This window comes from Vicia villosa, linkage group LG4 (genome assembly GCF_029867415.1).
Source record: "Vicia villosa cultivar HV-30 ecotype Madison, WI linkage group LG4, Vvil1.0, whole genome shotgun sequence".
Taxonomy (NCBI): Eukaryota; Viridiplantae; Streptophyta; class Magnoliopsida; order Fabales; family Fabaceae; genus Vicia; species Vicia villosa.
Genome location: NC_081183.1, coordinates 134660236 through 134732324, shown reverse-complemented (window position 1 = coordinate 134732324; position 72089 = coordinate 134660236). Strand labels below are relative to the sequence as shown.

Below are 72089 nucleotides of genomic sequence, written 5' to 3'. Positions count from 1 at the left end.
GGTATTGTTACAAATCATCTCATTATATGTCTTGGCTTTTTGGTTCTTATTAACAGTACTTATTTTCTTGATAGATGTATTATTCTTTCATGCAAATGTTAAATTTTGTAAAATTTATGTGATCTTCATATACAACACATATTATGAGAAATAACATTATTTTTCATTCTCATGTTTCACATACACACCATGTGATAGCCAAACAAATGAAATGATTCCAAATAATCGGCAATTTGATCTGACGTGTTTTATTTCCCATTAGTTGTTAATTCACTATAAGTGTCTGTCTTCATGGTGGGTACCAAGTTTCATGTTGAAATGGGTGAAGATGGAAGAATTGTGATGATGATGTTAGAAATATCGGAAAGATCAAAAGGATCTAGGCTGAATCGTGAATGGAGTCACTTTTCTTAAAAGTATTTCAAGCACTCTCTTAATTGTCTTAGAGTTTGGAAAGCAAGAATACCCAGGATAATGTCAGTCTTACTCGAGTCTGCACAAGACCGGTGAAGAACTCGAATGCAAGGAAGAGTGTCTGGAATAATGAAGAGGATTTATGATTTTGTGTGTTTCATTTTGGATTCAAAAATGTGTATTTATAGGTCATGCATGTGTTGTTTCATAAGTTTGCAACTCTTGATGAAACAACACCTTTTCACCATATATTGCAATGGTTCATCTATAATGACACAAGGCACCCCTTCATGAAATGTTGTAAATTTGAATTCAAAAAACAAATTTATTGAACAACCAAAAATTTATTCCCATTTTTTGTCACATTAGAACACACTATGGTAATTATTGTTTTATAATTTCCAACAATCCCCCACTTGTTCTAATAATGACAAAAACTCATTCCAGAAATAAAGATATAAAGAGTGTTAATACAGTTAGGTATCTTTCGATTTAAAACTTAACCTTAGTGAGAATAACGCAAAGTTTAATCGGAATATTAGGTAGCAATGCTTTTAAACCATTAATCCATGTGATTAGACCGGCGTTACCTTACACACACTCTTTAAAGGTTCTTCCTCTGCATATCTCGCTTAGCACTTATTTATGGCTATATGCTATCCTGTTTTCATGAATTTTTCATGAGAGAAACTCCAACTCTCACTTTGAGACATCACCATCTCGAAACACATAGGTGAAGTTCATATTGTGTCTTTTTCCATGAGACACGTACCCTCGGTATTGAACTTCATTAAGAGTTTGAAATAAAACTCAACCCTCGTTTTAAGGTCAACATTATCACGAAATGTTTGACAATTATCCAAATCAACGACTTGTTATTACCCATTGAAAATCTTGAGGTTAATATTCTGTTAACGTAAGATTGGGTTGTCGCCGCTGTCGGAACTCTTACTCAAGGAGTTTCAACCCCATACCTCTCGAGGTTGTTTTTACTAAGTCTCTGGCCAGTGGCTTAGTAAACGGATCTGCCAAATTATAGCTTTTTCGTATATAGGTGAGTGAAATGATTCCATCCTTAATCAATTTTCTCACGAACGAATGTCTAAGTCCAATATGCCTAGACTTTCCATTGTACACTTCGTTGAACGCTCTTGCTAAAGTGGCTTGGCTATCGCAGTGTATCATCACCTTTGAGACATTGTCCTTAGCCAATGGAACTTCCAACAGAAGATCCCTCAACCATTCTGCTTCTTGACCAGCGGAAGCGAGAACCACGAACTTTGATTCCATGGTCGAAAGCGTAATGCATGTTTGTTTCTTGCTCTTCCAAAAAATTGCTCCTCCAACTAGTGTAAATATCCACCCAGTTGTAGATTTATGATCTCCAACATTAGATATCCAACTCGCATCTGTATATCCTTCTAGTATGGTAGGGAACCTACCATAGTGAAGGCCAATATCTTTGGTTTTCAATAGATAGCCAAAAATCCTCGTGATTGCCTTCCAATGTTCAGTACTTGGATTACTAGTAAATCTACTCATTTTACTAACTGCAAATGATATATCGGGTCTGGTAGATTGCATTAAGTACATGAGACACCCTATTGCACTTGCATATTCCAATTGAGCCACTGCTCTTCCATTGTTCTTTTGAAGTTTGACGACATGATCAAAAGGAGTGGTTACCTCCTTAAATTGTAGGTGTTTGAACTTATCAAGCATTTTCTCAATATAATGTGTTTGACTAAGTTCATAACCCCCACTATTTCTCTTAACTTTGATCCATAGAATTGTATCAACAAGTCCAAGATCTTTCATCTTGAAAGTGGAAGTTAGAAACCTCTTTGTTTCTAAAATTCCATTCAAATCATTACTAATTATCAGCATGTCATCGACATAGAGACAAAGGAATGTTACAGTGTTTTTGCACACCTTTGTGTATAAACACTTATCACAAGAATTAGGAATAAATCCATTAGAGAGTATCACAGAATCAAACTTTTGATGTCATTGTTTTGGTGCTTGTTTTAAGCCATATAAGGATTTGATAAGCTTACACACCTTTTGTTCGTTTCCAGGAAGCACGTAGCCTTCTGGTTGTTCCATGTACATTTCCTCATCGAGATCTCCATTTAGGAAGGCTGTTTTGACATCCATATAATGAACTATAAGGTCATTCAAAGAAGCTAAGGCAAACAACAATCTAATTGTGGTTGTCCTTACTATTGGTGCATAGGTGTCAAAGTAATCAATGCCTTCCTTTTGTCTAAATCCTTTTGCCACTAGTCTGGCCTTATAAGTGTTTAAAGTACCATCACTATGGTACTTTCTTTTAAACACCCACTTGCATCCAATGGGCCTTAATCCATTTGGTAAGTCAACAAGTTCCCAAGTGTGGTTTGACACGATTGAATCCATTTCATCTTGGATAGCATCCTTCCAAAAGGAAGAGTCCCTTGAAGTTATTGCTTCCTTGTATGTTTTAGGATCATCCCCTACTTGGAGAATGACCGAATACTTTGAACGAAATTCTTACAATTTCCTTCAACCAGATAAAAGGAGATAAATTGAGGATCAATTTCATCTGGTCCTAGATTCCTTGTTTTCTGGACTCTCTTGCTTATCCTAGGCTCGGGTTGTGATTCAATGATTCGAGGAGTGCCTTCAGGTTGTATTTCTACAATCCGAGAAGATTCTTCTTCACAAGATTCTTTATTCGCGTCCGACTCCGATTCTTTATCCTTGGTGATAAGATTTTCAAAGAATTCCACATCTCGGGATTCTATAATTACATTAGACTCAAAATTTAACAGTCTATATGCCTTACTATTTTGTGCATATCCAACAAAGGCACATCTTATCCCTCGAGGACCCAATTTGGTTCTCTTAGGATCCATGTTTTTATAGTAAGCCGCGCACCCCCACACTTTAAAGTAACTGATATTTGGCGCTCTGCCTTTCCATGCTTCATATGGAAAAATATCGGTTTTCTTTAAAGGAATTCTATTGATTATATGGCAAGCAGATAGTAGGGCCTCACCCCATAAATTGAGAGGTAGTTCAGAATGCATCAACATAACATTCATCATCTCTTGATATGTTCAATTCTTTCTTTCCGCCATGCCATTTTGTTGCGGTGTGCGAGGTGCCGAACATTCATGTATTATTCCATGTTCTTCACAAAACACATCAAACTCAGTAGAAAAGTATTCACCGCCCCTATCACTCCTAAGGACTTTCATACTTCTACTTAATTGATTTTCCACTTCTGCTTTATAAATCTTAAAGGCATTAAAAGCATCATCTTTATGCTTTAAGAGATATATATGAGTGTATCTAGAGGAATCATTGATGAATATAATAAAGTATCTATTTCCTCCGCGTGTTAACATGCCATTAAATTCACACAAATCTGAATGTACAAGATCAAGTAGATTTGTATTTCTTTCAACACTTTTGACAGGTTTCTTAATCATTTTTTATTTGACACATAATTCACATTTTTGGAAATCATTTATATCGCATGAAATCAATCCAGATTTAATTAGTCTCTTCATAGAACTAATACTAGAATGTGCTAATCTATTGTGCCATAAAGAAACAGACTCAAGCATGTAAGCAGAATTAGAAATTTTATTAATAATATTGTCGGTAGTACATAATTTGATCATTCCCTCAGTGGAATATCCTTTTCCAACAAACACTCCATTACGGGTCAAAATAAGTTTGCCTGATTCATAAACAAATTTAATATCCGGTTTTCCCAATAAATCCCCACTAACAAGATTCCTATTCATGTCGGGGACATGAAGCACATTGAAAAGAGTAACTTTCTTTTTGAAAGTGAAGTTCAGTTCGACCGATCCGGTTCCAACAACCTTAGAGCGAACTTCATTTCCCATTTGTACTTCTTGTCCATCATTTGCCTCAGAATAAGTTTTGAATGCAGCCTTGCCATAGGAGACATGTACCGTAGCACATGTATCATACCACCAACCTTGAAATTTCCCTTTGATTGCCATAATTTTGCTCACCGTAGCAATTATGTCATTATTGGCCCGAACTGCATTGATCTCATTTTTTGACTTGTGCCTGCAATCTCGAGCATAGTGTCCAGGTTTACCGCACACGTAACATCCATTTTTTGGACCTTTAGGACCACCAGAATTCTTGAACTTGTTATGTTCCTTCTTTGGTCCAAGATGACTCTTTATGTCATCATGTTTCTTCTTTCCTTTGGTGGTCACAACATTTTCTTTGGAAAGACCTGCATATTCTAATTTCTCCCTTTCATTCGATCCTCCTCGATTCGAAGATGTTTTTGGATTTTCTCCAAAGAGAAGTCCTCAAAACTGTGCAACAATTTCTTTCTGTAGCCTTTCCAAGAAGGTGGTAATTTTGCAATGATTGCACCAACTTGAAAGGTCTCAGGGATGTCTATTTTTACTGCTTTTATTTTATTCACAAGGACTTGCAATTCATGCACTTTGGGAAGAATGGGCTTAGATTCTATGAATTTAAAATCAAAATATTTAGAAATTAAGAACTTCTTCGTACCTTCCTCTTCAGCCTTGAATTTGAATTCGAGTGCTTTCCAGATTTATGTTGCCGACGGATTATCTGTATAGAGATCATAGAGACGATCAGATAGCGTGTTCAAAATATGTCCACGACATAGCAGTTCGTCCTCCTTACGTTTCATGCGCTCCTTCTTGACTTCTTCAGAATCATTTTCGGTTGATTCAGGAATTGGTGTTAAGTCGGAATCCAAGACATAATGAACCTTCAAGGCAGTCAGTAGGAATGTCATATTGTCTTGCCATCCATCTGGTGTAGTTAGTTCCATCAAAATGATCCAATTTGACAAGATCCTGGTTCATAACTTTGATGCTTGAAACTGCAGCGTCGGAAGCCATTGAAGAATAAATACTTTTAAGATTGTTAGAAATATCGGAAAGATCAAAAGGATCCAGGCTGAATCATGAATGGAGTCACTTTCCTTAAAAGTATTTCAAGCAATCTCTTAATTGTCTTAGAGTTTGGAAAGCAAGAATACCCAGGATAATGTCAGCCTTACTCGAGTCTGCACAAGACCGGTGAAGAACTCGAATGCAAGGAAGAGTGTCTGGAATAATGAAGAGGATTTATGATTTTGTGTGTTTCATTTTGGATTCATAAATGTGTATTTATAGGCCATGCATGTGTTGTTTCATAAGTTTGCAACTCTTGATGAAACAACACATTTTCACCATATATTGCAATGGTTCATTTATAATGACACAAGGCACCCCTTTATGAAATGTTGTAAATTTGAATTCAAAAAACAAATTTATGCAACAACCAAAAATCTATTTCCATTTTTTGTCACATTAGAACACACTATGGTAATTAATATTTTATAATTTCCAAATGAGTACCATATTTATTTTTTTATAAATTATATAAGGGTTTATAAAGCTTGAACAGTTATGAAAATTTATAGGAAATTTGTTTATGCACTCTTATAGGGTGTAAAATATTCATAATATTTTCAAAGGCATCATAATATGCATTTCTGAATCATATGCATTTCTGAAGGCACTAAGATGTTTTTTTGAATTGTGATATGCATAGCTGAAGTATCCCAATATTTTTAATTTTTTTTAATTTTATTTTGAAATAATATTTATTTATAATATAATTATAATATAATTATATTAAGTTATTATTAATAAAAAATAACTTAAATACAAATTGTTATAAATAAGGAATAAAAGATTAAATAAAATTTTAATTTATATAGGGGTATTTTAATTTATAAGCATTATAATTTTTAATTTTTATATTAATTTTTTATTTAATTAATTTTATATGAGAATAATGTGTTGATTTAAATAATTTAATTGATTATATATCTTGATAAAAATAGTATATATTTAATTATATATCTTGATTAAAATGATATATATTTAATTATATATTTTAATTAATATAATTAATTATATTATTAATACAATTGATTCATCTTAATTTTAATTTTTTAATAAATATTGAGTTTTTTCGAATATGCATATCTGAAAAATTTCAAGACCAAAAATTAGATTATTTTCGGATGTGCGTCTCCGAAGTCATTCCTTTCAACAACAAAAAATGTGTATTCGAATGTGCATATCCAAAATCACTCTTTTATTTATAGAAAAAAAGTGTCTTTGAAGATGTACATCCAAAATATATGAGTGTTTTGGAGATTTCATCATGAATCTATAAGAAGATATATATGGGTGCAGAAAGAAATTGTCAAAATTTATATGAGAAATATATGAGTGGGTTAAAATGTAAATGGGCCTTTGAAAGTTGAACATATGTTGAAATTTAATGGGCTTTGAAAGCCCTAAAAAGCTTTTTCAAAATATTAATTAATTTTAAAATTTTAATTAACTAAAAAACGATTAAAATTTAAAATGCATTTTCAAAATATTAATTAATTATGTTAAAAAGTATTAAAAAATCTCAAATGAGTTTTCAAAATATTAATTAATTAAAAAACAATTAAAATTATTAATTAATTATGTTAAAAAGTATTAAAAAATAAATTATCCTAGACATCATTCTATGTAATTAAATATTACTTTTATATCACAGTCATGTACCTAAATAGGGGATCAAAAATGCATTTAAATTTTTTTAAAAAATTTATTTGATATATTAGGGGTGTTAAAAAATAAATCGACCCATTGAAAACCGCTAATTAAACCAAATCAAATTAAAAATTGCAAAAACCACATTTATTTCGATATAATTGTACTGTTTTTTAATCAAACTGTGCGGTTCAACTCAGTTTACCGTTTGAATTTTACAAATCTAATCTAATCAAATCAAATTGAATGTTACAAAATTCTCATAACCATTATATACTTTAATTCTTTAAATAAATTAGCATGTATTACGTATTTATATTTATATGAGATTTATAAATAATAGTATTATTTATAAATACTATTATTTTTATTTAAAATGAAATTATGAAATATTTTGTTTTGTTTTCATTTTAAATTTATTAACGTTCTTAGTAAAAATTAAAAGAAAAAGTTTAGCTTATATTAGTCTTGTATCTCTTTATGTATAAAATATAATTAATAAAAATAAATTATAGTGCACTTAACTTATGATTACACAATATAATATTTAAAGTTTATTTAAGAATATAATTTTATATATATTATTTTTTAAATGTAAGATAAAATTGTAAGATACAATTTACATTTATACATAAGATTATAAATTTATTTTATATTTAATAAAATCTTATAAAAAATTGAACCAGCTGAATCACTTAAACCACATTGATTTTGTTTGATTTGGTTTTGTTTTATTTTTTAAGGCCAATCGAACCAAATCAAAACGCATATTTTTTCTCTTGCGATTCAAATAATTTTTAATTTCAAAACTACTCAAACCGCACCGCGAATACCCCTATTTAATATAGACTTTTATAAAACCAATCACAATATTTTTAAGAATATTGAAATTTGCTTTCAATTAAAATTTTCTACATTTTATTAAAAAAATTATACTCCTACATCTCTAAATTTTACTAAATTAATCGTCTACTCGTGCGATGCAGAATAAATTTTATTAAATTATTATTAAAAATATATATTTAGAAAAAAAATGAATTGAGTATTTCACATTAATTGTGTTTTTTATAAGAATATTAATAATATAAAAGTTAAAATTTAATAAAATTATATATATATATATATATATATATATATATATATATATATATATATATATATATATATATATATATATATATATATATATATATATATAATAAATAATTAAAAAATGGAAGTATATATAAACAAAAATTCATATACTAATCTAATTTTAGAAATCAACCTATCTTATAAACGTAAATAATAGAACTCAAAGTTAACAATAAATATACCTCAAACGAACAACTCAGGATATGACTCGCTCATCTTACTTTCGGGTTTCCAAGTCACATTTTCACCTTGTCGGTCCTCCCCAAACGACCTTCACCAAAGCGATCTCTTTATCGCGAAGTTGTTTCAACTCCCGATCCTCAATCCTCAAAGGTAAAGTCTCCATAGTAAAGTTATCCCTCACTTGCACATCATCATCTACTTGGATTACATGCGAAGGATCCACAATGTACCTCCTCAACTGAGACACATGGAACACATCGTGGAGATTAGCAAGTGACGGTGTCATAGCAATCTAATAAGCCACTTCACCTACTATCTTCAAAATCTCATAAGGACCAATAAAATGCGGCGTCAATTTACGCGACTTCAACGCTCGACCAACACCTGTTACCGGAGTAACTCTAAGAAAAACATGATCTCCAACCTCAAACCGAAGTGCTTTCTGTAACACCATTCTAAAACCCAGGATTTTTCATGAATAATTTAAATAAGTTAAATAAACGTAAAACAATTCCAAGGATGTCTCATATTCATAAAACATCATATAATCAATAAACCTGCTCCGTAACACGGGTTGCAACATACTTGTAACATAATAGCATCTTAGTATCACAACTAAGTCAATCGATCCCAACCCCGATGTTACGTATCAGAGCAAGACTCATTTTATTCTACCCAAAGCAAATAAATACACTCTAAAGCTATTCTGTAAGCTTCCCGCACTAATCTTGATTACCTGCGCGCTACCCACGTAGAGGTAATATTCAAGCAGAAAGGGTGGGTAAATCATAATCATTATAAAAGACATAAGAGAAAGATATAGCAGTTACGTCATACGAATAAAAACAACATAACATCATATATATTCATATATATATATATATATATATATATATATATATATATATATATATATATATATATATATATATATATATATATATATATATATATATATATATATAAGTATAAGAGTGCGCCTAAGGGGGGTGAATTAGGACTTTGAAGATTTATCCGGTTTTAGAAACAAGTTGTTCTTATTTTTCTGGTTTGGTGCAAGAGTTTAAAATGTATTACTATCTTTTCTGGTTATGATTTGTGAAAGCGGTAAATGCAGAAAAGTAAAGACACTACAACACGGAAGCCCAACAACAGCGCTTTTTTTGGGCTTTAAGAGCGCTTTAAAGCGCTGCCAAAGCCAGCGCTGGCGTAGGTTACGAAAGCGCTTTTAAAAGCGCTCTAGTAGCCCCCCTATAAGAGCGCTTTTTCCAGAAAAGCGCTCTGGTAGCCCCCCTATAAGAGCACTTTTTCCAGAAAAGCGCTCTGGTGGACCCCCTATAAGAGCGCTTTTTCCAGAAAAAGCGCTCTGGTAGACCCCCTATAAGAGCGCTTTTTATGGAAAAAGCGCTCTTGTAGCCCCCCCTATAAGAGCGCTTTTCCAAAAGCACTTTCATAGGTTGCGTTTTTTTTTTTGTTTTTTTTTAATCTTAGGCAGCGCTTTTAGTAATAAAGCGCTTTAGTAGGTGGACCTTTAAGAGCATTTTTTAAAAGCGCTGTCGTTGCTAAATGAGGTATTTTAAAGTGCAACCTGTAATTTCAGTCTCCCAGTTCGACCTGTAATATTTTCGACCTGTAATATATTTTCAACCTGTAATATTTTCGACCTGTAATATATTTTCGACGATATATTTTCAACCATAGGTAGGACTATATATATACTAATATAATACCATTATAATTAATATCCAAAATTATATATATACATCATTATAATTCCTGTCAAACAAACTAAATCTGTAACATCAACAATATTATACTTCAAATATTGGCAACAGTATGAACAAAGTTAGTAACCATATATCCTAGAGTACTATAATTTGATACTTCAAATCGACACAAATCCTACATGAATAGCTGATGAATATAAAATTGACACAAATCCTCTTTGATTTCTTCCAACTTAAGTCTCGTGTAAGAAGCAGCACGGAATTCGTCAAAGTACTACAAAACAAAAACATAATATGAATGATTTAGTTAAATGTAATAAATTATAAGAAGTTATCTAATTAAGTTATAACTCCATACCGTGATTGGAATCTCTAATTGATTCATTTGAAGGATTTCTTTCATAAATCTCAAAATATAGTATCCCCAATCTGAACTGTTTCGCTGTATCGGACACTACATAGAAAAACAAATAAGATTTTATAGTTGTACGTCTTGTTTTATCAAGTAGCATAAATATTATAAGCAAAATTGTGAAAAATAATGTACCTGCACTTTGATCCAAGTAATGTTGTTTGATTTTGTCCGGGATACCTGTGCGTCTCGTTGACTTCGGAACACTTGTATTGATCTAACAAAAATATAAAAGCATATATTTAGATCAATCTCATAAATAATTAAATATATAAATATACACGAATATTTAGAACGATCCCACTTACAAATCAGTCATTTCCTTCATAGCCGGATAATTGCTCCACTCACCATCTACCGAATTCAGAAAATATACCACCTCTCTTATAGGGTTGATAGCAAGCAACAACCAGTGTGCTCTATAAATTAAAACAATAGGTTATATGAAAATTTTGCTACGCAAAAGAAACAAAGATTAGATGAATCAAGAATGAGAAACTAACCCTACTGGTCGGGTATTATACGCCCAAAGAATCAGACTTTCTGTATTGCCGGAGGACAGGAATCTATCGACTAAGCGCTGTCTAACTGATTCCGGTTCCGAAGCAATTGTCATTCCGCTGCAATGGGCGGAAGACACGAAACGGAATCTGTTTGACAATGCAGTCCCGCGCAACACTCTATCATACAACAACCTTAAATAACCACATAATAAACATTAGATTATTTTCATTGAAATGTGTAAATAAATTGTTCGACTAATTAAATAATATATCGGATGAGTGAATATTACCGGATGTATGAGTGCATATTAGCGACGCCTAGTTGTTCATGCGTAAAAATCTCTTCCAAGTCATCTATTGCAATATGTGACATGAATTCAATACCAAAGATACCTTCATCCATATTGATTTCACGGAGAGCACCATCCTTCAAATCGGACATATCAACAAGTGTTCCGAGCGTCGTCCGGTATCGAGGCACAAAAGCACCACCTTTTTTTGCCGCTTGCTTCGGAGGACCCTTAGGTGGTACGCTACGAACTTGTTGTGTCACTTGTTGTGACCCCCGAGCAGATGCCTAAAAATCATATAACAATCGGTAAAATATAAAATCATGGAGTTTTAGATTCAAATTATATATTAACACCTTAAATGTACCTCTTTTAGTGATGCAACAGACTCCTCCTCCTGTAAAATCCCTTTACCCTTAATTGCGGGTTTTGTAGGAGCAGTCTAAAATTAAAATGTAAAAAATAATTAACGTAACGGTGCAGAATTGACATTCGAAAATTGAAATTCTGGACTCAGACACGCGATGTCGAACAGGATGTCACGACATTACTATCTGAATATTTTTAAACAAATGAACAAGAAGTAAACAAACATATAACAACACAAGAAAGTTGTTAACCCAGTTCGGTGCAAACACACCTACATCTGGGGGCTACCAAGCCAGGGAGGAAGTCCACTATAAGTAATATCAATTTAAGGTAATACAGTTCAAGATTACTCCTTTCACTTAATATCTACCCAATGCAACTTCAACCTAATATTACTTAGATCATAGATTCCACTCACTCCCCCTCAATCACAGCAGTGATGAATAACGCTCAATGAATATGGATAGAAGACACACTTCAAAGACACAACTTGATCTTGCTTAAAAGCTTCAATCAAGTACAATGGTACTCTTGCTTAAAAGCTTCAAGTACTTCTTACAACTCAAACAAAAACACCTAGACCAAGACAATCACCATGATGATTGTTTGGCTTACAAGAAAGCTAGAACGCAAAAACTTAAACACGAAGAACTCTTAAAGCTTCTCAATACAAAAACCCTAATCCGGTCTACAGCTTCTTCATAATATATATAGCCTTCAGAAAACGCAGCAGCTGGGCCTTGGATCCGAATTAGTTTTAAACCTAATAAAACTAATTTCCACAAATCAAGGAACCTAAAATAAGAGCAATTAAAGACGTCCTTGAACAGATCAAAATCCAATATTTCCAAGTAAAGCGCATAGGATCTTAACAGATCACATAACCATAATTAGTAACAGAATAAGACGTAACAGCTACGAATGTCATGACATCGGCCTTGACATCAGGTAAAGGCCTGCATAAGTAAAACTTCACAACAGTAGAATGCATGTCATGACACCAGTTTTGACATGATAAAATCACAATGAGTTTTACCAAAAATTACAGCCAATCAACAACATCTACAAACTCCCCCTTTGGCAAATTTTTGGCTAAAACACGAATAGATGTAACCATATAATATCAGAGCATACACAGCAGCCAACAACACCAAGAATACAGAAAAATAAATTCTGTAGGCAAACAATACAGAAAAATAAATTCTGTAGGCAAACAACAGCCAGCTTGATTAATCACCAGAAATCCAGAAAACATCTATTTAATCATCTGTTACAGAATACCACTTATCATTGTCATGGAGAACCAGAAAACATCCAAAATATCATAAAACAACAAAAAAAAAAAACAAAATATCCAACAACCAATATCCAACAAAAATAACCAACAACCAAAATATCCATCACTCCCCCTTTTTAGCCACAAAAGGAGCCAAACACAAACAGAAGATCAGCATGAAAGAAACACCAGAAGAAGAGCTAATTGTCAGAACCATCAGTCTCTTCATCACTAGAGCCACTAATCTCTTCATCACTAGAGCCACTAGTCTCTTCATTAGCATCACTACTCCCAGTATCTTCAGTACCCTCACCATCCTCGGCCTCTTCCTCATCACCACTATCAGCACCCTTGTCTTCATCCATATTGTCACCATCGCTTCCACCAGCATGATCATCATCTGTAGACTGCTCAAGACTTTGAATGAGCTTTTCAAGCTTCATCTTCCTGTTGTCCAACTCCTTACAAGTCTCTTTCAGCTCAGCAATGAGAAAGGTTTTGTTCACAGACTTGCTGGGTTGTGATGTCCCAGCAGATGTTATGTCATCTGACCTTTGGTGCAGCTTATAGTGAAATGACAAAGCACTCTCCCTCTTACATACAGAATCTTTAGCTTTCAGAATTCCAGGGTGTTGCTTGAGGATTATCCCACATATCAGGGATGGAAAAGCAATGGGTAGCTTGGTAGCAGAAGTACCAACATGCCTCATAGTTTGCTCAAATATGTAGGTCCCATAGTCAAATTTTGTCTTGGTTCCCACAGCATATATGAGTCTACCTAGGCCAACAACAATGGTAGAAGTGTGATTGGTAGGCACCCAGTTTGCAGCACCAATTTTGTGCAGCAAGGCATACCTGACATTCAAAAGACTAGCAGACAATTTACTCTTTATGGGCCATTTCTTAACCTTACCACCAGTGATAACTTTGCATACTTCATTGTCAGTTACTTCAAGCTCAGGTTGAGCCTCAGCATCTCTACCTAGATAGAGATTGATAACAGTAGGGGAAAAATCTATACACTTTCTTCTAACATACACCTTATGAAAATCCTCAGTTCTTCCATCAGCACAATCTTGAGACAAATTCACTATAAATTCCTTCACGAGCATTTCATAGCATTTAGAAAAATGAGTAACAGTTTTAAGCAAACCTGCAGATTTGATGAGCTTCATGACCTCTTGACATTCCAGAGCATCATTTGCAAGTTCTCTTTCCAGAGCCAGCCTTCTTTGATAAACAAACTTCCACTGGATAGCATTTGAAGCATAGTGCAGATAAATGTTGTCCAAGGGAACATCACGGACCTTTGTGGAGGATTTTGTGACAGCAATCTTCTTCTTTGAAGGGATGTCAGGGACATCACTTAGGACATTGTCTTCGGAGTCAGAAACACTTCTTTCTTTTCTCTTCTTCACAGCAACCTTGCTCCCAGTTCTTGAAGACTCAGCAGAGACCTTCTTGATCTTTTCTTTGGTGGCATTCTTTAGAGGAGCAACCTTTGTCTTGGGAGGATGTTGATCATCAACCTGTTTTCCCCTTCGAGCCTTGACTCTGTTGGAAATGCTGGAGATGAGGTCATCATCAGCAATGTCAATAGGATCATCAAGATTATCCAGATCCACCACATCATTTGTATTGTCAGTAGGGCGAGTAGCCTTCTCTTTAGGAGAAGTAGCAGTGACCTCTTCAGGTTTCTCTGTTTCAAGAATCTCCGCATCTTTATCTTCAGATGCTTCAATATCTTTAGCATCAGAGCCTTCAACATTGTTGGTTTCAGATGTCTCAACATCAACATGATCCTTGCTAGCATCAACCTGATTATCTTTGCTGTTCTCAGGAGCAGGAGCTTGGGCTAAAGGGACAGATATTCCTTCTACCTTGTGACCTTCATTCAAGATTCTTGTGACAAGGCCTGCGATTGCATTGTGGACATAAGCAGTCCCTTCTTTATCCCTAGCAGAGAACGTTTCTGGAATAGACCCACCAGTTGATTTTCTTGCATGCATCTTTCTTGGTATACTACCAACAGGATCAATGGCTGGGACCGAGTTCAATGGCACAACATCCAGTACAACATCCTGATCACCTACCATATTTGGTGCCCTAGAGTCGGATGCAGTTTCAGAGCGAGGAGTAGTGTTCTTTGAGGGAGAGGTCTGAGACATGTTGAGAGTGAATGGAATGATGGAGAGAGGTTTGTGAATGCAGCGAATCAGAGAGGTAGCGTGAATGCCGAAAATAGGTTTTGTGGGAATGGGAACCGTTTGGAGAAGGTGTAAAAGAGGGGGAAAATACACTTTAATATGTAATGATAACAAATATTTGGAGAGAAGGATACTGTTGGCCCCACACCCGGTTAATTGTTATAATTCTTCACAAAGACAAATGCCTAGCTTACTTCTCAAATTTTCAAATTGATTAGCATCCAAAGCTTTTGTGAAAATATCAGCCAGTTGGAGATTAGTAGCAACATGTTCCAAGGCAATTACTTTATCTTCAACAAGATCTCTTATAAAGTGATGCCTAATATCAATGTGCTTGGTCCTGCTATGCTGGATAGGATTCTTTGAGATGTTAATGGCACTTAGGTTGTCACAATATAATGTCATGACATCTTGTGTGACATTATATTCTGTTAGCATTTGTTTCATCCAAACGAGCTGAGAACAGTTACTTCCTGCTGCAATGTATTCTGCCTCTGCAGTAGATAGGGATACACAATTTTGTTTCTTACTGAACCATGAGATGAGGTTATTTCCCAAGAAGAAACATCCTCCTGAAGTACTTTTTCTGTCATCAGCACTTCCAGCCCAGTCTGCATCACAATATCCAGTGAGAATTGGTTCACACCCATGAGAGTAGAGCATGCCATACTCACAAGTACCATTCACATATTTCAGAATCCTCTTGACTTGATTTATGTGACTGATCTTGGGTTCTGCTTGATATCTGGCACACACCCCAACAGCAAAAGCAATATCAGGCCTACTAGCTGTGAGATACAGCAGGCTTCCTATCATGCTTCTATACAAGCTTTGATCAACATTTGTGCCCTTTTCATCTTTGGACAATTTTAAATGAGTAGGTGCAGGTGTTCTTTTGTGACTAGCATTCTCCATCCCAAATTTTTTGACAATGTTTTTGGCATACTTGCTCTGAGAGAGAAAAATTGAGTCTTCCATCTGTTTAACTTGCAGACCAAGAAAGTAAGTTAATTCTCCAACTAGACTCAATTCAAATTCTGATTGCATCTGGTCAACAAAATGTTTAATCATCGTGTCTGACATTCCACCAAACACAATATCATCCACATAGATTTGAGCAATCAGGATCTTTCCTCCTTCATCTTTAACAAAGAGAGTTTTATCTATCCCTCCTTTCCTGTAACCATTACTAGTAAGAAACTCAGTTAGTCTCTCATACCAAGCTCTAGGGGCTTGTTTCAGCCCATAAAGAGCTTTTCTTAGTTTGTACACATGATCAGGATGGTTTGGATCAGCAAAGCCTTTAGGTTGTTCCACATAGACTTCCTCACTCAAGTAACCATTTAAGAAAGCACTCTTCACATCCATCTGGTATAGTTTGAATTTCAGAATACAAGCAACTCCTAACAACAATCTAATTGACTCAAGTCTAGCAACAGGAGCAAAAGTTTCATCAAAGTCAATTCCTTCAACTTGAGTGTATCCTTGAGCAACTAGCCTTGCTTTGTTTCTGATTATAGTTCCCAGTTCATCTGACTTATTCTTGTAAACCCATTTAGTTCCAATGACATTTGTATCTTTAGGTCTTGGAACCAGCTCCCATACTTCATTCCTTTCAAACTGGCCTAATTCTTCTTGCATAGCATTAATCCAAAACTCATCTGTCAAAGCTTCCTTAACATTCTTGGGTTCAATTTTTGATACAAAACAAGAGTTTGAGACCTGTTCTCTTGACCTTGTGTTGAGGCGGTAAAGCGGCAAGCAACAAAAGTTTTGGAAATATTTATCCGGGAATTTATCGTCTCCACAGGGACTAGTGCATTGAACTGCCGTTCAACAGTTTCCATAGTTATGAGTTTGGATTGAATGGGTTGAAAGTAAACAAGGAAAATATAACATATGAACATAAAATAAATTCATTCTTCAAATAGAAGAAACTATCAAGTATTGCATATAATCTACTCTTCATAAACTTAAACTTATTGACCAAATATATTCAACTTGTAACCTATCAATATTACCACATGTCAACAACACAACCCACAACATTATCTAAGTGACGATCTCTCAGACACCTAAACAACACATGAGAAATCCGAGCTTCCCGTAAATGTCGATCTCTCAGACAAACACGACCACTCAGACGCATTAAGCACTGACACTAAGTGATTATCAACCTAATCCATCTCTGCAATTAAGTTAATAGAAAATCATCCTAGATAAGCATTAGAGCCCTACATCTCTATAGCAACTCAAACACATAGCCACAAAGCAATAATCTAAGACAATAATCCATAAAAATATGAAAGCAAGCTTTATATAACATAATAGTCAACAAATATACATGAGATCATAGTAGATCTACACAAAACCCACAAATGAAACCACAAAGAGAAGAAAAGAAGAAAAACCCAAAAATCTCCCGGTTTGTCGGCTCCGATTGATGAAGGATTCAACCCCGGATCATCCATTTGACAGCTCCAATGTGTTTTCTAGCATCTTTCCACTCAAAAAATGCTATTGGATGGATTGGAGCTCTAAAATATCCAACCATCACCTAAAAAATGATTTCCAACAGCTTTATTGCGTTTTCTGCCGACACTGCTTCGCCCGGCGACTAAAATGGTTCGCCCGGCGACTCCAGGCAGTAGCAAATCACATTTTTGGGCCAGTCGGGCTCGCCCGGCGAGCCTAATCCTTCGCCCGGCGAGTGACACCAGTAGCAGAAAAATTCTACACTGTTTCGGCCATAACTCGAGAACCGTAACTCCGATTTGCGCCCGGTTCGAAGCGTTGGAAAGCTTATTCCATGCTCTATCCAATAATGAATGAATATCAACTGAATTGATGATTTATTTTTATTTGATTTTGAGATTTATTCGACGATTCGTTGGTTCCGTCGCTCAAAATTGCGCGTTTTGAAGCCGTGTCTTTGGCACTTTATTGCTCGTGCTCCAAAAGCGGCTCGATATCTACAAAATGAATAGAAAACTATCAAATGGTATATAAATGAATAAAAACTCAATTAAATCCTATTTATACATATTTATACAAAAAGCGGGGAATTATTCAGAGAATATAATACAAAAGAATTGATAAGTGCCACAAAACAATAGTAAAAATAACGAATTTCTGGCACTCAACACTCTCCCCAACTTTATACTTGTTTGTCCTCAAACAAGAAACAAACAACTCAAGAAACGAAAGCGATCAACCAAAGAATCACGAATCGACAAGTTTTGAAAAACGAAAACAAATGTATGTCTCAAATGAAAAATGGTACACACAAAGTAAACACTTACCACTAAACTACGACGATAACATAAACATGAAACAAACGCAAAGTACAAATAATATACCAAACATTCTAAAACACTACTAGTTCAAAAATGAATCACACCTAGCAAAATGAAATCATCGGTAGATGACAAACACGCAAAATAAGGTAATTTCACTCATCCACATTCTTGCAAACAAAAGACTAAATTATACAATCATCCAAAAATCATGTTGAAAACACAAAGGCAAGAATCACAAGGACTTTTCAAGGTTGTAATGTGGCTTGGTTAACAAACAAGGGATAATTCCTAAGGCTAATCGAAACAAAAACTTGCCGAAACCTAAGGGAGTGATCAACTCACAAAAGTTCAAACACAAAATTTCAATCAAACTTCTTCATAATCCCAAATTTCTCAAACCAATCACCTACTTATTAACACAATATTATTCCATACTCTTTTTTTTCTTTTTCAAAACTTTTCTCTTTTTTCTTTCTTTTTCTTTTCACTTTTTTTTCACATATTTTTTTTTCTTTTCTTTCAACCTCATAGCAATCAACCAATAAGTACACAATCATTCTCTCCCCAATTTGAATTCAACCATATTATCAAAATGTGAATACTCCCTACTTTCTAAGGCAAGGTAAAAATTCAAACCAAAAATCATGGTTAAGGGTTCAAGAAAACAAGGAATCAACATCCATACAAAAATGAGAACCAAACACTCATAGACAAGCATTTAGCAAAAACAACGTGGACATTGACAAAAAGGCTCAAAGGAGGTACTAATGATCACACACTCACAAGGTGAATTGACTATTTGGCCAAGGTAGTTGTGCTCAAAATTAAACAAAAACGCCTTGATCCTTTTCATGCTTTCATATAATCAACACAAACAAAAGATTAAGCATAATAAAATCCAGTTAGAACAAGAATGTGGTCTCCAGCATATGTAAATAATGGAAAGCTACCTCACAAAAAGGGTAGGAACTAAAGTGATTCACAAACGAACAAGTATACAAAAGAATGAATGGCATAAAAGTTGTAAAAAGCCTAAGTATCAAGAATATGCTAAAGTCTAGAAAGCAATAAAAACATACCTTGAATGTGTACAAAACTTAAACAAAATCATTACCATACACTCGCAAGTCAAAACGATCAAACTTGGAAAATCACCTCAAATTCCTCAAGCTACTCAAAACAAGCTCAAAGACAAACACACAACTATTAATATACACAAACTAAAAGACCAGATGAAATTGTCTAAACAAATTTAAAAGTGAAGATATAAAATTTAAGAACTGGTCCGATCTAAATTTGTTTAGACAATTGCATCACACTACCTAAACTAAACACAAACTAAAAAGAATAAACATGCTTATTTTACGTCGTAAGCTCGACGCCTGTTATTAAAGAAAGTTCCTTCAAGTTACTTCCGTCCGGCTATTCCTAACCACACACAAGCAAACGTGAAAAGAACAAACAATGATATAACAAATTCACAACTATAAGTATAAATATAAACAAGTAAGACTATACAATATGTGCGTTATATACAAAACTCAACACTATAGAAACTATTGCAATGCAAATTCAATAAAACACCAATCCCCGGCAACGGCGCCATTTTGTTGAGGCGGTAAAGCGGCAAGCAACAAAAGTTTTGGAAATATTTATCCGGGAATTTATCGTCTCCACAGGGACTAGTGCATTGAACTGCCGTTCAACAGTTTCCATAGTTATGAGTTTGGATTGAATGGGTTGAAAGTAAACAAGGAAAATATAACATATGAACATAAAATAAATTCATTCTTCAAATAGAAGAAACTATCAAGTATTGCATATAATCTACTCTTCATAAACTTAAACTTATTGACCAAATATATTCAACTTGTAACCTATCAATATTACCACATGTCAACAACACAACCCACAACATTATCTAAGTGACGATCTCTCAGACACCTAAACAACACATGAGAAATCCGAGCTTCCCGTAAATGTCGATCTCTCAGACAAACACGACCACTCAGACGCATTAAGCACTGACACTAAGTGATTATCAACCTAATCCATCTCTGCAATTAAGTTAATAGAAAATCATCCTAGATAAGCATTAGAGCCCTACATCTCTATAGCAACTCAAACACATAGCCACAAAGCAATAATCTAAGACAATAATCCATAAAAATATGAAAGCAAGCTTTATATAACATAATAGTCAACAAATATACATGAGATCATAGTAGATCTACACAAAACCCACAAATGAAACCACAAAGAGAAGAAAAGAAGAAAAACCCAAAAATCTCCCGGTTTGTCGGCTCCGATTGATGAAGGATTCAACCCCGGATCATCCATTTGACAGCTCCAATGTGTTTTCTAGCATCTTTCCACTCAAAAAATGCTATTGGATGGATTGGAGCTCTAAAATATCCAACCATCACCTAAAAAATGATTTCCAACAGCTTTATTGCGTTTTCTGCCGACACTGCTTCGCCCGGCGACTAAAATGGTTCGCCCGGCGACTCCAGGCAGTAGCAAATCACATTTTTGGGCCAGTCGGGCTCGCCCGGCGAGCCTAATCCTTCGCCCGGCGAGTGATACCAGTAGCAGAAAAATTCTACACTGTTTCGGCCATAACTCGAGAACCGTAACTCCGATTTGCGCCCGGTTCGAAGCGTTGGAAAGCTTATTCCATGCTCTATCCAATAATGAATGAATATCAACTGAATTGATGATTTATTTTTATTTGATTTTGAGATTTATTCGACGATTCGTTGGTTCCGTCGCTCAAAATTGCGCGTTTTGAAGCCGTGTCTTTGGCACTTTATTGCTCGTGCTCCAAAAGCGGCTCGATATCTACAAAATGAATAGAAAACTATCAAATGGTATATAAATGAATAAAAACTCAATTAAATCCTATTTATACATATTTATACAAAAAGCGGGGAATTATTCAGAGAATATAATACAAAAGAATTGATAAGTGCCACAAAACAATAGTAAAAATAACGAATTTCTGGCACTCAACACCTTGTAACAACTCCACTGTTGGGATCTCCTATAATAAGTTCACTAGGATGATCTTTTTGAACTCTTATAGATGGTCCTTTGTTAGAGGGTTCAGCTTCAGCTTTTGCAATAGTGGGGCTGCAATCATCTTCTTTCTTAGATTCTTCAGCTGCGTGTTCCCAGAATGTTCCAACATCATATGTGACATTTGCTTGTTTGTGTTCATCATCAACCACCACATTTATGGATTCCATGATTATCCTCGTTCTTGAGTTGAAAACTCTATAGGCTCTGCTGTTTGTAGAGTATCCAAGAAAAATCCCTTCATCACTCTTGGAATCCATCTTCCTTCTGTGATCTCTATCAGCAAGAATGTAAAACTTACTACCAAACACATGGAAGTATTTGACAGTGGGTTTTCTTCCCTTCCAGATCTCATACAGAGTGGTAGAGGTTCCTTTCCTTAAGGTAACTCTATTATGAACATAACAGGCAGTATTCATGGCTTCAGCCCAGAAATAAATAGGGAGTTTCTTAGCATGAATCATAGCTCTGGCTGATTCTTGAATGGTTCTGTTTTTCCTTTCAACAACCCCATTTTGCTGTGGAGTAATAGGAGATGAAAACTCATGGTGTATACCTTCAGAGGAGCAAAAATCAGCAAATTTTTGATTCTCAAATTCCTTTCCATGATCACTTATGATTCTTACAACATCATTTTCCTTTTCCCTTTGAATTCTTTGACACAGGTCTTTGAAAACATCAAACACATCTGACTTTTCTCTAATGAAGTTTATCCAAGTGTATCTGGAGTAATCGTCCACAACCACATAAGCATATTTCTTTCCTCCAAGACTTTCCATTTGCATAGGTCCCATCAGGTCCATGTGAAGCAGTTCTAGAACCCTGGAAGTAGTCAGATGTTTAACCTTTGGATGTGACATCCTGGTTTGTTTTCCTACCTGACATTCACCACAAATTCTTCCTTCATCAATTTGTAACTTGGGAATTCCTCTCACAGCTTCCATAGAAATAATCTTTTTCATACCTCTTAGATGAAGGTGACCAAGTTTTTGATGCCACAACTTTGCTTCTTCTTCTTTAGAACATACAGTTGAGTAGTTAGATTCATGAGAGACCCACAAGTAACAGTTATCTTTGGATCTGACTCCCCTCATTACTACATTCTTTCCTTTATCAGTGACCACACACTCAGTTTTAGTGAAGTTAACTTGGTATCCTTGGTCACAAAGTTGACTAATACTTATGAGATTAGCAGTCAAGCCTTTGACCAACAAGACACCTTCCAGATTTGGAACTCCTGAGCAGTCTAGTTTTCCAACCCCTTTGATTTCTCCTTTAGCTCCATCAACAAAGGTTACATAGCTAGTAGAATGGTTTTTGATATCTACTAATAGATTCTTGATTCCAGTCATGTGTCTGGAGCATCCACTGTCAAAATACCAATCTTCTTTGGTTGATACTCTAAGAGATGTATGAGCTATTAAGGCCATATTTTTAGGTGTCCACTGTTGCTTCTTGATGGGCATGATCTGCTTGGGTCTGTAGTATGGAGCTTGGTCTGGGTAACCATATAATCTGAAACAGAAGGGCTTAATATGTCCAAATCTACCACAGTAATGACATCTCCATCTTTGAAATTTCTTCTTCATTCTACTTTTGTCATGATGTTGAGTCACATGTTGTGACATCGGGTTCAACATCTTGGATTCTGGTTTAGTATTACTGCTAGCTTGAGGATGTTTCATAGCACCAACAAATCCTATACCAGACATATCTCCTGAACTCTTTCCAATCTGTAGAATCTCTTCCAACATATCAGAACCACTGTTTAATATTTTGACAGATTTTGACATCTGATCAAGTTTGGATGTTAGCATGGTAACTTCACTGTTTAGACCAGATATAGTTTCACGAAGCCCTGTGTTATCTGCCTCCAACTGAACTATGTATTTCTTCTGCTTTTCACCTTGTTGACAGACTTCAGCACTTCTGATACATAGCTTTATGTAGGATGCTGCCAATTCCTCAAAGGTTAACTCATCTTCGCTAGAATCTTCATCAGAGACACAAACACCAGTAAGGGCTGTGACATGTTTGGCAGATTCTTCTTCACCATCACTCTCAGAATCTTCATCAGACCAGGAGACTGACAGTCCTTTCTTTTGTTTCTTGAGATAAGTGGGACATTCAGCTCTAATATGTCCATATCCTTCACATCCATGACACTGAATTCCTTTGCTTTGATTGTACTTTTCTTCAGGTTTAACCTTTCTGCTAGAATCATAGGATCTGTTAGTGTCAGAAGGAATGTTCTTGACATTTGGTCTTGACTTCTGATCCATTCTTCTTATAATCTTGTTAAATTGTCTTCCAAGCATGGCTATAGATTCAGTTAGATTTTCTTCTCTACCTTCCTCTTCTTCTTCTTGAGAGTTGGACACAAAAGCTAGGCTTTTATTTTTCTTTTCAGTATTGTCACTGATTCCCATCTCAAAGGTTTGAAGGGATCCAATTAATTCTTCTACCTTCATCTTCCTGATATCCTGTGCTTCTTCTATAGCTGTGACTTTCATATCAAATCTCTTAGGCAAGGATCTAAGGATCTTTCTCACAAGCTTTTCATCTGACATTTTTTCTCCTAAAGCTCCTGAGGTATTAGCAATTTCAAGTATATTCATGTGAAACTCTTGAATACTTTCATCATCTTTCATCCTTAGATTCTCAAACTTTGTAGTTAGCTACTGAAGTCTTGACATTTTAACTTTGGAAGTGCCTTCATGAGTAGTTCTGAGGGTATCCCAAACATCTTTGGCTAGTTCACAATGGTGTACTAGTCTGAATATATTCCTATCAATTCCATTGAATAGAGCATTTAAAGCTTTAGAGTTGTCAAGAGCCAGCTCCTCCTCATCTTTGCTCCAATTTTCCTCAGGTGTGAGGGATGACTTGCCATCCTTATCAATAGTGACAGGATGTTCCCTGTAACACCCGGAATTTAATTATTTATTTAATTAAATTGTATAAGGAAATTATTTGTTGGAATTAGTCGAAGTTAGAATTATTGACATTATTATAAGAGGCGTAATTGGAATTATACGTTGTGTTGGGCGGATAAATTAATGATCGAGAAATTAGTCGGTTTAATCGGAGAATAATATTAGAGATAATATTACTATAATGGACTATTATTAATTTAAGTTGATTTAAGCCGTAGAGAATGATATTGAATATGTTGAGTTGGTGGTTCGGACGATTTATTTTATAGTCGGTAGTTAGTCAATTTGGTGGAGAGAAATAATAATAGAATTAATATTATGGATTATGAGAGTGTTTTATTTAAGTGGGCTTAGACGTTGCGTTGGTGATAGTAATCATGGGGGTGTTAATTAGTAAGCCCAAATGAAGATTATAATTATAATAAAATAAAGGAAATAAGAAAAGAAGTTAGGTCTCAGTAGACGTGGAGAAAGAAGAAAAGTTGGAGAAAGAGGAGAGGTGAAGAAGAGAGCCATGGCGGAAGAGAAAAGCTAGAGGAAGTCCAATTTTTGCAGCAAGTTTCTGCAGTAAGACACCTTAGTAAAACGGACGTTTCTCCCAATCCAACCGTTGGATCGTCGTGGTTCTTGAACACAACGTTCCAGACTCGTAGAGGTAACTTCTGACCGGAGCGATTTTCGTTTTGATGATTTTAAGTTTGTCTGACAAAGCGATTTCCGAACAGGTTTTTGGTGCGTCTCTGCACGTTGTTAGAAAAGATTTTCGGAGAAAAGTTGGAAGCGGCGGCATAAGCTATGGCAACCGGGAGAGTAAAGCAATATCATATCCAAGGTAAGGGTGGAGTTCTAGCTCTATAAACGAGATTATGATGAATGATATGTGGGGGTTATGGTTGTATGATTGCCTCTATTTTGTGTGTTGTGATTGTATTGTTGAATGTTGAAATTGATTGACGTCGGTGAATAAGGTTATAAAAGTTCAATCAATGATTGTGGGAAATTAACCTAGGGTTTATAATTATTATTATTGAGGAATTAGTTGTAGAAAATTGCTAGATGTTGGTGGAGTATAACTATAATATTGTTATGTTCCTGTGATGGTCGAAATTGAATTGTACTGGAATCGAAGGAAGAAAATTGAGTTTTAATTTTGTTGGAAGATGCTGTCAGCGCAGGTAAGTGCCAAAGTTTGGACGCGGCGCGAACTGAAGGTTTATGTGGTGTTCGCGGCGCAAAGAGAGGTTCGCGGCGCGTGCTATACGAGTGTTAGAAATATGTTTTGATTTCTGGCTGTTGATGTTTTATGTTGGTTGTTGGGATCAAGCCTTAGTAGGATTAACTCGAGAAGAATTATAATTATTATTAGTGAAGAAATTGGTTTAAATTAATTAGAATATTATACCGTTGGAATTGATTAATTTAATTAGTAGAAATTATAGTGATAATTCTTGGTGATGAGATATGTAGTTAATGGATTTTGTATAAAGATGGAATTGGTGTGAAGAAGAAATAGCAGTAGTAATAACGATGATATATGTAGCAGGCTGAATTAGTAGCATAATTGGATTTAATAATAGAATTAGCGAATAGTAGAATTGAAGAATTAGTACCTAGATGTTTAGGGGCTGTTTTGTAATGATTAAGTTGATGCAATTGATGCATGTTTAAGTTGTTGTTTTCGTTGCTGTTGTTCTGGTTGTTGTTGTTGATACGTTGATTAAGTTGCAGGTCTTATGACCAATGTTGTTTAAGTTATTGATGATGCGTTGATTAAGTTGCAAGTCTTATGACCAAGGTTGATTAAGTTGTTTGCGGTTATTGCATTGTTGTGTTGTGACGTTGTGGTTGTTGTTGCATGCATACATTTGCATTGTTTAAGTTGGCCTTGATGGCACCACGTTGAAAAGTTGAAGGCTTATGCCTTGGCCTTAATGGCACCAAGTTGAAGGCTTACGCCTTGTTGAAATGCCTCGATAACCTGGCATATGTTTAAGTTGGGAGTTTTACTCCAAATGGTACCACATGCATTTGCACAGTTGAGTCGCATTTGAAGTTGTTGTTGTTATTACGTTGTTGTTGTTGTTGTTGTTATAAGTTGTTGTTGTTATACTTGTTGCTGATAATTGTTATTATACTTGTTGTTGGTAAATAATTATTATAACCGTTGTTGCTATTTGTTATTATAATTGTTGTCTGAATAAGTATGAAGTGGTGATATTGTAGGATCCAATCTTAATATATTATTTATCATACGCTTGCTTATATTGTTGGATATCTCACCCCTTCTGTAATGATGTTACCTATTATGGGTAATTGAGCAGGTACTCAAGAATAGCTGTGGAAGTGAAGTAACTTTATGAAGTATTTAGTTACTGTTAGTTCGAGTTGGTCTTGCTCTGATACGTAGCACTCGGGGGGATGTTTATGTGTTGTTTCTAAGTTGCTGTTATTACTAATTGTTGAATAATTATAAATTGAACGATGTTTTAGTTGAATAAAGTTGCTAACTGATCTATAAGTTGGAAGTTGTAATTTTGTGGTTTTAATATTAAAAAGGTTGTTATGTTCCTATGAATAAATATGTTGTGAGTTGTTCAGCCGAATGCTATGTATCATATTAAAAGAAATACAGGTTGCTTTGTTGTTTTATGTTGAAATGTGACATCCTGTTTTATGTTTGAAAATTTTAGCACTCTGATTTTTAATATAAATGTCGGGTAGAAAATGGGGTGTTACATTCCCATCCTTTGTTTGCAGCTCTCCATGCTTTACTATCCAAGGATTTCAGAAAAGCCACCATACGAGGTTTCCAATAATCATAATTAGATCCATCCAGAATGGGTGGTCTGTTCACAAATCCACCACCTTCCTTGTCCATAGTACCAGAAAATGCTGTCCCTAGATCTCACCCAGTAAGAAAAACAGGCAGGGTGCCTGCTCTGATACCAATTGAAATTCTGGACTCAGACACGCGATGTCGAACAGGATGTCACGACATTACTATCTGAATATTTTTAAACAAATGAACAAGAAGTAAACAAACATATAACAACACAAGAAAGTTGTTAACCCAGTTCGGTGCAAACACACCTACATCTGGGGGCTACCAAGCCAGGGAGGAAGTCCACTATAAGTAATATCAATTTAAGGTAATACAGTTCAAGATTACTCCTTTCACTTAATATCTACCCAATGCAACTTCAACCTAATATTACTTAGATCAGAGATTCCACTCACTCCCCCTCAATCACAGCAGTGATGAATAACGCTCAATGAATATGGATAGAAGACACACTTCAAAGACACAGCTTGATCTTGCTTAAAAGCTTCAATCAAGTACAATGGTACTCTTGCTTAAAAGCTTCAAGTACTTCTTACAACTCAAACAAAAACACCTAGACCAAGACAATCATCATGATGATTGTTTGGCTTACAAGAAAGCTAGAACGCAAAAACTTAAACACGAAGAACTCTTAAAGCTTCTCAATACAAAAACCCTAATCCGGTCTGCAGCTTCTTCATAATATATATAGCCTTCAGAAAACGCAACAGCTGGGCCTTGGATCCGAATTAGTTTTAAACCTAATAAAACTAATTTCCACAAATCAAGGAACCTAAAATAAGAGCAATTAAAGACGTCCTTGAACAGATCAAAATCCAATATTTCCAAGTAAAGCGCATAGGATCTTAACAGATCACATAACCATAATTAGTAACAGAATAAGACGTAACAGCTACGAATGTCATGACATCGGCCTTGACATCAGGTAAAGGCCTGCATAAGTAAAACTTCACAACAGTAGAATGCATGTCATGACACCAGTTTTGACATGATAAAATCACAATGAGTTTTACCAAAAATTACAGCCAATCAACAACATCTACAAACTCCCCCTTTGGCAAATTTTTGGCTAAAACACGAATAGATGTAACCATATAATATCAGAGCATACACAACAGCCAACAACACCAGGAATACAGAAAAATAAATTCTGTAGGCAAACAATACAGAAAAATAAATTTTGTAGGCAAACAACAGCCAGCTTGATTAATCACCAGAAATCCAGAAAACATCTATTTAATCATCTGTTACAGAATACCACTTATCATTGTCAAGGAGAACCAGAAAACATCCAAAATATCAGAAAACAACAAATTTTGTGCAGCACCAATTTTGTGCAGCAAGGCATACCTGACATTCAAAAGACTAGCAGACAATTTACTCTTTATGGGCCATTTCTTAACCTTACCACCAGTGATAACTTTGCATACTTCATTGTCAGTTACTTCAAGCTCAGGTTGAGCCTCAGCATCTCTACCTAGATAGAGATTGATAACAGTAGGGGAAAAATCTATACACTTTCTTCTAACATACACCTTATGAAAATCCTCAGTTCTTCCATCAGCACAATCTTGAGACAAATTCACTATAAATTCCTTCACGAGCATTTCATAGCATTTAGAAAAATGAGTAACAGTTTTAAGCAAACCTGCAGATTTGATGAGCTTCATGACCTCTTGACATTCCAGAGCATCATTTGCAAGTTCTCTTTCCAGAGCCAGCCTTCTTTGATAAACAAACTTCCACTGGATAGCATTTGAAGCATAGTGCAGATAAATGTTGTCCAAGGGAACATCACGGGCCTTTGTGGAGGATTTTGTGACAGCAATCTTCTTCTTTGAAGGGATGTCAGGGACATCACTTAGGACATTGTCTTCGGAGTCAGAAACACTTCTTTCTTTTCTCTTCTTCACAGCAACCTTGCTCCCAGTTCTTGAAGACTCAGCAGAGACCTTCTTGATCTTTTCTTTGGTGGCATTCTTTAGAGGAGCAACCTTTGTCTTGGGAGGATGTTGATCATCAACCTGTTTTCCCCTTCGAGCCTTGACTCTGTTGGAAATGCTGGAGATGAGGTCATCATCAGCAATGTCAATAGGATCATCAAGATTATCCAGATCCACCACATCATTTGTATTGTCAGTAGGGCGAGTAGCCTTCTCTTTAGGAGAAGTAGCAGTGACCTCTTCAGGTTTCTCTGTTTCAAGAATCTCCGCATCTTTATCTTCAGATGCTTCAACATCTTTAGCATCAGAGCCTTCAACATTGTTGGTTTCAGATGTCTCAACATCAACATGATCCTTGCTAGCATCAACCTGATTATCTTTGCTGTTCTCAGGAGCAGGAGCTTGGGCTAAAGGGACAGATATTCCTTCTACCTTGTGACCTTCATTCGAGATTCTTGTGACAAGGCCTGCGATTGCATTGTGGACATAAGCAGTCCCTTCTTTATCCCTAGCAGAGACCGTTTCTGGAATAGACCCACCAGTTGATTTTCTTGCATGCATCTTTCTTGGTATACTACCAACAGGATCAATGGCTGGGACCGAGTTCAATGGCACAACATCCAGTACAACATCCTGATCACCTACCATATTTGGTGCCCTAGAGTCGGATGCAGTTTCAGAGCGAGGAGTAGTGTTCTTTGAGGGAGAGGTCTGAGACATGTTGAGAGTGAATGGAATGATGGAGAGAGGTTTGTGAATGCAGCGAATCAGAGAGGTAGCGTGAATGCCGAAAATAGGTTTTGTGGGAATGGGAACCGTTTGGAGAAGGTGTAAAAGAGGGGGAAAATACACTTTAATATGTAATGATAACAAATATTTGGAGAGAAGGATACTGTTGGCCCCACACCCGGTTAATTGCTATAATTCTTCACAAAGACAAATGCCTAGCTTACTTCTCAAATTTTCAAATTGATTAGCATCCAAAGCTTTTGTGAAAATATCAGCCAGTTGGAGATTAGTAGCAACATGTTCCAAGGCAATTACTTTATCTTCAACAAGATCTCTTATAAAGTGATGCCTAATATCAATGTGCTTGGTCCTGCTATGCTGGATAGGATTCTTTGAGATGTTAATGGCACTTAGGTTGTCACAATATAATGTCATGACATCTTGTGTGACATTATATTCTGTTAGCATTTGTTTCATCCAAACGAGCTGAGAACAGCTACTTCCTGCTGCAATGTATTCTGCCTCTACAGTAGATAGGGATACACAATTTTGTTTCTTACTGAACCATGAGATGAGGTTATTTCCCAAGAAGAAACATCCTCTTGAAGTACTTTTTCTGTCATCAGCACTTCCAGCCCAGTCTGCATCACAATATCCAGTGAGAATTGGTTCACACCCATGAGAGTAGAGCATGCCATACTCACAAGTACCATTCACATATTTCAGAATCCTCTTGACTTGATTTATGTGACTGATCTTGGGTTCTGCTTGATATCTAGCACACACCCCAACAGCAAAAGCAATATCAGGCCTACTAGCTGTGAGATACAGCAGGCTTCCTATCATGCTTCTATACAAGCTTTGATCAACATTTGTGCCCTTTTCATCTTTGGACAATTTTAAATGAGTAGGTGCAGGTGTTCTTTTGTGACTAGCATTCTCCATCCCAAATTTTTTGACAATGTTTTTGGCATACTTGCTCTGAGAGAAAAAAATTGAGTCTTCCATCTGTTTAACTTGCAGACCAAGAAAGTAAGTTAATTCTCCAACTAGACTCATTTCAAATTCTGATTGCATCTGGTCAACAAAATGTTTAATCATCGTGTCTGACATCCCACCAAACACAATATCATCCACATAGATTTGAGCAATCAGGATCTTTCCTTCTTCATCTTTAACAAAGAGAGTTTTATCTATCCCTCCTTTCCTGTAACCATTACTAGTAAGAAACTCAGTTAGTCTCTCATACCAAGCTCTAGGGGCTTGTTTCAGCCCATAAAGAGCTTTTCTTAGTTTGTACACATGATCAGGATGGTTTGGATCAGCAAAGCCTTTAGGTTGTTCCACATAGACTTCCTCACTCAAGTAACCATTTAAGAAAGCACTCTTCACATCCATCTGGTATAGTTTGAATTTCAGAATGCAAGCAACTCCTAACAACAATCTAATTGACTCAAGTCTAGCAACAGGAGCAAAAGTTTCATCAAAGTCAATTCCTTCAACTTGAGTGTATCCTTGAGCAACTAGCCTTGCTTTGTTTCTGATTATAGTTCCCAGTTCATCTGACTTATTCTTGTAAACCCATTTAGTTCCAATGACATTTGTATCTTTAGGTCTTGGAACCAGCTCCCATACTTCATTCCTTTCAAACTGGCCTAATTCTTCTTGCATAGCATTAATCCAAAACTCATCTGTCAAAGCTTCCTTAACATTCTTGGGTACAATTTTTGATACAAAACATGAGTTTGAGACCTGTTCACTTGACCTTGTAACAACTCCACTGTTGGGATCTCCTATAATAAGTTCACTAGGATGATCTTTTTGAACTCTTATAGATGGTCCTTTGTTAGAGGGTTCAGCTTCAGCTTTTGCAATAGTGGGGCTGCAATCATCTTCTTTCTTAGATTCTTCAGCTGCGTGTTCCCAGAATGTTCCAACATCATATGTGACATCTGCTTGTTTGTGTTCATCATCAACCACCACATTTATGGATTCCATGATTATCCTCGTTCTTGAGTTGAAAACTCTATAGGCTCTGCTGTTTGTAGAGTATCCAAGAAAAATCCCTTCATCACTCTTGGAATCCATCTTCCTTCTGTGATCTCTATCAGCAAGAATGTAAAACTTACTACCAAACACATGGAAGTATTTGACAGTGGGTTTTCTTCCCTTCCAGATCTCATACAGAGTGGTAGAGGTTCCTTTCCTTAAGGTAACTCTATTATGAACATAACAGGCAGTATTCATGGCTTCAGCCCAGAAATAAATAGGGAGTTTCTTAGCATGAATCATAGCTCTGGCTGATTCTTGAATGGTTCTGTTTTTCCTTTCAACAACCCCATTTTGCTGTGGAGTAATAGGAGATGAAAACTCATGGTGTATACCTTCAGAGGAGCAAAAATCAGCAAATTTTTGATTCTCAAATTCCTTTCCATGATCACTTATGATTCTTACAACATCATTTTCCTTTTCCCTTTGAATTCTTTGACATAGGTCTTTGAAAACATCAAACACATCTGACTTTTCTCTAATGAAGTTTATCCAAGTGTATCTGGAGTAATCGTCCACAACCACATAAGCATATTTCTTTCTTCCAAGACTTTCCATTTGCATAGGTCCCATCAGGTCCATGTGAAGCAGTTCTAGAACCCTGGAAGTAGTCAGATGTTTAACCTTTGGATGTGACATCCTGGTTTGTTTTCCTACCTGACATTCACCACAAATTCTTCCTTCATCAATTTGTAACTTGGGAATTCCTCTCACAGCTTCCATAGAAATAATCTTTTTCATACCTCTTAGATGAAGGTGACCAAGTTTTTGATGCCACAACTTTGCTTCTTCTTCTTTAGAACATACAGTTGAGTAGTTAGATTCATGAGAGACCCACAAGTAACAGTTATCTTTGGATCTGACTCCCCTCATTACTACATTCTTTCCTTTATCAGTGACCACACACTCAGTTTTAGTGAAGTTAACTTGGCATCCTTGGTCACAAAGTTGACTAATACTTATGAGATTAGCAGTCAAGCCTTTGACCAACAAGACACCTTCCAGATTTGGAACTCCTGAGCAGTCTAGTTTTCCAACCCCTTTGATTTCTCCTTTAGCTCCATCAACAAAGGTTACATAGCTAGTAGAATGGTTTTTGATATCTACTAATAGATTCTTGATTCCAGTCATGTGTCTGGAGCATCCACTGTCAAAATACCAATCTTCTTTGGTTGATACTCTAAGAGATGTATGAGCTATTAAGGCCATATTTTTAGGTGTCCACTGTTGCTTCTTGATGGGCATGATCTGCTTGGGTCTGTAGTATGGAGCTTGGTCTGGGTAACCATATAATCTGAAACAGAAGGGCTTAATATGTCCAAATCTACCACAGTAATGACATCTCCATCTTTGAAATTTCTTCTTCATTCTACTTTTGTCATGATGTTGAGTCACATGTTGTGACATCGGGTTCAACATCTTGGATTCTGGTTTAGTATTACTGCTAGCTTGAGGATGTTTCATAGCACCAACAAATCCTATACCAGACATATCTCCTGAACTCTTTCCAATCTGTAGAATCTCTTCCAACATATCAGAACCACTATTTAACATTTTGACAGATTTTGACATCTGATCAAGTTTGGATGTTAGCATGGTAACTTCACTGTTTAGACCAGATATAGTTTCACGAAGCCCTGTGTTATCTGCCTCCAATTGAACTATGTATTTCTTCTGCTTTTCACCTTGTTGACAGACTTCAGCACTTCTGATACATAGCTTTATGTAAGATGCTGCCAATTCCTCAAAGGTTAACTCATCTTCGCTAGAATCTTCATCAGAGACACAAACACCAGTAAGGGCTGTGACATGTTTGGCAGATTCTTCTTCACCATCACTCTCAAAATCTTCATCAGACCAGGAGACTGACAGTCCTTTCTTTTGTTTCTTGAGATAAGTGGGACATTCAGCTCTAATATGTCCATATCCTTCACATCCATGACACTGAATTCCTTTGCTTTGATTGTACTTTTCTTCAGGTTTAACCTTTCTGCTAGAATCATAGGATCTGTTAGTGTCAGAAGGAATGTTCTTGACATTTGGTCTTGACTTCTGATCCATTCTTCTTATAATCTTGTTAAATTATCTTCCAAGCATGGCTATAGATTCAGTTAGATTTTCTTCTCTACCTACCTCTTCTTCTTCTTGAGAGTTGGACACAAAAGCTAGGCTTTTATTTTTCTTTTCAGTATTGTCACTGATTCCCATCTCAAAGGTTTGAAGGGATCCAATTAATTCTTCTACCTTCATCTTGCTGATATCCTGTGCTTCTTCTATAGCTGTGACTTTCATATCAAATCTCTTAGGCAAGGATCTAAGGATCTTTCTCACAAGCTTTTCATCTGACATTTTTTCTCCTAAAGCTCCTGAGGTATTAGCAATTTCAAGTATATTCATGTGAAACTCTTGAATACTTTCATCATCTTTCATCCTTAGATTCTCAAACTTTGTAGTTAGCAACTGAAGTCTTGACATTTTAACTTTGGAAGTGCCTTCATGAGTAGTTCTGAGGGTATCCCAAACATCTTTGGCTAGTTCACAATGGTGTACTAGTCTGAATATATTCCTATCAATTCCATTGAATAGAGCATTTAAAGCTTTAGAGTTGCCAAGAGCCAGCTCCTCCTCATCTTTGCTCCAATTTTCCTCAGGTGTGAGGGATGACTTGCCATCCTTATCAATAGTGACAGGATGTTCCCATCCTTTGTTTGCAGCTCTCCATGCTTTACTATCCAAGGATTTCAGAAAAGCCACCATACGAGGTTTCCAATAATCATAATTAGATCCATCCAGAATGGGTGGTCTGTTCACAAATCCACCACCTTCCTTGTCCATAGTACCAGAAAATGCTGTCCCTAGATCTCACCCAGTAAGAAAAACAGGCAGGGTGCCTGCTCTGATACCAATTGAAATTCTGGACTCAGACACGCGATGTCGAACAGGATGTCACGACATTACTATCTGAATATTTTTAAACAAATGAACAAGAAGTAAACAAACATATAACAACACAAGAAAGTTGTTAACCCAGTTCGGTGCAAACACACCTACATCTGGGGGCTACCAAGCCAGGGAGGAAGTCCACTATAAGTAATATCAATTTAAGGTAATACAGTTCAAGATTACTCCTTTCACTTAATATCTACCCAATGCAACTTCAACCTAATATTACTTAGATCAGAGATTCCACTCACTCCCCCTCAATCACAGCAGTGATGAATAACGCTCAATGAATATGGATAGAAGACACACTTCAAAGACACAGCTTGATCTTGCTTAAAAGCTTCAATCAAGTACAATGGTACTCTTGCTTAAAAGCTTCAAGTACTTCTTACAACTCAAACAAAAACACCTAGACCAAGACAATCATCATGATGATTGTTTGGCTTACAAGAAAGCTAGAACGCAAAAACTTAAACACGAAGAACTCTTAAAGCTTCTCAATACAAAAACCCTAATCCGGTCTGCAGCTTCTTCATAATATATATAGCCTTCAGAAAACGCAGCAGCTGGGCCTTGGATCCGAATTAGTTTTAAACCTAATAAAACTAATTTCCACAAATCAAGGAACCTAAAATAAGAGCAATTAAAGACGTCCTTGAACAGATCAAAATCCAATATTTCCAAGTAAAGCGCATAGGATCTTAACAGATCACATAACCATAATTAGTAACAGAATAAGACGTAACAGCTACGAATGTCATGACATCGGCCTTGACATCAGGTAAAGGCCTGCATAAGTAAAACTTCACAACAGTAGAATGCATGTCATGACACCAGTTTTGACATGATAAAATCACAATGAGTTTTACCAAAAATTACAGCCAATCAACAACATCTACAAAAACTAAATGATTCATAATGGTTTTCAATATACCTCATTGTCATACCCCAAAATTTGCCCATACTATTTTCTCCTATTCAAATTCAAGTCAATACACAAAGCAAGACACACTCTCCTAAACAAGGCTCAGAAACTAGGGTTTTGTTGTTCTAAGGAAAAATCAATGGACCAAAAGCTCCAAGGCGCCTCATATGGTTTATGATGTTTCAAACTACTTCCATGACAAAACTTAGGGCTCAATTCAAAAGGTTGATTACTCAATTGCTCAGAAAGTCAACAGTCGACTGAATTGACCTAAAAGTCAACTATGGTCAAAATACAGTCAAAGCTCCTGATTTTTTGTCAACATACTTCCATTGAAGTATCATTCACCATTTGATCAAGAATTGATCATGGTTCATCAAGGAAAGATCAGAAATCAACAATTCCAAAAGTTTCTAAATTAGGGTTTCATAGGAGAAAGTCAACTGAACTTTGACCAGCCACAACTTCCACATGGAACATCAGAAATTTTCCACCCAAAGCTCAATTTGAAGTAAATTGAATTCTCTACAATTTTGTCTCTCACATGCCAAGTCTAAAAATGCTTCATTTGAGAGATATGGACCAAAACATTATAGGTCCTTTTCAAAAGTCAACAAAAAGTCATTTTTTTCAAAAGGACATATAAGGAGCATGGAAAATTATTTTGATATGAGACCAAAGACAATGGTTAGAGGACTCTCTAAGGTTTCTAAAAAGTCCTAGAACTCTTCCATACCTCAAAAATTGAGAGAGATAGACCTTGTCAAAGTTGGACAAATTTGAGAAGGAAAATGTGAAGAAAAAGGGTCCAAATTGAATTTTTTTGCAAAGGGGCCCAACTTCTTGTGGCCCAAACTTGATCTTCAAGTTATCCAAGACTCCAAATTCAATTGCCACGAATTATTGAGAATTATTTGATTTATTATGAATTTTTATTCATTTAAAAGTGATTAAAAATCAAATAAATCAAGAAACAAATCAAAGATTTGATTTGGCTTTTTATTCCAATCATAATCAATCATCAAATGACACATATTTGATACAAATTTCGTGACAAACAAGATTGGCATGATTGAGAGCAAATTGTTCAAATTTGGAAACATTCAAAATCAATCTCCATTCAAATTTTACAAAATTGATTCAAAGAGATTTTGTCTAATTTTAATGACCTAAATCCTTCTCATATAAATATATGGCCTAGGGCATTGCATTGAGGTACGAGAAAAAGGGGGGAGCAGCTAGGGTTTTCACGTTCTAAATTTCAAAGAAAGGTGCATAATTCCTCTTGCGATTTCCGGTAAGTTTCGACCGATCCCAAACGATCCATTAGCTTCCTGAGGTCCTTAGGAGTTCGTCCTCACTTTCATCAAAGCTCAGAACGCGTGGAGAAAGTCTACACGAGATCACGGTTTGCAAAATCAACTTTTTAAATTTAAATTCATCATCCATGCAATATAAATAGATCTCTTGTGCATATTTATGTTTCTTTTGATGTTTAGAACGTTGCTGAGTCACTTTTTTGAAGCTAAGACTTATGAATCAAGAGAAGCCATGGTTAGGGCATAGAATTTACATGTTTTCGTTTTCCCACATGCGCAAGGTTTAAGGCCAAATAAACCACCCTATCGTGTTCGCAAGGTCCTGAATAAGGGATCTGGGCTCTCACTTGATTTAGCTAACGTGAATTTTTAGGATTTTGAAGCATGCAGGAACAGCTACGACATTATCGTGGCAAAACGGAAGCTACAGCTCGTAGCTATTTTCAATGCAGGAGTAAACGAAGAAGATGAAGTGACGTGGCGTGAGGGGCGTCGCTGATTGGTTGGTCAAAGAGTCCTAGCCTTTCCCTTTGTTCGTGATTGGCCCAGACAGGAACTGCGGGCCCCAGTGCATTTAAGTTTGTCTTTTTCCAATTAAGCCATGATATTTTATATATTGATTGATAGTGAACCTCTTAATGACTCATCAGATACAGCACAGTTGGCGGAGTGACAATGGCCGTGACTTCCAGGACCTGGGTTCGATCCCCAGCTTTTTTTACAATGTAATTTTACAGTTTATTTGATCATAGATCCAATACTGCGCACCCAGTGAGGACTACGGTAAAGATCACGTGAGGACCCTCAAGATCTCATCCACTTCTGATCCAACGTCCAGTATCTGCAGGTGCACCAAAGGCTTCCAAAGAATGCCACACCAAATCAGCGCCCCAGCCAGCTAAGTTTTCTAAGCCTTATTTTTCTTTTTTTATTATTATTATTATTATATAACTACTTTTATAATGCTTTTTTTTTCACTCATCTTTATTTATATAATAATTGAGTTTTTTATAATACCTTTATATAATCGAAAACCCGATTTTTTTATATAATATAAAAAATAATAATAATAATTATTTTTTAAGCTAATGATTATTTTAGGCTAATTAAACCCTACGCCTTAAAACCCTGATTTTATCATGATCACAACTATTGGTAGGTGTTGTCCACTAATGCATCTTTCAGCCTTATAAACCTTGTAGGTCACAATAAGTTTTCTTAATAAACCTTTTAGGGTTTGCAAACTTTCAGGATTTGTAATCAATTAGGGTTTAGATCAGTCAATGCACTAACATTTCTCTTCTTTGTGCCCAATTTTCAAGGTTAATCAAGATCTTTCAGCCACGCGCCCTATCAGATCAAAAAAGCTAAGTTTTCTAATTTCTCTTGTTTAAATATCATTTTGTTTTTATTTTATTTTATTTCATTTTATTTTATTATGCCTTTTAAGAGGGTTTACCTCAATAGCCATTGAATTTGTAATACACTAACCCTTGTTTATTTTCCTCTTAATTTTCAGAGTCGATTGAGAGTTTGAGGAAGATCAAGGCATTCAAGGGTTTATCTTAATTATTGTTCCCTCTTATTTTCTGTCTTCTATTTCCCCTTCCCCGCAGGTGTTTATTGTAAAAGGACATTATGTTTTTCTGCCTTTATTATTTAACTGCGTGGTTAGTAATCTTAGGGAGTGCAAGCCTTGTTTAAAACAAATTAGCTCACTAATTATAAGATAAATAACTGAATTGAACCACGTGATTGTGCACCCACACACCTTTAGGGTGATCCCTCTTGTTGCCTGTTGCCTTATATTGTTGCCTTGTTGCCTTAATTATTGTTGCCTTTAAATAGTCAAGTCCCTCGATTCCGAGGATACCTAAAGCAAGGTTGCCTTAAAGAATAAAAATCATCTGGTCCCTCGATGTTGCCTCGGAAAAATAAAGATGATTGTCCTATTGCTAAGGTATCCTCGCATGATGCCTAAAAAGATTAATGACTATTCTATCCTTCCCTTAGACTACCTGCCCTCTTTATGGCATGGGACAGTCTTATGGCGAACGATAACTCGATGACCCTTCAACATCCAATTGAAAGACTTCCTACCCTTTATAGTATGGATAGACCCTTTCACCCGAAAGACTAAAAGAACAATTTTTCAAACTTAGGGTAGTTGCTATTAATTGCTTGCTCTATTTCAAATTCAAAATCAAATTCAAATTCAAACTCTTTTTCCACTAATTTTCAAATACTTTTCAAAAGATTACGCTTATTTACAAGCTAAAGTTCTTCTTCAAAGTTTTTACTTTTCACACCTCATTTTCAAACATTTCAAACAATACAAAAGCGAGCTAAGCAATTAAGAGCCCATGGAAAACCATGGATGCAAAGGGTGCCTTACACCTTCCCTTTGCATAATTACCCCCCGAACTCAAATCTTTTCAAAAGGTCTTTTTCTGTTCTTTTAGCCTTTCCTAAAATTGGATAAAATAAAAGTCGATGGCGACTCTTGCTTAACCGCGACATTTTCGACTATAAAAGTCAGTTCACCGTATTACACTCATCACCAATGATAATGAGCTCCGAGGGCCATGCAACAAATGACCCTATTGCATCTCGCATCAATGTTGTCTCTGAGACCATGTCAGGTACCGGTAGCACCGCATCATGATCTAATACAACATCAACTGATACTTTCAGGTGTCCATCCGGGAGCGGTCTATGGTGAAGTAAATCTCCCATAGTGTTGTGCACTTTTCCCTTGCCAACTAGGCGATAATTCGGTGACGATAAGTATAGTTGGCAAGAAGAAATCCCCTAAACCAATAGTAAATATAAAGTCATTATCATTAATAAAATAGAACAATTTGTAAGGAAAAGAAATTTATAATTACCTCGGGAAGTTTTCTTTGACAGTTGAAACTAGCTTTATCACTAGTTTCTTTCACCGATGCAGTATTACACTTTTCTCTCATATACATATCTTTATCTCTTTGCAATTTAGAGACTTGTGCTTGCAATTCCTGCAATTTTTGCAACACTTCTTCATTGGTAGGATTTCTTCTCCTAGGATGCTTGTAAAAAGAGGTTGGAGTCACACCATGACCCTTACCCCTCACACGACCAGGATACTCAGGAGCATCTAGTGCTCTACTAAGTACGCTCCTATCATCCTGGTCCTCACCGGTGGATATCGATTGCGACAAGGTCTCCTGTAATTCATTTACATTTCAATAATTATTAGTGGAGATAAAAAATCATTTATATATTAAAAAACATTTGATTTAATTAAAGACACAGTATTATACTTACACATTCAGCATAAACTCTTTGAACATCGGGATCGACAGCTTGATTCTTGCCCACACGAGCTTCCTTCCACAACACATGTACAGGAAGTGAGGTTTCCTCACTTTTAGTCTCCTCTAACTATGCATTGACACAAATGATAAAATCGTCAAATAAAACACATTTAGACAATTAATTAAAACGCATTTCTATTTACTTACAATTTTATCCTCTAAGCGTGCATATCCCAAACGCCCTTTTTTGTATGGATACGCGGGTTTTGATGCTCTCGCAGTATTTGTGAGACTCCTTTTCCGAAAAGCTTCATCTCTTTGATTTACAAACTCAACCCAATCTTTTTCATCAATGAAGATCTCATACTTTTTTGGCCGTCCCGGTGCCTCTTCAAGAAAGTTTCCATCTTTATCCTTAAGATAGGTGTTTGTCAAAAAAGCTTTCCACCCTCTATATCTTTTTCCGGCCAAACTAAGTATGTAGCGTCTACGCTCATCTGGTATGTAAAAAGTCCTCTGCAAAAAAACATACGCATAGAGTGTGTTAGTATAAGTAATCTAAACAAATTATCGTCAAGATAATAACAACAACCATATATGATACCTTAAGCTCGTCCCAAATGGCTTTTTTTTTCCGCATCCAACTCTTCGCTTTTCAGATTCCATTTAGCTACGGAGACTGGAATATGCATACGAACAAGTGTACCAATATAGCTTGTCAACTTTGCAGAATTAGGACCAATTGGTTGGTTATCAGAATTCCATTCCAAATGGTATATTAATCCTTGGTCTCTATGTCGAATGATTCTCTTCATAATGGTGATGCCTCGTGCAACTTCTTCTGATGATGTATCAGCATTTGTATCCGGAGCATCTCTTTCATGAGCATCTCTTTCTTGTGAGTTTTCTTGTGAGTTTTCAGGTGGAGCATCTCTATCCGGAGCCATTGAACCTGTATCAAACAAACTAAAGCACATTAGTACACTATTAATAAGGTAACAATCTATACAAGTCAAATGGAAGTCAAACAATGCATGTACAAGTAAATCGGAAACGAAATTGGTGAAATCAAAATAAGCGTCAAAAAAAGAAAGTTGTCGGAATTGAACGAAATTTACATGGCTATGGTAAAACGTCCCCACGGACTCAAAAATAAAGTCGGTTTTCCGAAATTCAGACCCTAAGCCCGACTTTTGATTACGGGCAGAAGAAAAACCGATAAAAAATAGTCCCGAAATGTAAAGATAAGTGCATGAGCAGCTCCGGAGTTGTCAAAATAGTATAGTTACATGTAAAGAAGTCGACAAACGGATACATGGTTCAAAAGTTATGTACAAAACGAAAATATGCATCAAAATTGAATAAGTATTGTAACAATCGGAATACAAATTGAAAAAAACTATACAAATTGAATATATAACAATCGGTACAAATTGAATAAAGCAAATTAGTCGGAATATGTATACTATTACCTTTATCACTAACGTCTCTTTCTTTTCTTGGTAGGATTGTGTTCTACGCGTCTCTTAACAACGCGGACGGTTGGATTGATCCAAATACCCTCATTATGATCATTTCTAGTACAAGATTCATTCTCATTTTGATCGTTTCTTGTACAAGATTCAATGCCAACACCAATATCACCTTGATCTTCAATATTGTTTTCATCAACTATTTTGTTAGATAAAAGCACTATAGACCATTTCGTACTTGTCGGATCATTGACATAGAACACTTGTTTAGCTTGAGAGGCTAGAATGAAAGGCTCATCTTTGTACCCCACCCTATTGAGACCCACTTGCAAAAATCCTGACTTATCCATTCGTATGCCACTATTATTTTCAATCCACTTGCAACCAAATACAGGAATCTGAAACTTCGCCTAATCAAACACCAAAATGCGCTCGATAACCCCAAAATATGACAAATTTGCAAATTTCGGATTTAAGTCATTCGCACTTGATATGTGCATTGCTTCAGCTACCAAGGTAACACCACTATTTTGCATAGTACTTTTATCATCCTGTTCTTTGGTATAAAATGTGTATCCATTAATTGCGTATGCGCTATAAGAAAACACAATTATACTTGGACCATAGGCTAAACATCTCAACCTTTCTGTTACTGAAGCAGGATCTGAACGATACTTTGAATAAATATGTTCCCTAAACCATGGTATGAAACTTCGATTGTGCTCTCGTACTATCCAGTTCTCATTTCTATTCGGATTTAAATCTCGGAGAACAACTTGTGCATTTCAACATACGGCTCAACCCCAATCTCATTGTGCAGAACATACAAGTGCGCTTGATCCCGTTCGACCATTGATACTGTCACAACTTTATTTCCAATTAGCCTTTTTCCTTCTTTTTTTTCGACAATATGAGATTTGGGGAGTCCAATTGATTGAACATTTGACAGATATTCAGTACAAAACTCAACCGCTTCTTCAACAACATATCGTTCGACAATACAACCCTTCGGTCGACTTCTGTTTTTCACGTTCGATTGGGAAGAACATTATCCTTTGGTAGCATATCTTTCATAAGGGCTAATAACTCTGTGAAACTTTTATCCGACCATCCATTGTCCGCCTTTAAGTTGTACAACTTTAACACCGCAGACAATCTTGTGAATTTTGAACAACCATCATACAACGGTTTCTCTGCATCGCTTACCAACCTCTCGAACATTTTGGGACAATCCTCAAGATCTTCTTCAAGCGCTTCTACAATCTCTTCAACTCGATCGTAATCATATGTGTCTGTGCAATCGTCGTTTGAAGAATACTTCGTATTACACCTCGACTCAACATTCCTGTTACTTTTTTCACCATGCAAACTCCAAACTGTATAACTTCTATCAATTCCAAACCGTAGTAAATGTGATGCCATTTGTTTCCTGTCAACCTTATCCCCATAACAGCAACCCAAGCAAGGACACGTCATTCGAATCGGGTCTTCGGAGTGCGCAACCGCAAACTTAACGAATTCCCATACCCCTTTCTCGTATTCTTTCGACAATCGGTTTGAATTCATCCATGTCTTATCCATGTCTTAATTAAGCTAAACAAAAATGGTCAAACTTTCACTCTTCACAAGTAACCCCTATGGCGAATTCAACTCACAAAGTTAGTAAGTTCATCACTTAACGATTAACGAAATTGACATCAAGAATATTCCACATGTCGGAATAATGAGTATTACTTAATATAATCTAAAAGTTACAAAGTTAGTAAGTTCATCACTTAAACAATATTAAAACAGTACATCTATCACTCATGTTAAAACTTCAATACATTAAAACATTAACACAGTTTAGAATCTATCACTCATGTCTTAATTAATTAAGCTAAACAAAAATAACTAATTATTAAGGAACAGAACGGTATAATGTGTTTCTGTCAAAACGCAAAGGATACACGGAATGAATCAGAAGCAATAAAATGCAACATATTACTTTGGCGAGAGAGAACAATTAATTACATGTATAGTAGTAAACAACTTCTAGACCCACACAATGTAAGATTCTTGAAAACGATCAAACTTTCACTCTTCACAAGTAACCCCTATCTAGCAAAGATATTCCTAAAAAATATAAAATAAAAAACTTAATTGAAGAGTATAAAAATGAGGTCATAATCCATAGCTTAAAAACCAACAAGTTCATGGTATATTCCAATTAAGTTCAAAAGTGGGCAAAACAATAATTAACTCATGGTTTTATCATGCTATTAGTATCCGGGCAGCCACAACAACAATAGTAAATCATGGATTTATTGTTAAGTAAGCTAAACAAAAACACTAATTATTCACGTAACTAATTGAACAAGAAGAGGCTATTGAATCTTATCTTAACACATATTGAAATTATATAAGAATATTATAATAACAATTCAATTTGAATTGAAACTAATTAGACATGATATATTAGACACAATTTCTAACAATTTATAACAACTACTAAGCTATGTCAAGAAGTTTAATAAGTTCTCAAAGATTAGAAAAGTGTTGCTGCCGCGTATGAATTTTACAATTCCTAATCAAAACATTTCATTTATCAAAATTACTAGATTACTTATAACAACCGGAACCTTTCAAAGGCAAGATTCACCTCAAGAAACTAATACCAGGCAATTACTAATTCAACAAATTCCATAGATAGTTTATCACCTCAAGAATCTAAGGAAAGAAAAAACTTTTATAGCTATGTATCAAAGATAAAAACATAATTTCAACTATAAAAAACATATGAATAAACACTAAAATCATGTTCATATATATATATATATATATATATATATATATATATATATATATATATATATATATATAATAATTTTGTTCTGCAGCAGTAGGGTGTGTAAAAGTATTTTCACAACAACATATCGATTCGGCAGCATAACGACATAGTAATCTCTCAACATCAAACCAGAAATCAAACATATTATACTCTCAGATTATAGTGTCTGATGGATAAAACCATCATCAAACCAGAATCAAACCACAGCATTGTTATTCAATTGAAATGAATAAATATAATTTCAGTGTTATACTCTCAGGTTTTATTTTGGCCGTGTCCTTTGAATAAAATACCTATAAACACTAATCTTTCAAATGTCAAAAACAGAACTATAAATCGTGTACCTCCTTCGTCTTCTCTTCGTCTTCGTATTCTGGGCAGTGATTCTTCTTCGTCTTCGTATTCTGGGCAGCGATGGAGTTTTTATGGAGGTTAAGTGTTGCGTCTTTGAGGAGTTTTTATGGAGTTTTTATGGAGTTCTTCGTATTCTGGGCATGCAGCGATGGAGTTCTTCGTATTCTGGGCAGCGATGGCAGAGAAAGAAGATTAGGGATTATGAAACGCATATCAGAATTATTTTGATTTTAAAAATTTTAATTAACGAAACAGCTATGAAAGCGCTTTTAAAAAGCGCTCTGGTAGCCCTGCCTTTACCAGCGCTTTTTAGGGCAAAAGCGCTCTTGTAACCCACCCCCTATAGCAGCGCTTTCATAAGCCCCCTATAAGAGCGCTTTCTGAAAGCGCTTTCGTACCCCCCCTATAAGAGCGCTTTTTGAAAGCGCTTTCGTACCCCCCCTATAAGAGCGCTTTTTGAAAGCGCTTTCGTACCCCCCCTTTAAGAGCGCTTTTTTTGCGTGTTTTTTTATTTTGTTTTTAGCGAAACCTATACCAGCGCTTTTTCCTAAAAGCGCTTTAGTAGGGGTGCTGCTAAAAGACAAATTTGGCATAGTGAGAACACAATGATGTATAATGGTTCCCCTCACAGTCTGAGAGTACTCTAGTCCCTTTTCAACATGAAAGAGATTTTACTATTGTTTGTGACTTGTACAAGACTCACACAAACACCAAGAACAATTCTCTTGGATTTTCACTAAGTACACTAAGAGAGCAATCCTCCCTTAATGACTCACTTGTTTCCAACAATCTTGGACAAAAAGATTTCAACCACCAAGAACAATCCTCTTGGATTTACTAACTTGATTATGAGAATAATCCTCTCACTAATAAAAAACCCTTGCTTCCAATAATCCTGGATAGCAAGTCAATAATAACCAAAATCTGGAAATATATCTGAGTAGTAAAGTTGGTGAACATATATCAATCACTAGGATTGATCTTCTCTTTCAAGCAAGACAATTTACAATGATATAATAGTTCTCGAGTGTTTATGTATGAATGAGAAACTTTTCTGAATTGGTATGGAACAATGTGCAGAAAAAGTTTCAATGAAAGTTCAAGTATGAAACACTTGTATGAAAATATATGACCAAAAAGGTGGTAAATTATAGGCAAAATACCCTTTTTGGTCCCTTATGTTAATCTCAGGGTTCATTTTGGTCCCTTAACTTCAAAAAGTGTCATATTGGTCCCTTAACTCTTCAAAAGGTGTCATTTTAGTCCTTTTTGCCATATTAGCGACGGAAATAGCGACCGATTTTTGAATTTTTTTTCGTCGCTAATGGGGCAAAAAGGACTAAAATGACACCTTTTGAAGAGTTAAGGGACCAATGTGACACTTTTTGAAGTTAAGGGACCAAAATGAACCTCGAGGTTAACATAAGGGACCAAGAAGGGTATTTTGCCTAAATTATAATGAAGGAGGTGAGATTCAAATATGAAAATATAGTGTTTATATAGTGCCTTAACACCCTTTTGAAAGTGTGTAAAACAATGAAACAATGCAACAATTAAGAGATGTTAAAACAAATTCGTTAAGATTTTCCAACAGCTATTTTTGCCTCTGCCAGGCGTGGAAACCGGTTTCTGAAAAAGGGTGAACCGGTTTCTGTGAAACGTTGCAACTATTATTCCAAAACTGTGTTCAGGAAACCGGTTTCTGAAAATAGGGAAACCGATTTCTTCAGGAAAAATTTGAATTTCCAGAAACTTAATAGTAACTGACACGAAGGGGAAACCGGTTTCTCATTTTAAGGAAACCGATTTCCTGTGCTGGAATATGAAAAAAAGTTTGATTTTAAGTTCAGAAAGAGTTTGATATACAACCATATTGCATGTTTGTGAATATATGGAGAATTTTGAGCACTAAGATATCAATATAATTGCATGCTTGTACCTCAATCAATTAAGATTCATGCTAGTCTTCAAAGTAAAAGTCTTGAATATTTTATTGCTAGCTTTCAATATGATGAGTCTTGCACTTGAGGCTTTTTCCATACTTTTTGACATGATCATTTATTTTTGCACTTTGTCTACATCAAAATACATTGGATGAAGAGTCTTGATTTCACAATATATATATATATATATATATATATATATATATATATATATATAACACAACAATAACGCCAATCCTTCGCACTTAAACTTCACAAACAAAATCACTCAAATACACCACTTAACACAAATATCGTGCAATGCTATCATTAATGAAATGCAACTTCACTAGACTCATGCATGTGGTACCAAAAATATCATTGATTACTTGGTCATCGTTATTCTCCAAAGATTCTCACCATAGGATCAATTCCCGCTTGGAATCGGAGCACACCACAAATTGCACTTAGTCTATACTATAGGATTAAGGCCATCACTGGACCGGAACATCCATTATAGTCCAAACAACATAATTTTATCATAATAATAAACTTCAATTAAACTATTTTACAGAATGAACACCAATTAAATCATCTCATAGAATAAACATCTCAGTTCATAACAGGAAGTGTATTCAGTACAAAAACTTATCCCCTCCTCACGAAACCATCACTGGAAAATTACATCATATAACTCATATTATGTTACTGAGGTATAGGTCATAGTGTCAGCTACCCAGCGGTTCAAACGACACCTAAAACAGAGCTATGGATCAAACGTTATGAGACTGCTAAGAAATAAATGTAACCGAAAAGTGGAAAGGAAGAACAGGTGGCACCTGCCACTAGTGGAGTGGCACCTGCCACCATTTATTCTTAGGAAGTTGGCGCATGCCACCAAACCAGGGCGTGGCGGCTGTCGCACTTGTTCCATTAAAATTCTCAGTTCGATCTCCTTAGTCTTCTTCTTGTATTTTCTAATTACAGTTTTCATATTTTTTTCACAGTTAATTACAGGTTTAATTCATCTATTAACCTAATTAACAAAATCACCATCGATCATCAAACCATCATCTTGAATCATCACAGGTTCATCACATTCAAAAATCTCAAACAACCAAAATCAAATTCCGATAATCTACAATTACCTACCGCTTAAATCGATTATAATAACAATGATTTCACACCCCTTACCTTAGATTGATCGCTTGATTCCGGTTCCTCTTTGTGTTCCTCAAAGCCCTATCTCTACCTCACACGCTTCTTTCAGATACTCTTCAATTTCTACGTATAGCAAAAAATGTTCCCCTAAAACCATAACTTCTCTATTTAAAGGGATCCTTATTATGGTTTTCCAAATCCACCCTCATTTATTCTTAGTTAAAGACCAATATGCCCTTTCTGCTTCCAACTCCAATATTACTCTATCTTCTCTAATTAAATAATCTTAATTATCTTAATTATTCTAAAATCGTCTTAATTTCTAATAATTTCCAAACATACAAGAACATCACATAAATCATCAGAGTCATGCAGTCATCATATAAACCACCAAAACATCATATCGAATACTTCATGTATTCATGCTAAATTAATTAAATAATCAATTTAGATTTTCTAGGTGTTACACTTTCCTCCTCTTATCATGATAACTCTTCTGACGACTCTGAGAAGCCTTCATCTTCTCCTGAATCATCTTAATATTATCTGTAGTCTGTTGAAATATCTCAGGTCCAACCACAACACTTTCTTCCGACTTGTACCAACACAAAGGCGTCTTACACCTTCTACCATACAAAGCCTCAAACGGCGCTATTTCAATATTCGAATGGAAACTATTATTATAAGTAAAATCAATCAAAGACAAATAACTATCCCAAACACCTCCTTGTTTCAATACACAAGCTCTCAAAAGATCCTCAAGCGACTAAATCGTCCTCTCAGTCTGACCATATGTTTGCGGATGATAAGTCGAACTCAAACGCAACTTATTAGTACCTAAAGCACTTTGCAAACCTTCCAAAAATATTGAAGTAAATCTTGGATCCCTATCAGTTACAATACTAGATGGAATACCATGCAAACAAACAATCCACTCAATGTACATCTTCGCCAGCTTCTCCATCGAATAATCCATCCTCATCAGAATAAAGTGAGCATATTTCGTTAGTATATCCATAATAACCCAAATCACATCACACTTATTCGGTGTCCTAGGGAAACTTGACACAAAATCCATATCCAAATATGACATATCCGAAACATAAACTCTATCACGACATCTCATAATATCATTCTCATTAATCCTAAAATCACCATCTCGACCTTGATTAATCAACATGAATCGATCAACCAAATCCAAATCATATTTCTACCCTTCTCGAATCTCATCAAGAATGCCACTAGTAAGCTTCAACATACAAAGCTTAACTCTAGAAGAAATATCTTCACAAACCAAACTCAAATCTCTAAATTTCTCAAGAAAATCCAACTCTCGCATCATTAACATTGACGTATGCAAAGATTTCCTACTCAAGGCATCAGCCACAATATTCGCTTTACTAGGATGGCAATTCAAACCAAAATCATAATCCTTCAAGAATTCCAACCATCATCTTTGCCTCACATTCAACTCATTCTGATCGAACAAATACTTTAAACTCTTATGATCATTGAACACATCAAATCTCGATCCAAACAAACAATACCTCCAAAGTTTTAACACAAACACAACAATAACCAACTCTAAGTCATGCGTCGGATAATACCTCTCATGCACTTTAAGTTTCCTTGAAGCATAAGCTACCACTTGTCGATTCTGCATCAACACACCTCCTAAGCTCGCCAATGAAGCATCACAATACATAACAAACGATTCTTCCAAATCAGGCAAAATCAAAATAGGAGCGGTCGTCAACCTTTTCTTAAGCTCTTGAAATCCAGCTTCACACTGCGAAGTCTAAATAAAAATTTGACCTTTACTAGTCAACTGCGTCAACGAAAAAGATAACTTAGAAAATCCTTCAATGAACTTTCCATAATAACCTGCTAAACCAATAAAACTTCTAATCTCGGCAACAACTTTCAGAGCTTTTCATTGAGATACAAACTTAATTTTGTATGGATCAACAACAATACCATCACTCCAAATCACATGACCAAGAAAACTCACTTCCTTCAACCAAAACTCGCGCTTAGAAAACTTAGCATACAACTGCTTCTCTTTCTACACGGACAACACAATCTTCAAATGCTCAGCATGATCCTCTTCACTCTTGGAATATATCAAAATATCATCAATAAACACAACAACAAACTTGTCCAAATACTAATAAAAAATCCTATTCATGTATTCCATAAATACACCAGGAACATTAGTCACACCGAAAGGCATCACAGAATACTTATAATGAACATACCTCGTCCCAAAAGCATTCTTTTGACTATCTTCAGTCTTCACACGACTCTGATGATACCCAGACCTCAAATCAATCTTACTGAACACACATACATCAACCAACTGATCCATCAATTCATCAATCCTTGGAAGTGGATACTTCTTCTTAACAGTCATTTTGTTGAGTTGTGTATAGTTCACACGAAGTCTCATAGTACCTTTTTATTCTTAACCAACAAAAGAGGTTCACCTCACAGTGACACACTCATACGAATAAACCTCTTCTCAAGCAAATTCTCAATTTGACTCTCCAACTCTTTCAACTCATATGTTTATATCCGATATGGAGCCATTGATATCAGACTCGTTCCAGGAACTAAGTCGATCGTAAACTCTGCCTCACGTTCTGGCGGTAAATCACTTACATCTTCAGGAAATACCTTCGGAAAATCACGAACTATTGGCAAGTCACCAATTATTCATTTCTCACTTATACCCAAAGTTGCCATCAACATAAACAACACAACACCATCTTGCACATATTCATCCACTTGATTGGCAGACAAAAACAAATCTTCCTTAACACCCATTTCAGGAAAGATAATCGTCTTATCAAAATAGTTGATATAAACATAATTATAATCCAACCAGTTCATCCTAAGGATAACATCAAGTTGATCTAAGGGAAGACACACTAGATAAATCCCAATATCTCTACCAAAAATACTTATTGGAAAATTCAAATAAACATACGTAGTAGTCACTGAACCCATAGCAGGAGTATCAATAACCATACTTCCACGTATATTAGATAACACAAGATTCAATCTCATAGCGCAATCTAAAGAAATGAAAGAATGTGTCGCGCCAGTATCAATAATAGCAATCAAGTGGATACCATTAATAAAGTACATACCTCAGATAAGTTTATCCTTAGTAGTTGTCGCATAACTAGATAGATCAAACACTTTCCCTTTACCTTGCTCCTTCTTCGACTTGTCACACTTGATACTAATGTTCCCTTGCTCACCACAGTTGTAGCAAGTCACATTCGAACTTTCTTTACACTCATTAGCCTTGTGACCTATATTTCCATACTTGAAGCATTTCACCCCACAATTTGTGCACTCAGAAGCACGACGACCTTCAACACCACACTGATAGCACTCAGAGATAAAGTCTTTTAAATTAATGTTTTTTACTTAACATCTTTCTAACTTCAATGTAAGCAAACAAATTACAGAGTTCCTGAAGTACGCGGAATCCACATTCCAGTCTCTCTTTTCTTATACTTATCTTAATCTTTATTTTATTTCATTTTTAGTCTTAGTTTCCCCTTAATCAATCCTTCATTAGCCTTAGTTTTACACAACGACAATAGATTATAGTAGTTTGACATTGGTCTCTGTGGTTTCGACAATATTTTATATTACTTCGTTATTTCCGTGCACTTGTGGAGGCATCAAACTTCCTCCCCCGGTGAAACCTTTTGCTATATATGGTGATGACCCTAGAATTTATAGTTTTTAATGCCATCCTCGAGGAAAGATGGAAATGACGATAGTGAAAGAGGTCGGACCCAAGTTAGTTTTATCAGGTCCCTACGGTGGGCGCCATTGTACTTGTCAAAATGTACAGTTGTGCGTGGTATCCCTATTTCTTAGGAGAACGTGGGGTAATCAATTAACCCTAACTTCCTTATATTCGAGGATCGTCTTTCACGTTTCTATGATATGGCGAGTAGGTAGTTCACTCAGGCCGAGATGATTCCTAATGGGGGGATACATATAGATATTGCCCCTCCCGAGGGTTACCACACTCTCGCCCTTACTAGGAGTTGTACAAATATATCATTACACTAATCTTTTCACATAGTTAGACCATGAAGATCCATATACGCATCTCACTAAATTTAACGATTTATCTAGAACTCTTGGTGCAGCCGAAGAAGAAGAAGAGACACTAGTCATGAGATTATTCCCCCATTCATTAATTGGAAAAACAAAATAATGGTATTTGGATCAACCAAGACAAGTGATGAACAATTGGAATTCATTAGAGGAAAAGTTTCTAAACTTATTTTCCCATATAACAAATTCATGGTACCAAAGACTACCATAATTGTGTTTTTCAAAGGTGCATCAGAGACTTTATGTGAAGCTTGGGAGCGATACAAATCCATGCTATGAAGATGTCTGAATCACGATTTTCATGACATCACACAGTTACACATATTCATAAATGGATTACAACAACAACCAAGTTGTGGTTATATGCTATCGCTGGTGGTTTTCTCATGTCTAAGAGTGTTGAGGACGTAAATACAATCATCGAGAGAATGGCACTAAGTGACCATCAAGGAAAAAACAACACTGGTCCAACACAAAAGAAGAGTGAACCCATAAAGTTGAATACCAATGATGTAATTTTGGTCCAAAATAATGTGTTAACCCAGATAGTGTATGTGCTTGCAAAACAATTATCCAAGATACCTCGACAACTAAAAGAGATGCATACAATTCCTAAGCACAAGAAGATTGCATATTGTAAATTATGTAGCGGAGATCATCCGAATGGATTTTGTCCACCAACCAAGGAAGAAGTCAATTATGTCAACAATCAACAACTGCCATGACAATAATAGAATAATAATTTTTAGCGGGAAATAATTACAAGCAATGATGGAGATCAGAAGAAGGTATGTCCAATCGACAACTATATCAGAACTATACTTAAGCGCCTTTTCAACAAGATAAGCTATCAAAATTGGATGACACAATTGAACCAATTAATGCAAAATTTGATGGCTAATCAAAAGAATACATAAGTTCTATTAAGAATTTGGAAACACAAATAAGTCACTTAGCAAAACAAATAGTCGATCAATCAAGTGGAGCTTTCAAAGCCAATACACAAACCAACCTAAAGAAACATTTAAATGTTGTTGGTAAGGTAAAAGTTAAAAAAATTGTTAACAAGGTCATGGAATAGAAAAACAAGAGAAAGGAGAAAGTTGTCCCATAGTCATTCCACAAGAACTATCAGGAATAAGGAAGAAGATCCGAGTAAAATCACATTACCTGTCACCATATGTGATGTAAAAGTTGGCAATGCACTCATTGGCGCTCAGGTGCCGCCAGTGTAAAAGTGATACCATAATAGAAATAGAAAACTAGTGATTTCAAATTAGAACCAACAATGATGTAGTTACAAATGGTGGATAAGTCAATTAAGAAACTGGTAGAAATAGCTAAAGATGTCTTGGTCAAAATAGACAAACTCATATTTCCATTGGACTTTATGGTAATAGACATCTGGCATTAAAACTCCTCTCATCTTTGTCACTCTCCTTAATAAAGTCCAACACACATCATTCCATGTATTCTTTCATTCACACATTCAGATTATTTTTTCATTTATTCATTGATTTATTATAGCGTTAATCTTGAAGGTCTACTCTTAATTTTGTTACACCAAAAATTCACTTCACCACATCGGAAGTCAAATCCTTTCCATCTACACATATTTCCGATTCGTGTACGAAATATCTATCTTTCCTTAAATTTAAATTTATTCATAAAATTAAATAAACAAGAAACATTTAAAACATTGAAATCGACTTATTCTCAAATAGTTAAACTCATTTACATTATCAATAAAAAACAAAGATAAATAAATAATTGATGGACAATAAACATGGGTAAAAATTTAAACAAGGAATTGTCGGTAAGGTTTATGATTATAACGTGATAAAATTGTACGTTGAGGGTATGAAATGGACCAATAGATAGTGATATCTTAACGGCATAAACTAAGACATCCAATACTTATTAATTAATCTCTTTTTCTTTTTCTTGGATTAACAAATTTATATTAAGTTTTCACCACTTGTTCAAAAATTCAAATTCTTACCCTTTACCCATTCATCGATTTTAATGTTTTTAGTCTTATTTCTTGACCGTATTAAACTTTGAACCTTGAAAAACAAAACATAGTAAATTAATAATAAATTAATTCAATATGGTTTATACTTAATTAAATAACTTCATATACTTAATTAATAATTATATTTATTATGGAAGAAATCTCAAAATTAAAAAATTATACTAAACCAACCATAAAAATATCTCAACAAAATCCAAAAAATCAAAACGTCTTATCTACCTATCCATCCACATAGAAAACTTATGCAATTGGACATTTGATAAATAAATTATAAAATCAAAATTTAAATTATTCCTATTATTATATCATTATTGTTATGCCATTTGGTAGTTTCTTTCCTACCCTCATAAATTTAATATTATTATTATTATATTATAAATGTAAGAATATAAGATGTTAGCATATTCTTATTTAACTTTCTCACTCAAACCTCTCTTCATTGTCTCTACTTTTTATCTCTCTCTCTATAATTTCTCTCTTCTCTTGCATCTCTACCTTGCTCTCACCACAAGGTAATTATCAACATCATACTTTTCTTTAATCACTATTTTTCATTTTATTATTCATTTTATTTTACATTTTATTTTCTATATATTATTATTATCATCACTTATGCTATAAAAATTGGATATGTTCTACACCATTTTACACAGAAATTTCTCTTTGCTTAGTTTTGGAGATTTCTCTGTTTCTATATCCTCTGCTCTCTCTCTCTTCTCTAACCTTATCTTTTACTATCTTGATTTGTGTAAGAGTTTTTTCTTACTTTTTTATTAATTGGAATATTTATTTATTTATTTTTGTTTTCAACGGAATGTTTTTGATCTGTGTATGATATATATCAATTTGATTTTGTTGAATAGGTAAATAGAGATGGCAGAGTGTAACAGAGAAGACTATTTCGTTGCCAATGACGTTGAGGTGCATAATCTTACCTCAACCTTTTATTTTTTTTTAATTATTCATCTTACAATACATATATAAAAATTTTTAAAATTTTTATTTCTTTAACTTATACATATAAATTATTAAATATACTACTGATAAAAAATATTTGAACGTAGTAAGTTTAGGTGAAAAATATTAGTGTTCTAGAATATGATGAATTAATGTTTGAATTTTGATTAATAATAATGTTGAACTATGAGAGTTTGATTACTATATCATTTGAAGATTTTTATCTGAATTTGAATCTAAAATCTAATTCTTGAATTTCAATTTGTATTTGTCTTTTGTCTAGAAACCAAAATTTAAAGGAAAAAACATAAGTGCACGTTTTAAATTCCAATTGTGTGTACATTTCTTGTACCAATGTACTATATTTTCATAATGTTGGTACCATGTACCTAGTACTTTTTTATTGTGTCTAAAATACATATATTTAGTCAATATTATGTTAATTTAGTAAAAAATATTTGTATAAGATGATAAAAATCTCTTTCAATTTCATTTTTTATCAGAAATTTTGTTGTCAAATGTGATATCGTTAATCTCTTAATAGAAATTTTGCTGCCAGATGTCATACATGCAATTACGCGCAAAAGATATTTATATTATAACACAAAAATATTGTTGTGTTAACTAATTTTGAAACTATTTTAGAGATTTTAAATTGAAGATATTTTTGGTGAGAAAAATAAATTGTCGGTTAGAAGATTTTTTGGGAACCCTACCTTAGGAGGATGTCACAACAAAGTTAACAAAACAAAAATCAATATGCAAAAACAAAATAAGCCTAACTGGCTTTTGGGCTGTCAAGCAATTCATGTGAACCTTATTTCTCCCAAACATGAGATTCCCATGCCAATAATTACTTCTTGCTTTTTTGTTCAACAAACAAAAAATTGGATCTTCTAGAATATTCTCACTATGGTTTTTTTCTTTCTTGGTTGTAGTATTATAGTTTTATGTGACATATTCTTTTAAATTTGATTTGAAGAAATTCAAAGTAGTTTGGTTCAAATTAGGTTAACTTTGGAATTAGTCAAATGTTTTTTTAATTATAAATTAGGTTAACTTTGGCCATAAATTTATAATATAAATAATTAAAATAGGTTCCTTTTTTATTTCTTTATGTTTGAAATATTTTTTTTTAATCAGTCAACATCTGCGGGCAAGAAGTATGGTGGGCTTGTCCCAAAGAAAAAGCCTTTGATATCCAAAGTAAGTCCATAGTCATAAAAACAACTATATTTTTATAGAATAATAATTATCTATTTTACTTTCTTGTTAAAAATTCCAACTTAATCTAATCATTTATTTTTGTGTGCTAAAAAGGATAATGAAAGGGCATTTTTTGATTCAGCAGACTGGGCATTATGCAAGGTATATTTTAATTTATAATTTATGTTTGACATTATATATTAAAACATATAGCAAAAAATATTCATTTTTTTAAAATGATTATTTATTTGAAATTAATCTTTACAGCAAGGTGCTGGAGTGAATCAACAATCTACAGCAGCAGTAGAGACCCTGCGACCAAAACTACAGGTACATATTTTTTATATAAATATTATTATAACTTTTTTTAAAAAGTATTTGTTAATATTTATTTATTTATCTATTTATTTATCATTTATTTATTTATAAATGGATTAATCCATATTTATTTATTTTTTTTAAACAGAAAACTCCACATCAACAGCTTCCTCCAAGAAGACCTGCATGCACATCTGGTTGAAATAAATTTGTGAGTTACTCTAAAAATATGTAGCTCTAGTAATTTATATTTAATAAAAATGTATTTTGATTACAAATATTTATTAATTTTCCATCCATGATAATGCAGGGAAATTAGGTTGAATAATTGGCACAAGGATTTGCTCATGATGAATCAATTTTATAATGTCACGATGTTTTAGCTGGTTTGATTGTGATGTATATTACCATTAATTCATTTCATGCTTTTGATTATTAGAACTTGAATAAAAATCCATTTTAGTTCCTTTTTGCTTTCAAGGAATTTTCAACTATATTTGACATAACGTGGGGGTTGGGATTTGAAATGTGGTGGATCCAATTTCAATATCTCATCTCATGAAGAAAATAATTGTTGAGTGTTTATGTAAATACTAGTATTATTTTGTTAGTCTTGTAATAGTTGTCGTATTTGTAATAGCAAAATTTGTTTAAAAAGGTTTCGTAGTAAAACATTTGTTTAAAAAGAACATCTCATCTCACTTTCAATTTTTAATTTTTTTTAAATAATAAACATTTTGCAAAATAAGCAATAAATAAAGTTTATAAAGAAATAGTAGCTATGTACCAAAGGGTGAAAATAGATGGCTAAATTAAGTTTGCCAAGTCGGAGTCTGTTTTTGAGTCTAAACAAATGACATGTGGTCTATTATGGGTTTATTTTGGGTTTGAGTCTGATCTTTTTAAAAATTTGATTAGTCTATTAACTTATATAAAAACTTATTTTATTTCAACACTGGTAAATGAGAAATTCAACTAATATTTAAATAGACTATTAAAAATCAACGAGATTAAATACTTATTTGCACTGTCTTATTCAAGTTTATTAATTAACATAAATTTTATGATATTATTTGTTTGAGAGAACTTATAAAAATCGCGTATGATATTGAGATAACTAATATTTATTTTATATTTTAATTCAAAATACAAATATAATAAAATAATAGTAATATCAAATTTATTCATATTTATTTAAATAGGTCTGTCTGATAGACTTAAAAAACATTTTTTATGGCATGTGGCTTATCTTTATTTAACTAAATATACTTTAAAAAAAATTTAGGTCTTTTCTATTTTAAAAGAAGTCGATGTAGACTATGTCGTGGAGTCCAGTTAGTTGGTCTGATCCAGGGCCGGTCCTTTGAATTTGGGTGCCTTGGACGAATCAAAAGAGTGGTGCCCCTATAAAAATTTTTAACAATAAATACATAAGGAAAAAGAAATAATTTAATAAAAAACACATTTTTATTTGACATTGTGCAAAAAGAATACAAGTATGGATTTTTAAATAAATGTTTATACTACATCAAAACATAAACCACTATAAAGACACTTCTTTTTCTTCTTCTTCTCAGCATATGCAACACTGATATGAATAGTTAATATTATTCTATAAGCTATGAATGCATTAGGAAAACAATTAAAAGTCTTTAAAGAACTCAATATCATATAGCTTGATTTGATTCAACTGTTAAAACTTCTCGAAAACTTTCAATTCTTCAAACAAAATTTCACCATCAAGATCAAGAGAATCGTCATGTTTTAAACAAGTTTCAAGATGTTTACAACATGCTTTCAAGTTCCTATCAGATAATGATCTAAGCCTTTCAATACTAAACAAGAATCCAAGAATATTTTCATATGTGCTATACTGATCAAATCTTCTATCAAGTGAGTCAATTGTTTGATCTACAATATATAAGAAATAGTGATTTTGAAAAGACTCTTCAGCGGACTCAAGATTCAATTGTGGGGGTTGAGATGGATTTTCATCATAGTGTTGTTTTCTATGAATTTAACGTTTTTGAATAAACACACATTCAATCTCCATTTCATTCCCAATCTTTTCAGCACTAACCTTAGCATTTACAAATCCAAATTCTCTACATTCTTTTATTAATTTTGACTTTGTAGTGCCCCTATATATTTGTTAGCCAGTAATTTTCAAAAAAAAAATAAAATTTAGCAAATATTTTTATAATAGAAAATTCTCTTTTAATATATATAGGGATAAAAGAATTTGGTGCCCCTAAAATCATGGGTCTCTGGGCTCCCGCCCCGCGAGCCCATGCTCAAGGCCACTCCTGGTCTGATCTATTCCTACCCCTTAATTGTACCCATACCCAATGGGCATCCGCAAAAAACACACACAACGAGTTGGATAAAAACATGCAAAATAGATACGGACACGAGTACGAGTAAGGGTGCAGAAACACGTATCTTAGTACCCACTCTGTCCCATACGCGCACAATGTTTATTTATATATTTTATAATTTATATAATCATATAAAAATGTATGTCAATCTCTTTAAGAAATACATCAAAATCAAATTATTACACATTTTAATATAAGTGTTTGTTTATTTTATAATTCTACACTAATATCTTTGAATTTTTTTTTTGTCAATTTTACTAAAATATAAAAAGATACAATTTTTCAATTGATAAATTTATTTTTACTAGAACTACGCGTAACAGATACAAGTACTTTGGCACTCATAGAGTACAAAGTACGAATAAAAAGATTGATACCCATTCATATCTGGACTTTAGTACGAATAACTTTTTACAATGAGGGTATGAGGATGGATATTATAATACCTAATTCAAACCCTGTCCATTGTCATCCTTAAAAAATAGATAAAAAATATGCAATAAATTGGGTAACTATCATTTTTGGATGGCAAAAGCAATTCAATTAAATAGTAAATTAATCATTATCTTTATTTTATTTATATAAAATAATTAAATACGACAATTATTATATGTCTTACTATTGATTTTGTACCGAATGTTTTTTTAGATGAAATAACTTATGACAATTATTATGTATGGCTATTGATAACTTTTATTTGGTTTTGAATGTGATGACATCACCAAAATATTTATAATCATTTATTTTTGTGCATCCATCAAAAATATATTTGTTATTTTATCTTTTAACATCCATTTGAAAATCATACAAGAATTAAGGATTTTTATTTATTTTTGTTTGAAATGCATGATAGTTTTCATTTTACCTTACTTTTACGTAGGGGTGTTCAAAATCAAACTGACCCAAACCGCATTATGTTACAATCCCCCAAACTTCAATTAACTTATATTCATCCCAAACTCAAACCTATTATGCCTTAACCTTACGATACGAATGATTTTCTCTTCCTCACTATTAAGGTTTCAGTTTAAGTCTTCTCAAATCTCTCCTTTGATAACGCATAAATGACTAAATACAAAGTTATGTTGTCATCTATATATGTATGTATGAATTTTTATAAAAAAAACGAACCAATCCAAACCGGATTGATTTGGTTTGGTTTTGTTTTATTTCTAAAAGTCAACCGAACCAAACTGAACCGCACGCTTTTTTCTCTTGTGGTTCGGATTATTTTTTACGTCAAAACCGCACCGCGAACACCCCTACTTTTACTGCTATATCATTTTGGTTTGAATTTAATTCTCATAGCATCCCATTCTAGTTTTTGTTCTAGGGTGCTCTCCTTTCGTTTGAAGTCTTTTGTCACAATATTGTATATCGTCTTTGAAGCATGTGATTCTTTTTTAATTCAAAACTTCATCTTTTTTTGTTGCTTTTATATGCATATTCTCGACGGATACATAGTCAAATTCTATTATTTTATTCATTATAAAAGTAATAAGTTATTGCCTTAGATTCAATCTTCACTTATAAGTATGGTTTGCTATCGACAATACTTTCAAACTCTACTGATTAAGAAAATGAGTGACTTTACTATTTTTGTGACTTTGTGATTTTGATATTTTAGATATAAGAATGAACAATTAAAATAAGTTATTTAATGAGAGAGAATGATTGATTGAGAGTGAGATAGAGAAAAAATTACCAAAAACACCAAAACCCAAAGTCATACAAACTTAAATTTTAATATATTTTGACGTTAGGACCTACCTATAATCAAGATTAAAGAAAAGAAACCAAATTTTGGAAAATAACTATTTTCCTTTTTTCTGAGTACTAAAGTGATATTCCCTTATTTATCATATACCACATCTCGACTAATTACAGTCTTGTTGTTGTTTGGGTTGTACAACTTGTAGCCCTTTGAGCTTTGGTTATAATCGACAAAGATGAATTTATCGCTCTTGTCATTAAGTTTAATTCTTTTCTCAATTAAAATGCGAACATGGGCTACATTCCCAAATACCCTAATGTGTGAGATACCATACTTTATTCCAATTCATGCTTCTTGCATTGTCCTTCCCCATATAATTCTTGTTGAATATCAACTTGACAAATATATTGTACACGCCACCACCTCCAAAGTTCTTTTGACGATTTCTTACTTTTGAGCAGGCTTCGAGCCATGTAAAGATTTTTTTTTTGCAACACATTTTTGTTGGAGGGATCTTGGAATTGTTAGTGGACTTCTAATTCCATTCTCCTCACAGATTTATTGAAACTCCTGAAGTGAGTTCACCTTGTTGGTGCATTCTCATAACTTTTATCCCTTGACCAATTTCTTTCTCCATAACAACTTTGAACTGCATGAAAGTAGTAAATACTTCTCCTTTCTGATTCAAGAAATAAACCCAAGTTTTTCTTGAAAAATCATCAATGATAAGAAGGAAATAATAGTTTTGTCCTAGTGATCTTGGCTTGATTGCCCCCGACACATCAACATGTATAAGCTCGACTGGCTTCTTGGCTCTTGAGCTTGACCCCTTTGGAAAACTCAACCTAAATTGTTTTTCGAGTAAGCGCCCTTCGCATATCTGATCTGGATGATTGATTGGTGGTAGACCTCTCACCATATTTTGTTTTGTCATCTAACTTAAGCCTCCAAAATTTAATTTCCCAAATTGAAGAGCCAAAGCCATGATGCATCATTGTATCATGCTTTGAAATATTATTCCACGTAATTTAGGATATTCAACAAGAACATCAAATTCCTCAACATTTGTACCTTTGTGATTGTTAGGTGCCAAATTGTGGTAATATTTGCTCTTGTATTTGGTACCTTTCGACTATTATTATCGCATATTCTTGTGATCCCCATTTATTTTGAAGTAAATAATAGTAGTTTAGTTAATTAAGCTTTCGTTTTCTGTTACTCTATTTTCTAGTGATTTTTGTGCATGTTTTCTTTTTTGGATGGAACTTGAGGCTTGGATTGATGAAAGAATTGCAAAGAAAAAGTTTCAAAGTCAGGCTCAAGGGTGCGTCGCGAGCTAGAGCGTGCGCCGGCACTGAAAGGAAAAACAAAGATCAAATTCTAGGGGCTTCCGCGCGCCGCAAGCAAAGAAGCGCGCGACGTGTGCTTTAGGGTGGTTTGATCATTAATGAGGTGGGCACGACGCGAGCTACAGCGCGTGACGCGTGCTTGACAGAATCTGAATTTTGTATTTATAGACCAGATATGTTTTTGAGAGGAGTTACACCATTTTGAGAGCTAAGAAACCCTAATACAACTGTAGCAACATAGAATCGAAGAATCAGAGCATTGATCGTCGAGAAATCACCGTTGATGCTTGCCATTCTTCCTTCCTTCCTTCTTGTGCAAGCTACCATGTCTATGGATAGCTAAACACTTTTGGTGTCAAGGCTTTGATGTAATCCTCCTTACTTTTTGTATGTTTTTCTTATGAATATTGTGTATGAACAAGTTATTAATCAATATAGATGATTTAGTTTGTTTACTCCTGAATTTCTATGGTTTAAATGTTTGTGAAATACAATATTTCAATCTTGATCTAACTCAATCATCTATCAAACATTAAGTCTAGACATAGAATTAATGGTTGATAATTACTTTGTATCGGTTTATAAATGTTATTTGTATTGTTCAATCGGTTGAGAAATCGTTGGTTGAACAATAAGGTAAATCTTGCTATAACGTTGCGGAAACGAACGGTATAGATGAACGATACGTGAAGTATTGATTGATAACGAATTCATGCGCATGTTCGTAAGAAGACATACAATTTTAGGTCGATTAAATCAAGCCTTGATACTTTTCTTTAAACTTAGAACTTTCCTAATTTTAATCTTTGCTACTAAACTTGTGAATGATCTTTTACCAAACCAAACCCAAAGTAACTTTAACTCGAAACAATATAAACTGTAGAACGGCGGTGATATCGCACCAATCCCTGTGGAAACGATAAACTAAAAGTACTCCAATATACTTTCAACAGTGATCAGATTATTTATTCCATCTTTGACGGAGAGACTTAAATCTTTCTGTGAATATCATAACCCTTTTCTAAAAGTTGTCCAAAATCCAAAATATTTTTCTTCATGTTTAGAACTTGGTAAACATTATAAATAAACTGACGTCTTCCATCTTTTAAAAAAAATTAATATATTACATTTTCCTTTCATTGGAACCTTGGTATCATCTTCAAATTAGACATTTTCATTGACTGTTCATCAAGTTCTATGAACATGCTCTTTTTCCATACATATGGTTGCTTGCACTAGTGTTAAGGACCCATGAACTTTATTGGCTTCCTTCATTATTTCCATGCGCTAGGAAAACTGTTTCAAAATTCCCATCCTTTCCTTCCACATAGTTGGTCTTCTCTTCAACTCTATTCTTGAAAGATCTACATTCTAAAGCGTAATGACCAAACTTTTGACAATTTTAGTATTGACTTTGAGATTTATGACTCATTGTGTTTATGTATCCTATTCCATGTCCTCTTATTGAGGTTTCTTCTCTCTATAATTGTAGCTAGTGAAATTTGAAACTCATCCATAGTCACCACATCCAAAATATCCTCAACAGGACCCATCCCAAACCTCTACCTCAACTCTATTGTCATCTCTCATTTCTTTCTTCACTCTCCTTTAGTCAGATCTTGAATTTTTTTTCTATGATCTCTTTCTTATTCTTGTGTTTCTCCTCAAAATTTAGTAATGATCATTGAAGTTGCTATATTATCATGGTTTCTAAATATTTTTTCTTCAATTGTCACAAAAATATACTCAAATTTGGGGTTAAATGAGTGTATTATCTTCTCCATAATTTGCACATCTTCTAATGTTTCACCATTTCTTTTTAATTGATGTGAAATAGTGACGACTCTTGAAAATATTTGAAAATCGACTCTGACTCATTCATATGCAAGGATCCAAATTCACCTCTTAGAGTTTGGAGACACACCTTCCTTACTTTGTTTTCACCTTTGCATGATGTTTGGAGTATCTCCCACGTCTCCTTATTAGATTTTGCATTTGATATTTTCTCTTACTGGAATCCTTTGAATCCTTTCGTGTTTGAGTTAAGGAATCTTCATCTTATGAGTCCTTATAACATTTTTCAACAACCTCTCAAACATTGTCTGCTCCAAGAAGAGCCTTCATTTTGATACACCAATTATCATAAGTACTTCCTTTGAGAAGTGGAATTTGGAAGGACATTGTTCCATTGTTTTGCATGACCATAAAGGGGTCCTTATCAAAACATAAGCTCCGATGCCACTTTGTTGAAAAACAAAAAATGCTATATTCAAATTTTATGAGGAATTTATAGGAGAGACTATCTGAGAGAATGATAATTTTTATTGACAAAATGTTTTACAAGCTTGTTTATTTTCTTCTAATTGATTTGTTATAGCTTAGTTTATAAATGATAACTCTCCCTATTTATAGGATTCAAGAGAGAGTTTTACATACATCTATAGGTTATTCTAGATATTTCATGAGAGATAATTCTACACACTACTCTCTACTACATACATTTATTATTATGTCTCTACTAATATGAAGGATAGAAAAACACTTAGAAAGGGGGGGTTTGAATAAGTGTAGTCTAAAAACTTGAACGATAAAAACAATATGCACAGTTATTTTTATCCTGGTTCATTGTTAACTAAACTACTCCAGTCCACCCCCACGGAGTGATTTACCTCACCTGAGGATTTAATCCACTAATCGCAACAGATTACAATGGTTTTCCACTTAGTCCGCGACTAAGTCTTCTAGAGTATCCTGATCACAACCTGATCACTCCAGGAACAAATGCTTAGACACAAGCTAAGACTTTCTTAGAGTATCCTGACCACCACGTGATCACTCTAATTACAACTGCTTAGACACAAGCTAAGACTTCCTAGAGTATCCTGATCAACACTTGATCACTCTAGTTACTTACAAATTAATGTAATCAATTCTAAGAGTATTACAAATGCTTCTGAAAATCTATAATCACAACAGTGATATTTCTCTTAACGTTTAAGCTTAATCTTACTAATATATTACAACAGCAATGTAGTGAGCTTTGATGAAGATGAAGTTTCTGAGCTTTGAATTTGAACAGCGTTTCAGCAAGTTAATTGTTAGCAAATCGTCAACCTTGCTTCTCATCAGAACTTCATATTTATAGGCGCTTGAGAAGATGACCGTTGGGTGCATTTAATGCTTTGCGTATTCCGTACAGCATTGCATTTAATGTTTCACGCTTTTGTCAACTACCTCGAGCCTTGTTCACGCGGTGTCTACTGACGTTGCCTTTAATAGCTTCCAACGTTCCTTTTGTCAGTCAGCGTAGCCTGCCACTTGTACTTTCTTCTGATCTGATGTTTGTGAATAAAATATTTGAATATCATCAGAGTCAAACAGCTTGGTGCATAGCATCTTCTTGTCTTCTGACCTTGAAGTGCTTCTGAGCGTGATACCATGAGAACTTCAGTGCTTATGCTTCTGATCTCAAGTTCTTCTGATGCTTTCATAGACCCATGTTCTGATTCTGCCTTGACCATCTTCTGATGTCTTGCCAGACCATGTTCTGATGTTGCATGCTGAACCTTCTGAGACAAAGCTTCTGAGCGCTGATTTGTGCATACTCTTTATATATTTCCCGAAAGGGAAATTGCAATGTATTAGAGTACCACATTATCTCACACAAAATTCATATCCTTGTTATCATCAAAACTAGGAATATTGATCAGAACAAATCTTGTTCTAACAATCTCCCCCTTTTTGATGATGACAAAAACATATATAAATGATATGAATTTGCGATCAGAAAGAGCAGACGGCTAAAGACAAATTACACAGCTATAGCATAAGCATGTGAATATGTCTCCCCCTGAGATTAACAATCTCCCCCTGAGATGAATAATCTCCCCCTGAAATAAATACTCGAAGAACTTTAATAATAAAAGACTTCCCTGATTATTTCGGTAGAGACGATCACATAAGCTTCTGTCTTCTGATAATTCATAGCTTCTGACTTCTGCTTCCATTGGACAGCTTCAGAACTTGAATTTCTTTAGATCCCTAGAATACTCACAGCTTCTGATTCCTGCTTCCATTTAGGACAGCTTCAGAACTTGAATTTCTTTGATCTTCAGAACATTCACAGCTTCTGATTCCTGCTTCCATTTAGGACAGCTTCAGAACTTGAATTTCTTTGATCTTCAGAACATTCACAGCTTCTGATTCATGTTTCCATTTAGGACAGCTTCAGAACTTGAGTTTTTTGGATCTTTAGAACATTCACAGCTTCTGATTTCTGCTTCCCTCGGATAGCTTCAGAGCTTTGAATTTCTTCTTACATCACTTCATGCTAGATTGTATTAGAACATTGTTGAATGTACCAGAGCATCATCAGAGCATCTCTACATCCTGAAATGTTACAGAACAAAACTAAACGACAAAAGTCAGCATGAATGAGTTAGAACATAAAATGTGTATCAGAACACAAAATATGTATCAGAGCCATATAAGCCATATAGAATATATCAGATCCAATAGACAATGTATCAGAGCAAATAGACAATGATTTGGATCATATTCTATTATCAGAATTTCTGATCATTCTTCCTTCTTGCTTCTGATTCTGAAGCTTCCTAGCACTCAGCTTGCTTCAAGAATCCAAGAGCTATTTCTGATCATTCTTCCTTCTTGCTTCTGATTCTGAAGCTTCCTAGCACTCAGCTTGCTTCAAGAATCCAAGAGCTATTTCTGATCATTCTGTTGCTTCTTATGTTGATCTTGAATCTTTGATTCCTGCAACAACACAACTTAAAAACATAGAACTTTGCAAGTTCTGTTAGTAAATGTGGAGCCTTTTTACTCGGTAACTGATAATATTAATCAGATAATTTATCATATATTTCTCCCCCTTTTTGTCATAACATCAAAAAGCATAAAAGATTCAGATGTAAAGCAAGAGACAAAAGGAAAGAAACATAAATAACTTTTCATTGATTTCAACAAGAAGGATTACAAAAGAGGAATGCAGGAAAACAGATGCAACAAGGAAAGAAAACTACAAAGACTTAAAGCCTAAGACTCTATCCTACACAAAGACTGCGCAAACAACTCAAGAACCCTCTGGTCTTCAGTTTGTTCAGCCATGAAAGCTTGAAAACTCTTCATGCCTGTCCAGACTAGAACCTCCACTGTAGGAGAGATCCAAGAGACCAAAGAGGAAGTGAGGGACAGTTCATAGACAGGGAGCTAATGTTGCAAACGGGCTCCAGTGACTCAAGAAGGTCTTCTTCCTTTGGATAAATGTTGATAACAGCATTGAAGAAGAGATCTGTCTTGAAAGAGACTTGGAGAGCCATCCCAAGATATGCTTCACATCTTGTAACTGATTAACCCTTCCATCCGTTCTCATTGAGTTGAAAGGATTCATGATGAACGCTAGGTTGAAGATGAATGAACTAGGGTTTATGCCAAAGAAAAACTTTGTTGGACAAGAGAGAAAAAGAAAGAGAAAGAGAGCCAAGACTTATTGAAAAAATGCAACGAAATGAAGAAATAAATAGAGGGAAAAAGAAGAGGGAAACGTTCGACGAATATAAAAGAGAAAAGAAGAACAATAAAAGAAATGATGAATGGCATTTAATGTTACGTGACGTGAGGAGAGATAATAATGACAAAAGACGAGATTTGCACAGTTACCTAAGTAGACGTCCCCTCAACTGCACGCACGCTTGTCCAGAAATAGTGAACACGTGTTTACCATCTGGATAGCCAGTTACAGCTGTTTTGCTTTTAAAGAGATTCTGAATCAACTTAGACAATGAAACGTTAGTAATAACTGAATCACAATTTCTAATTGATTTCAATCAGAACTTCTTATAAAAAAAATCCAATTTCATTTCAGAAGATACTCATACATAAGATCTTCTCATCTTCTCATTCTGGGCATAAATCCATACTGATATTCTTCAGAATGAACTTCAACCTATCTTCAGCAAGGGGTTTTGTAAAGATATCAGCCCATTGATGGTCTGTCTCCACAAAGTTTAAAGATATAATACCCTTCTGAACATAGTCCCTTATGAAATGATGTTTAATCTCAATATGTTTAGCTTTTGAATGTAAAATAGGATTCTTAGATAAACATATAGCAGAAGTATTATCACAGAAAATAGGAATGTTACTCTCATATATCTGATAATCTTCCAGCTGACTTCTCATCCAGAGCATTTGTGTGCTACAACCAGTAGCAGCAACATATTCTGCTTCTGTTGTTGAGAGGGCAATAGTAGCTTGCTTCTTGCTGTACCATGAGATCAGATGACTTCCAAGAAATTGACAACTTCCAGAAGTGCTCTTTCTTTCTATTCTATCTCCAGCATAGTCAGCATCACACAATCCTACTAAGTTGTAATCTTTAGATCTTCTGTAAACTAAACCAACATTAGTAGTACCTTTCAGATACCTTAGAATTCTCTTAACCGCTGTTAAATGAGATTCTCTTGGATCTGATTGGAATCGAGCACACAAACAAACACTAAAGAGAATGTCAGGTCTAGAAGCAGTTAGATATAGAAGAGATCCAATCATACCTCTGTACAACTTCTGATCTACCTTCTTACTTACCTCATCCTTACCCAGTACACATGTTGGATGCATAGGAGTTTTGGCTTCTTTGCTTTCAGAAAGATTAAACTTCTTCAGAAGTTCTTTCACATACTTCGTTTGATGAACATAGGTTCCATCGGAAGTTTGGTTGATTTGAATCCCAAGGAAATACTTGAGTTCTCCCATCATGCTCATTTCAAATTCAGCCTGCATAGACTCAGCAAACTCCTTTCCAAGTGTAGCATTAGATGTTCCAAAGATAATATCATCAACATATATTTGACAAATTAAAATATCCTTTTTAAATGTTTTACAAAAGAGAGTAGTGTCCACTTTTCCTCTAGTGAAATCATTTTCCAGAAGGAAAGAACTCAAACGTTCATACCAAGCTCTGGGAGCTTGTTTCAATCCGTATAATGATTTCTTTAATTTGAAAACATGATTTGGAGACATGGAGTCTTCAAAACCAGGAGGTTGGTGAACATAAACTTCTTCATCTATATAACCATTTAAGAAGGCACTCTTGACATCCATCTGATAAAGAGTGATGTTGTGTTGAGTGGCAAAAGAAATTAATAGACGAATAGATTCTAACCTGGCCACTGGTGCAAAGGTTTCTGTATAATCAATCCCTTCTTGCTGACTATAACCCTGAGCAACCAGTCTGGCTTTGTTTCTTACCACTTCACCTTTCTCACTTAGCTTGTTTCTGAAAACCCACTTAGTACCGATGATGTTAAATCCTTTTGGTCTAGGAACCAAGTCCCATACATCATTCCTTGTAAACTGATTTAGTTCTTCTTGCATGGCAATTATCCAGTCTGGATCTTCTAGAGCTTGATCAACAGAAGTTGGCTCGATCAAAGAAACAAGACCTAATTGACATTCTGCATTGTTCTTAAGGAATGCCCTTGTTCTGATGGGATCATCTTTCTTTCCAAGGATCACATCTTCTGAATGAGCTGAGGCAAGTCTAGGTGATCTTCTGATAGTTGGTTCTTCAGAAATCCTAAGATTCTCTAAAGATGCAGCAACTTGATCTTCTGATCCATTGCTTCTGAGACTGCCAGCTTCTGCAGCTTTGCTTCTTGATTCTTCAACTTCTGATATATCAATATCAAAATCTGCAAAATTCTCAAACTGCTTTGGTTTTTCAAGACCAAGCTTATCATCAAACCTGATATTGATTGATTCTTCTACAATCAATGTTTCAGTATTGTATACTGTGTAGCCTTTAGAGCGTTCAGAATATCCAAGAAGGAAACATTTTTGTGCTTTGGAATCAAACTTACCAAGATGATCTTTAGTATTCAGAATAAAACATACACATCCAAAAGGATGGAAATAAGAAATGTTGGGTTTTCTGTTCTTCCACAATTCATAAGGAGTCTTATTTAGAATAGGTCTTATAGAGATTCTATTCTGAATATAACACGCAGTGTTTATTGCTTCTGCCCAGAAATGCTTAGCCATATTGGTTTCATTGATCATGGTTCTGGCCATTTCTTGTAGAGTCCTATTCTTTCTCTCTACAACTCCATTTTGCTGTGGAGTTCTAGGACAAGAGAAATCATGGGCAATACCATTTTCTTTGAAGAACTCCTCAAAGAATTTGTTCTCAAATTCACCACCATGATCACTTCTGACCTTTATGATCTTGCACTCCTTCTCAGATTGGATCTGAGTGCAGAATTCAAAGAACACTGAATGAGACTCATCCTTGTGTTTCAAGAACTTTACCCAAGTCCAGCGGCTATAATCATCAACGATGACTAATCCATATTTCTTCCCTCTGACAGATGCTGTTTTGACTGGGCCAAACAGATCAATGTGCAAGAGTTCTAACGGCCTTGAGGTAGAAACAACATTCTTAGACTTGAATGCAGGTCTGGAGAACTTGCCCTTCTGACATGCTTCACAAAGAGCATCTGATTTGTATTTCAGATTTGGGAGTCCTCTGACTAGATTTAGTTTGTTAATCTGAGAAATCTTTCTCAAACTAGCATGTCCTAATCTTCTGTGCCAGACCCATTGCTATTCAGAAACAGACATAAGACAAGTCACCTTCTGCTTCTCAAGATCAGAAAGATCAATCTTATAAATGTTGTTCTTCCTCTTGCCTGTAAATAGGATTGAGTCATCCTTCTGACTTACAGCCTTGCAAGAGTTTTGATTGAAGATTATATCATAACCATTGTCACTTAATTGACTTATGGACAATAAGTTATGCGTTAATCCTTCTACAAGAAGTACATTAGTTATGGAAGGAGAGTTACCAAGACTTATGGTTCCAGAGCCAATGATTTTGCCCTTCTGATCTCCTCCAAACTTGACTTCTCCACCTGGTTTAAGCACCAGGTCTTGGAATGTAGACCTTCTTCCCGTCATGTGTCGCGAGCACCCAGAGTCCAGGTACCATGACATTTTGCTTTCTGTCCTCTTTGCCGCCAAGGATATCTGCAACATAAATTATCTTCTCCTTAGGTACCCACAATTTCTTGGGTCCTTTCTTGTTAGTTCTCCTCAAGTTCTGATTGAACTTGGGTTTAGCAAAATATTTAACAGGAGGAACAGTATGATACTTCTTATTCCGAGTTCCATGATATTTCTTAGGTTGTGTCACATGCTTCTTGGTGTGTGTTATGTGAAAACTTTGTGCATGTGATGTGTGCTTAATATCATGGGAGTGGCCAAATTTAAATTGGTTATACAGAGGCTTGTATGATATTTTCATATCATCCACAGATTCAAGCTTGTATGGGATTTCACCCTCATAACCAATGCCAACTCTCTTGTTCCCAGACACAGTATATATCATAGAAGCTAGTTGACTTCTGCCAATACTTCTAGATAAGAACTTCCTGAAACTTAAATCATATTCTTTCAGAATATGATTCAGACTGGGAGTGGATTTTTCTGAATCAGAAGGAGATCCAACATTATTGGATAATTTTAAAACTTTTTCTTTTAATTCAGAATTTTCCAACTCAAGCTTCTTAGTTTCAAATTCAAATTGCTTTTTCAGCTTTTTGTATTTGATACTAAGATGAGCTTTTAATTCAAGAAGCTCTGTTAGACTGGAAACTAACTCTTCTTTAGATAGTTCAGAAAATACCTCTTCAGAATCTGATTCTGATGTAGATTCTGATCCATCATCTTCTGTCGCCATCA

The 72089-nt window shown here is 34.8% G+C and overlaps 3 protein-coding genes and 1 long non-coding RNA gene across 5 annotated transcripts in view; 1 reads left to right on the top strand and 3 right to left on the bottom strand.

Annotated features, from left to right (window-relative positions):
- LOC131595261 (uncharacterized) overlaps positions 1 to 122 on the bottom strand; it is a 2508-nt gene extending 2386 nt beyond the window's left edge. The window contains exon 1 of the long non-coding RNA XR_009281795.1: positions 1 to 122. This exon is cut by the window's left edge and continues 203 nt beyond it. This is a non-coding gene — a long non-coding RNA (uncharacterized LOC131595261).
- A 13003-nt stretch (positions 123 to 13125) lies between these two features.
- On the bottom strand, positions 13126 to 15093 carry LOC131597922 (uncharacterized). The gene has a single exon (XM_058870580.1). It carries the CDS (start codon positions 15091 to 15093, stop codon positions 13126 to 13128), a length of 1968 nt encoding a protein of 655 aa, XP_058726563.1.
- Positions 15094 to 28527: 13434 nt separating this feature from the next.
- LOC131597921 (uncharacterized) lies at positions 28528 to 31957 on the bottom strand. Its single transcript, XM_058870579.1, has 4 exons — positions 31712 to 31957; positions 30746 to 30940; positions 28638 to 29941; positions 28528 to 28531 (listed from the first exon to the last, which is right to left on the bottom strand). The coding sequence occupies exons 1-4, from the start codon at positions 31955 to 31957 to the stop codon at positions 28528 to 28530; spliced, it is 1749 nt and encodes a 582-aa protein (XP_058726562.1).
- A 22834-nt stretch (positions 31958 to 54791) lies between these two features.
- Positions 54792 to 57507, top strand: LOC131599722 (uncharacterized). Of its 2 annotated transcripts, none has more exons than XM_058871992.1 (7): positions 54792 to 54923; positions 55275 to 55332; positions 56512 to 56574; positions 56689 to 56736; positions 56842 to 56904; positions 57041 to 57103; positions 57203 to 57507. In XM_058871992.1, exons 2-6 carry the CDS (start codon positions 55285 to 55287, stop codon positions 57092 to 57094), a joined length of 276 nt encoding a protein of 91 aa, XP_058727975.1. In that variant the 5' UTR covers positions 54792 to 54923; positions 55275 to 55284; the 3' UTR covers positions 57095 to 57103; positions 57203 to 57507. The 2 variants fall into 2 exon arrangements, with proteins under 2 accessions (XP_058727975.1, XP_058727976.1); XM_058871993.1 differs by lacking the exon at positions 54792 to 54923 and adding an exon at positions 55039 to 55159.
- The last annotated feature ends 14582 nt before the right edge of the window (positions 57508 to 72089 follow it).

Excerpts from the sequence above, each read along its gene's own strand:
- LOC131597921 (XM_058870579.1), bottom strand. The coding sequence starts at position 31,957 with ATGGAATCCATAAATGTGGTGGTTGATGATGAACACAAACAAGCAGAT. Across the intron at positions 30,941-31,711 it reads TTACAAGGTCAAGTGAACAG|AGCAAGTATGCCAAAAACAT; the intron begins GTCTCAAACTCA and ends TTTTTCTCTCAG. Across the intron at positions 29,942-30,745 it reads ATATTGCTTTTGCTGTTGGG|ACCTCTCCCTCAAAGAACAC; the intron begins GTGTGTGCTAGA and ends AACATGTCTCAG.
- LOC131597922 (XM_058870580.1), bottom strand. The coding sequence starts at position 15,093 with ATGTCTCAGACCTCTCCCTCAAAGAACACTACTCCTCGCTCTGAAACT.
- LOC131599722 (XM_058871992.1), top strand. The coding sequence starts at position 55,285 with ATGGCAGAGTGTAACAGAGAAGACTATTTCGTTGCCAATGACGTTGAG. Across the intron at positions 55,333-56,511 it reads TCGTTGCCAATGACGTTGAG|TCAACATCTGCGGGCAAGAA; the intron begins GTGCATAATCTT and ends TTTTTTAATCAG. Across the intron at positions 56,575-56,688 it reads AAAAGCCTTTGATATCCAAA|GATAATGAAAGGGCATTTTT; the intron begins GTAAGTCCATAG and ends TGTGCTAAAAAG.